Below are 64,878 nucleotides of genomic sequence, written 5' to 3' on the forward strand. Positions count from 1 at the left end.
TTTGAAGAAACTGAAAGAAGTCAAGAATAGTTTCATCATAGGATGAGGGCAGAAGGGGCAGGGGAATATGTGGAGGCTTGGAAGCTTCCTGAGAGCAGTGGGAGCATTAAGAAGTTTTAAGTCAAAGAAGCACCATAACCTGGTGTGCAATTTTTTAAAAAAGGACTTAAACTGTTGTGAGAATAAATTGTCAAAGGCAAGAAATGGATGCAGAGAGTTCAGTTAAGAGGTGGTTGAGGTGATTAAGGTGCAGGAGATGATGGAGGCTTACGTTAAAGTGTATGTAGTAGAGCTGAGATGGGTGGAAGAAGTCAAAGACAAATTTTGCATGTAGAACTGAGAGTTGATCATGGATGGGTAAGAGAGAATAAAGTGCCAGTAATGACTTTTGGCATATATGGAAATATAGAGAAATATGAAAGAACAGATGTGGGGGGGCAGGTTCTAGTACACTGAATTTCAGATGTCTAAGGCACATCGAAGAGAAGGTGTCATGTAAGATATGAGCTTGAAAGAAGGATCTAGGGTGGGGATATGTATTTTTGGAGTTATAAATTGGTGGCAACTAATGCCATGAGAATGGATCAAATAATTTAGGTAGGAAGTGTGATTATAAGATAAAGAGAAGATGGGGCGCCTGGGTGGCTCAGTGGGTTAAAGCCTCTGCCTTCAGCTCAGGTCATGGTCCCAGGGTTCTGGGATCGAGCCCTGCATCAAGCTCTCTGCTCGACGGGGAGCCTGCGTCCTCCTCTCTCTCTCTGCCTATCTCCTCTGCCTACTTGTGATCTCTGTCTGTCAAATAAATAAATAAAAATCTTAAAAAAAAAAAGATAAAAGAAGACAATTAAAGCAGCTAGAAAGAACTCCAACATTCAAAGGTCAGAAAGAAGAGAAGGAGCTGGTGAGAAAGAAAAAAAACAACAAACAAACAGAAAAAGGGACCAGATATATAAGTGATGGTACAAAAGTCAAGATTAAAAAGGAAAAAAAAAGTCAATACTTTCCCTCTATTGATGTTTTTTTGGTTTTGTGTATGGATTCTTCAGAGCAAAAGTTGTTTCTACAAAGTCTGAAGGACATTATTCATTTTTGTGTAGTTATTCATCTTGTGTGCATGTCCCACTGCACACTAGCTAACTACTAGAAAATTTCTTTAAATTCATTTACATATAGTCATTTTCCTTAAGGCATTCCCAGAATTTCAGGATGTCTCATGAAAGATGGCTTCTGGAACTAGCTAAACACTAGCCTGGAACCAAGGGTCAGATTTTTATACTAAGTTCTTGAAATATAGCCGATTTCTTTCCTCTATAATGATGAATTAATTTCCCCTCAGGAGCCCGTCTATCTTTTCCGATAATAAAACCAGACTCACTTTTAGTCATGGGAAGACAAGAGCAGGTTGAAGAAGCATTCTCCTCAACATTTTCCATTTATTATTGATTTCTCGGTCAAGGTTTATATCACTGGTAAAGATGGATATGTTACAGGATGTAGTAAATGAAGGAACTGGAAACCCAGACAACATTCAATTGAGAGTGAGAGAACTTTTCTTGGTGTAACCAAGCCAGGAAAAACTGGCAGAAATACCGTGGTTTGGCAGATTTATCTCTCTGTTCTGTAACACATGAGTAGAAGTGTGGCTAAATGGCCTGAAAAGATGGCTATGTGAAGGAGGACTGGACACTGGCATTGACCATAACAGAGAGACTATACACTAGGTGTACATAGTGGATGACCCCAAAATGATGATTACCCAATGCAGGCTATTTGCAGTTAACATACGTGGAAAGCTCAGGGGGAAAACAAAAAAGATTCTTGGAAATCTCCTTGGAAGGGAGTAGCATATGCTTCTAGAAATGTCAATTGGAAATTCCAGGCGTTCTACAGTTTGAGAATGATCACAAGACATTCTGATACATAATTATTTTGGAGGTGGTGGTAGGTGAGTCTAACTTATTTCCAGCCTCCAATATGCCCAGTTGAAAAGTATTATAACAAATCCAGTAAGAGACAAATAAACTGGGAAAATATACTTGCAACATATATAGCAGACAAACTTATTAACTTTATTACATAAAATCTCTCACAAATCAATAAGAAAATTAGACACAACTAATGGTGTGCAAAGAATGTAAAAAGGCAGTTCTCTAAGGAAGCTAAAATGCCAATAAATATGATAAACCACAAAGTAACAATGAAATAATATTTGCCTATCAGATTGGTAATGATTACAAAGCATAATTAAATTCAGTGAGGAGAATGGAGTGTGGGGATATGAGCACACTTTCATAGATCTTGGTGGCATTGTGAATTGATACAACATTTCTAGAGAGTAATCATGTATCAAAAATTTTAAACTAAAGCTCGCTAAAAATAAACTAACAAATAAATAAAGCTCTCTGACTCGGAAATTTTCCTTGTAAAAAGTTATGCTAAGAAATTAATTAGACAAGTTAACAAAATTGTGTATATAGGGGTATCATTAAATATTACTCACCTTATGTCTATGTAGGCTCTCCAACTCTGTCCAAGCCCCACATACCTTGCTTTAGACAATGAATATTTAAGGAGTGATGATGATGATGACACAAAACAACTCACAGTTCTTGCTGCAGTTACGAGATTTTTACACAAAGATATACATACATACATAATAGATAAGTTTGTTATTCATTAAGTGCAAGTGGATTATCACAAAGGTCTTTGTCCTCAACATCTTCACACTGAGTAGGCTGATGAGGAGAGAAAGGTCTTTGCTTTGGTCTTTGCTGTCTCAGGAGGAAGAAAAGGTGGAGGAGGTGGAAGGGGAGGCAGGAGAGGCAAACACCACTAGGTGTCCCAGTGTAGCTTTACAGAAATACACTGGAATTTCTATCTGAATTTTTTGCCTTTTCTTTTCTCTAAAATGTTTTTATATGGTACCAATCTTTCTTCCACTGTTAATTATAAAGCAAATGTGTCATAGAAGTTTCTGTCATAAAAGAACTCAAAAGAAGTCTTGAATAATCCGAACACTTCTGTCAGATTGTCTAATGTTAATTCATTTTCTGGCACTGCTTCTTTTATGTCTTCTTCCTCATCATCTGGCACTGGTTCAAAAGCACTCATCTCCATCAAGTTGTCTTCTATTAATTCTTGTCGTGTGGTGTCTATTAGCTCTCGAATTTTACCCCCCACTTTTTTTTTTTTTTTTTTTGGCCATATCTACAGTCTCTCTTGTGATTTCCTTGATCGGCTCTGTCATAAATCCTATGAAGTCATGCACAAGATCTGGACAAGGTTTTCAGCAGGAACTTATTGCTTTGGGCTTGACATTTTTCACAGCTTTTTCTGTAACAGTGATCCATCTTCAATGGTATAGTCCTTCCTCACTTTCATGATGTTCTCCCTATCATGGTTCTTTTCCATAGGATTAACCATCTTTTCCACAGAAAACGAGCCTTAAAGGTCCTTATGACCCCCTGATCTAGAGGCTGAATTAGAGATACTGTGTTTGGGGGCAAGGAGACCACTTCAACAACTTTGCTATTGAACTCATGGGGTTCTGGGTGGCCAGAGGCATTGTCCAGTATCAAAACAACACTAAAAGGCAATCTCCAGGGTGCTTGGGTGGTTAAGTGGCTGGCTCAGGCCATGATCTCAGGGTCCTGGGACTGAGTCTCCTGTCAGGATCCGTGATCTGTGGGGAGTCTGCTTTGGGGTTCTCTATCTCCCTCTACCCTTGCTTGCTCACTCACTCTCTCCAAAATAAAGGGATAGGATGGCTGGTTGATGAACACTGGGGAAGGTATGTGCCTTGGTGAGTGCTGTGAATTGTGTAAGACCGATGAATCACAAACCTGTATCCCTGAACAAATAATACCTTATATGTTAATTTTTTAAAGAGGCAATCCCTTATGGACAAGGTCTTTCTTGATTTCAGGGACAAAGCATTAATGGGACTGATCCAGAAAAAAAGGGTTATTGTTGTTCAGGTCTTCGTGTTGTACAAACAAAAGACTGGCAGCTGGTATTTATCTTTTCCGTTCAAGGCTCAGGGGTTAGTAGTTTTGTAGATAAGAACTGTCTTGATCATAAACCTCTGCGTTTGCATAAAACAGTACAGTTAGCCTATCCCTTCTTGCTTTAAATCCTGGTACTCACGTCTCTTTCTTACTAATAAATGTCTTTTGTGGCATTTTATTCCAAAATAGGGCACTTCTGTCTGCATTAAAAACCTGTTTAAACAGATATCCTTTCTCCTTAATGATTCCTCCCTCCCTCCCTTCCTTTCTTTCTTTCCTTCTTTCTCTTAATTCCTTAATGGTGTCTGCAAACCCATCTACTGCTTCTTGGTTGGCAGAAGCTGCTTCTCCTGTATCTTGACATTTTTAAAGCCAAACTTCTTTTTAAAATTATCAAACCATCCTTTGCTGGCATTAAATTCTACAATACAACATCACATACTGCAGCTTCCTTTTGTTTTAAGTTGTCATACAATAGCTGCTTTTTTTCAAATCACATTAGAATCTATAGATATGCCCTTCTTACATCAATCCCGAACCCACATAAAAGCTGCATTTTTAGTACAAGATAAAAGGCATTTGCAAAAAACTCAAGGTTTCTGCACCTGCTGGCAGAGCTGCAGTAACAGCTTCATGACTTCCCTTCTCTCGTTTTTTTTTTTTTTTTTTTTTGGTTTTTTTTGTAAACAACAGTCCTTACACTGGATTAATTTGTCTTGAAATGACAGGCAACTGCAGCTGCAGACCTCAATCCATGCTACATATAGCAAGCAATTCACCTTTTTCTTAAAATGTCATGACTTTTCTTTGCTTCTTGGGAGAACTTCTAGCATCACTAGTGACACTTTGTATAGGTCCCATGTTTATCACCTTATTATTCAAGGTTTACATGAATAAACATCATGCTAAACATGATGAAAAATATGTGAGAACCTTAAGGGATCACTTTTTACTGTGGTTTGCAATTTACTGGAAAGGCAAACTATTCACACAGAGACGATTAGTATCACAGTGTTTTAAGCAGATACTGGCAACACTTGAGCTCACCACAGTAGCAACAGGAAGGGGCTATGAAATTATTATAGTGCTACAGTATGTACTAGTTAATTTGATGCAGTTATGATGTAATAGTACCTTTGTTTACATTTCTCTCAACTGTGAATGGTGCCATGTATGGTCTTTAAATGTTTGTGGGGGTAAGTTTTGATAAGTTTTAACTTTTGTTAAGAGATCTGCATATATTTTATGGTAACAAATGACAAAATAGATTAGTATCTGTCTATATTTTATGCAATCATGACATCCCTTTTAATTTTTCTGATATTTCTAGACTATGTGGTTCATCTTTGAATCCTTTCAAATTGTTAAAAAGCTCCAAAAATTTATTCAATATATTTATTGGGAAAAAGCCACATAAGTGGACCCATTCAGTTCAAACCTGTGTTGTTCAAGGGTCAAATGTATTACCAATGATTTTCTCCATTTTCTTCTAAGTATTACCTACAACTTACTTCTGTAAGATTTAAGGTCTTTCTACAATTCTTCATCAAGCTACCTGCTTTCACCCTGGTTCAAAAGATTCTTAAGTTCACTTTCCTTTGAAAGCACAGGTTGCTGATATTATTGACAACGTGGAAAGGCAGAAATACTAGAGAAACAATGGTTAGCTTGATTTATGTTAATTCTGTATGGGCTGTAAGAAATGTTAAAATACTTTGCTATTTTAGATAAAATCAATTTTTACTATAATCATATCCTCTCTCAGTTTTTGGAAGGAAGCTATGCTCACCACTATACCACCAACGCCCGCTCTCTCTCAGTTTTTGTAGATAACTTTATCTTACTTGTATTTAACCCATAACAAAAACTCTAGTCCTAAAAATTTTGCAGATACTGTGAATGCTTATATTTGATTTTGTTCTGTCATGATGCCACCAAGATCTTGGTTAAATGGCTGCCACTCTAGGTGAGTAAATATGCAGGTCTCTCTCCCTCTGCACAGATTAGGTAGACTCTGGTTTGGTCAGCCTTTAGTATTTGTAAACCACTTGTGAATTGAGTATGTACTGGACTGTTAGTCTCTATGCTGGGTAATAGAGCTCCTGAGTGAGTAAGTTCTAGGGTTCTTGTTCTTGGTGTATATTTAATAGCTCATAAATGCAAATAAACCTACTACTCTTCCAGGTAGTGCGGAGGAAATGTTAAGTGCCACCCCTAAATTAGATTTGTCATTACTTGCCTAGGAGTTTCTTATATGTGACAGGCGCCCCCTAGTGAATAAAGGGACTTAAGTTGGCCTCTACTACAAAGAGGCTAGAAAAATGTCTGAAGCTGTATTAACAAGTTCACACTGTATTAAACAAGTAAAAGAGACAGTGAAGCAACCCATAATAGACTCTTAACTACAGAGAATAGAGGGGGTACTTGTGATGAGCACTGGATGTTATATGTAAGCGACGAATCACTAAATTCTACACCTAAACCAATTTTACCATACATGCTAATTAATCAGAATTTAAATAAAAAAAAAAACTTGGGAAAAAAAGATGCTAATATTTTGTGCATGTGAATGCAGGTGAGGGTGGGGATCTGTTCTCCATAAAAAGCATCCAGGATTTCACAATATAAAAGTAGTAATCAATTTTCTAGAAGCAGGCCAAACTAAACTGAACTATGCTAGGTCATCAAAGTACATGAGTAGAGCCCTGATCTTTATCTACTCTCCAGGTATTACGACTTGACTGGATTTTAAAAAAATGTATGTATATATATAGAGATATTTACATATCTATATATCTATACCTATATATATCTATTAGAATCAGTATGATACACAAAACTTGGGGTTGAGACTTGAGAAATCATAATTCAATCCAAAAACTTTAATCTGGTAAATATATTTGATAAATTACATTTTATTTGGTTAATTTCAGCAACAGAGCATTAAAGAAGATTGTGGTTGCTTGAGACAATAAATCAATTACATTTAATTACCTTTTCTCTTCCTAAAGCTCCTCTCACTTATAACAGTCTTCAAGTTCTGAAATAAGCATGTTATAAATTTGACATCATCATAAATATCATTATTTATAGCACTGGGTCAAGTCCTCAAGGAAGAACCGAAAATAATTCTTATTCTCTAGGATGTTTCCAATATAAAATAAAGTCAAAGGATATACAACCAAATCAACTGGAAAACAAATAAATGTGATAAAAAACAGTATTCACATTATTTTAACAGTGTCAAAGAGCAGACGCAATCACACACCTGACTCCGTGGCCTCTAAACGGAGCATCCTAAACCAACAATTGGACAAAAGGTTAAACAGAGAGTAGGTCAAGTATTTAAGCAAGAAGTAGGTGAGAAGTTTACCAAACTGTTCTCCTAGGTCTTGTTTGATGTCAAAAACTATCAAATTAAGAACTGTATGTAGCGTATATTTGCTATTTTTCAGGAGGTTCACTTTTCAGGGGTAGATTATCGTGTTGACTCCCACCTTACCATCTAAACATTTTTTTTTAATAAAAAAATATTTTTTCCACTTTCACCTAGATTGTCCTTTGTCTCCTAAGCAATTATCCTTTTACATTCATCTCAAATCCTTCAGGTCCAAGAGGACTTCTGTAATCCTAAATCCCCTCTCAGTGCTACTACCTCTCTGAAACTGTAGCGACATTATTTAATACAACTATATTGCTTTGATTATTCCATGTATATTAAAAGAGGTTACAAAACACAAGCAAGCATTCAGTCAAATTATTTGTAAACTGGTTAATGAGTAGACCCCACAGTCCATCATTCTACACCACGGCTGCTTGGAAGACAAGTATCACTTGGCTAACTTAGAGGGATAACTTGTGCATTTCTCTTGTCATGACAGGCATGTGCTGGTGGGGGTGAAAAAAAAAAAAAAGGAACCCAAAGAAGATAGAAGTGAATGACAGGTAAGGACCAAAGCACCTCGCCTACCTCATCCTTGCCCACAAAACGCCCATTCTTCCCCGTCCTGTTTCCTAAGATGTATCAGGGGCAGATGCGAGGTCACCCGTGGGAAGGCAGCATACCCCTCCGCAGGGGCGGCGTACCCTCCTCTTGCGGGCGGACAAGGAGAGGGCTCGGGAGACGCGGTCGTAGGTAACCAAGAGGGGCCCAAGTGCCTTGCTCCGGCGCGACCGCGGAAAGGGTGAGAGACAAGAGGTGTGGGACGGCGCGCGCCTGCGCGGACCTGACTCTCGCGGTCCCACGACAGCCGCATCCCTGCGCAAGAGACCTAGCGCGCGGGCGGGAGGAGGGGCACTAGCCCCTCCGCCTCGCGCGCGGCCACGTGACTCGGGCCGAGGAGATTGGAGCGGCGGCCGCGCGAGGCGACAGACTGGTGCAGCGCCTGGCGCTCACGGCGGGATCTCCTCCTCCTCCGCTTTCTCCTAGGAGCCTGGACGGTACCTTCTACTCCGCCCGGCTAGTCGACGCGGCCGCCGCATCCCTGTCGCCGCGGCGCCCCGAGGAGGAGGAGGAGACGCAACTGGGCCGCCGCCGTTAGAGGGGTCCCCGGCTGCCGCTCACTCGGTCGGCCGTCGCCTCCGAGGTCAGCCCTCCCACGGTGTCTCGGCTTTCTCCTCCCGCTGCCGCCGGTGCCCGCTTACCGCCGAGATGGGGCTCCTGGACTCGGAGCCGGGCAGTGTCCTCAACGTGGTGTCCACGGCGCTAAACGACACCGTGGAGTTCTACCGCTGGACCTGGTCCATCGCAGGTAAAGCGGCTGCCATCCCTGTCTTCGTCCGGCCCTGCGGGGAGACCCCCGTCCCGGGCCCTGCAGTCCCTCGCTCCCTGCGGCTGTTGGGATGCTGCGGATCAGAGGAGATGCCGGGGCGCGGGGCCCGGGATCGGGCACTGGTTAATCTGATCCGAACGTTAAGGCCTCCCCCTCCCCCCGCGACGTTTGCACGGTTTTCCTCTGAGCTTCCATCTCTCTTCAGCTTCTCGGATGCTGGAGCTGACATATCAGATGGAGTCTGTGCTGCTGAGAGCTCGTCGCAGGAGCCACTCCGCCCTACTCCCACATCTCCCAGTCTCTTCTGACAGTTTTAACTTAGGCCCAGGATTGATTTTTAACATTTAGTAATAGTCCACTTAGCGAGATGGCCGGGGGTAGGGAGGGGGGCGTTGGGGGAAGGAGGAGGACTTTAGTGGTAGCTGTGTTTTTGCTTCTTCGGCCTCCTGGTTGCTCTGACACAACCTGCTAACCGGCTGGTATTTTGTCTAGCTCATCCATCTATAGTGTAAATTTGGAGTAAAAAGTAAAAAGCTATGGCTTCTTGAACCTTGAAGAATGTCAGTTTCTGAGGCTTTATCAACAGCTAATATGTTTGAAGTGATTGTAATGGCTTTGCGCAGTGCAGTGCAGTTAGGGGGAGGGGGAGGCTAAAATCGAGGGGAAGAAATAAGTCTTTCGGAAGGGGGTCTCTACAGCAGCACCTAGAGGTTGTCCAGCAGCCTACATATATACAGTTTTCTTATATTAGCAAACTTTTCCCTTTAGCGGCTGGAGTTTGATAGGGATCCTCAGTTGGTTGATTCTTCTAGTGCAAGTAGTTGTGCTATTATGTTATTTTTACACTTTACCATTTATTTTCTTAATTTGCTTCAATTGCTTTTAGTTTTAAAGCATCTAAAGGCTTTTGAAATAAAAAATTAGCCCAACAGGATTTTAGAAATGATCTTATGATTTAAAATTACCACTGAGCCCTTTTGCAGTATTGCACTACCTCCCAGTAGCCGAAGAGACTAATGTTACATGTTGTGACTCTGCCTCCCTTCCCTAGAAATGCAAATATATTCTTGTAGTTTTGTATTTGTTGTTAGTGTAAATGGAGCAGTGGTTACAGCATGATTACAATACGTGGGATTTGTATTGTGGAGAAAATGTGTGCTGGAATTATTTCTGTATGTGACAAAATTTGTTCTTTGACATTGATGTGGCTTTAACTTCTTTAGTAGGAATCTCAAGTTTGGCACTGAGAAATAAGCTACTTAATTAGACATTGCAATTGAAAGTGGTTAAAAGGCAGTTTTTAATGGAATCTTTCCTTAATCTTTCTTCTGTGTGCTGTTACACTGAAGTTATGCTGCACCTACAAAAACTGGGTAGGATATACCCTTCCCTTCTTCTCTGTGATTTTGGTTATTTGGGCATTGCATCAGGGTTTCCCATTACACAACTGTGCGGAGCTGAACATCAGCTTTGGCAGATAATTGCACTTTGCATACTTCAGAGTTCAGACATTGTCAAAGTTCTCCAATCTCCATACAGTCAGAGCCACACCCAAGAGTTCCTGTCTGTCATTCCCTTCCTATCTCAGAGCTTTTCTACCTCTTATGTCTCAGAAAGACAAACTTAGCACAAAGGTAGAACACACCTGTGTTGGTTAATTCCTTCCTAATGGTGCTGGTGTAAAAAATATGATGAATGAAATAGGAAATTTTATGTAGTTGCTTCATGTGAAAACTTGCTATTACCCTGGGAAGGGCATATAAAATAATAACTATAGGCTAAGCCTGAGAAATGAGAGTAGCTGCTGGAACACAAGTGACCTCTCACTAGTTAGACACAGGGAAGGAGGTATTCACCTATGCTCTGGCTATCCACTTACGAAACCTGAGACTGCTTCCGTGCTTTCTGTAATGAGCTACCTAGTGTAGGTAGATGGTGTTTCTTAAACCAACTTAGAGGCTTAATGGGATATAGTTTGTTCTGTCTTGCTACTGTGAAAAAGTGAAAAGAGGAATATTTTTTAGATTCAGGCAGAAGGGACCTGTACCCTGTGGTTTCCCATTTCCTTTCATCCCTATTCCATGCTCTCCATGTTCCCTTTCTTTGACTTATTCACAATGCTCTGATTCCACAAGGATCTCCTCTTGCTGTAATTTCACAAAAATCTGAGTGAATGAATTTCGAAGCCTTATTACATGAGGCTGAATAAAAAGTTGATGAGTCAGATGTTTGGAAAGAGGGGGAAATAAAGATGGGTGGAGAGAAAGATGGTCTTGAGAAATCTTAGTGTGGCGAAAGGATACAAATTATTCAGAGAACAAGATATGAACTAGGCTCTGTGCCCTTGAGTGCTTTCATGCCTAGACTGTAGTTCCATGCTTCTGCCTTTGTTTTATTTGTTCATTAACTATGTCTCTTCACTGAAGTTTCTACCTAAGTGTAAAGGAGTATATATCTACTTTGGACTGTCATGATAAGAATAGTTATATATTTTGTAGAATATATATATATATGCATATATATATATATATATATGTATTTTGTAGAATATATACATAGATTTTGTAGAGTATATATAGAGTATATTCCAGAGATTTATGCCCTAGGGCAAACAGTTTCTGGGAAAATACCATTTTGTGCTACCATAATCAAATGGTGCTAATAAAACACAAAACAATGTTCAAAGCAAAGTATAAAAAAGTGGGCTTTTCAAAGATGCATATCTAGCAAATATACAATATGACCCGTAGAGTATTAACACAGAAAATGTTACTTTTACTGTAATTGTTAATACTTTATACAGTGATACTAAAACTCTGAAAAAGCTGTACTTTTAGAAGAACAAGAAAAATAATTTTCTACTTCCGTATATTATATTTTTAGATATTTTGAACAAGTAAGTTAATCTCAGTTTATATTAATAGGAAAGTATAGACTGATGTAGAACTTTATACCTGCTAGTGGCATGGGAGTATGAACTCTGATCTCAATTGTATTATATTCTTCTATTCCTTTACTTTATGAGTACATTAAAATTATTAGGACTGGGATCGTAAGCTCTCTTTCTATATATATGTATATATATATATTCAAAATTATATATACATTTTAAAAACTGGTGAATCTTAATATTCTCCAATTTATAAATACCCGTTATCTACATTATCCATTGTGTTTATTTTAATAAATGCTTATTAGTAGCCTTTTGTATAACTGAAATTAGCAAAGAAGCATCCTGCAAAGTTAATAGCCAGCCTGCCTACAATAAGGCCAGATATCTCCTGAGCTGCCATATTTCTTTTTGATCACATGTTTTTAAGCAGCCATTGTTCATGAAGTATTTACACACATATGCGTGTGTGTATGTATGTGTGTGTGTATGGGGTGGTGCTTGGCATTACTCTCTGTTCACAGATATAGTAGCTCATATTTTGATGCAAAATTTGTGTCTACTTGGGATTTGAACTTAGAGCATAGAAGGCCAACTAAGCTGGCCTTAAATTCACTTTGGAGGGGCAGAAGGGGATGAGTAGTATAGGAAGGAGGAGGACTGCTGTAGGATGATGATGAAATTTGGAAGCAAGACTTATGTAATAATTTATTCTTTCCTCATCACTTACTATGTGTGGAATAGTTGTGGGCTCTGGGGAGAGAATGAGCACACTTGGTCACTGCCACCCATGCACTTATGAAGTCATGGCTGTTCCACCTTGCTTGGTATCATGGTCTGAAGGCATGATCTGTGATCTGTCAGAATCATGCCTCGCTGGCACATAGGGAAGACATAAGAGTCCTTCTTTACTATTCTTATCCTCACTTTTACCTGCACCACAGTCTTGAGTTGTAAGATTCTATTAGAATATTTTAACTGTCACCATGTGGAGTTGATGTGTATATTGTCAGAGAGTATTTAGATAGATGGACTAAGGAGAAGGGCATCAAAGACAAAAAATTCATGGAAACTGGGAATGTTTTTAACAATCAGTGAGTCACCCTGGCTTGGTGAAACTGGGGGCTTGTGGGAAGGGACATTTAAGTCAGCTCAAATAAGCTGGGGTAAAAGGTCTGTCCCAGGGAGTTCTAGGTTCCAGAGGCACATGTGTCTTACATTATATTTATAGTAGTATTATTATTTGTCACAGTCAATGTATAGTCTTTAATCTGTTATTGTGTAAATTATGTTCTGTTTGTTTGTTTATCCTAGCCTGGAAACCTAGTTACCATTTTTAATGTTTCTTTGAGAAAAGAAATTCTAAATTCTAGGCAGCTAATTCAAGAGAAATATGTGGAACATCAGCTTCTAACCTGGGATCTCCCTTTACCCATGTTTTCAATGAGGTCTTAGAGTTACCTTTCTCTCTCATTACCTCCCTGAAACCTCTAGGAGGTCCATACCATTTTAGGACTTTTTGTTTGTTTGGTTCTTATTTTTGATGGCAGACTCTTAGACTTTAATATCTGATACTCTTTTTTTTTTTTTTAAAGATTTTATTTATTTATTTGACAGAGAGAGATCACAAGTAGACGGAGAGAGAAGTAGTCAGAGAGAGAGAGGGAAGCAGGCTCCCCGCCGAGCAGAGAACCCAATGCGGGACTCAATCCCAGGACCCTGAGATCATGACCTGAGCCGAAGGCAGCGGCTTAACCCACTGAGCCACCCAGGCGCCCAATATCTGATACTCTTGTCTGTTCCTCAGCGGCCTCATCATAGAACATCCAATCACAGGTGAAATTACAGAAGGGTAAAACAATGCAAAATCTAAAACTGGTGCCAGGACACAGTTTTATACAGTTAGATTTTTTGGCTTAGGAAGATAGGGTTTTGAGAATTACATATGTGATTATATTGGACCATGCCTTTCTGAGCCACAAAGACATGGTCATCCTTTTAAAATTGAACTTGTTAGATTTTTTTCTCAAGTCACATGATAATGTCATTAGTGAGTGATTTAATATTATTAACCTAAGTATTATTTTAGGATTAACTGAGTCATTTTTTTATTTCAAATTAGACATATAAGAATATAGAGAAGTGTTCTCTGTCAGAATCTGTCTTTTCTCACTGTAGATGGCTCTTTTTTTTTTCCTTTTTGTGATCAGGACATTTCTCCTTTTAAAAATCAAGATGCTATTGTTTTATTTTCCCTTGGAATGAGAAAGAATGCAAATACATTTTAAAACTCATCAGGGTTTTGAATTTTAAAAAAGAGAAGGGAGGAAACACATGGCCTTTCAAACCAATTTTACAAATTCCTTCTTAACCTGGTCAGCCAGTGTATCCTTGCCCATTGACCTGCAGCTCTAGGCAACTTGGATCCCTCCCCACTGAGTAAAACATGCACATGTCTATCTTTGTTTTTCTTGTCACACTGTTCCCTTTGCCTTCACTGCCCTTTCTCCTCTCCATCTTTCCAGGAACCCTCCTTCACAAATCCTTTCTTGGCCATGGTACCCTAGAGCAGTTCATTTCTTCATTGGATCCCTTTCCCTTCAGCAACTACAAGTGCACTTCCTTGTGCCATTTTTTCTGTAACTCTTATCGTCTTGAACTATTTTAACTTTTTTTTATTATTTGCCCTTTAGCTTTGTATTTTTTTCCCCAACACTAGGGAGTTCTCTTGTGTTTGTTGATTTAATATATATCAAGAGATAACACCCATAATCTAGCATAATTTCAAATAGTGATATATTCTGGTTGCTAAACACTAACAAGGTTTGGTGCCACACTAAGTTGTAAGGAGGTTTTTTTTTTTTTTTTTCTTTTAAGGATCTTTGCCATAAGTTAGCAATAAATTCCGCTGATGTTGACATATTTAATGAAGGAATCAAACTAGTAAATCATTTATTAGCACAAAATAGTTACTTTCAAGAGATATAAAATTAGATGTAATTCTGTATTCCTTGTCTATGCAGAAATATTGTGATGGGTGTGGAAGTGAGGAGGGCAGCATGAAATAAAGAATGGGAAGAAAACTGGACTGGAATTTAGATGTCCTAGGCTTTAGTCCTAGGCTTTAGTCTCACTAATTAGCTCTGAGAGTTTGGACAGGTCCTTCTGTTTTTCCAAACTCAACTTTTTTCATCTATAAATTGAGAGAGTTGAATTAGGTAATCTCTAAGGTCTCAGCTGGCTCTTAAATTCTGGGTATACATGAAATTAAAAAAAATTACATAGGTCAAGCATTTTCAAATAAATGTACATTGATTAGTGATTTAAAAATCTCACTCTGTGCAATAATTCCAATCTTTTCCAACAAACTTGTTATTAGTTTGCTAAGATAGAACAAATAACAGATTCAGATTTAATCCTTTTTCCTTTCTTATCTGCTCTATAAGAAATAGGTAAAGGAATAGAAAAACAAGGGATACAGATATTTAAGTATATGCTTTGACATAGCACTGTTTGTTGCCATAATACTGTATCTATTTAATTATCTAGATATTTCTTGAAAAACCAAGCATTATGTATTTTGTAAAAAATAATAGCAATAACTTTAAATAATTAGGTTAATATATATTATTTATGTAATATATATAATTATACATTATATTGATTATGTAACATACCACTTCTAAGGATGGCTTGTTATGTGGTTTGGGGCAAGTTGTTCTTGATCCTTTGGGTTTCATATTGCTACCTGTCCCCTGAGGTAGTTGAAACTATATCATCTCTTATGGCCACTTTATTGAGTCCTCATAACGTCTCCTATAGTGTCTCCTTAATCTTACTTTATATTTTTTTCTACAAGAAATGCAAAATTTTGTCATATGTATTACAAAAGATTTTCAGTTATAGGCACTTGAGCATTTCTAATATTTGGAAGTGTGGCTTAAAATTCTTGTAAAATTGCTGCAAATATATAGGTCGTAGCATATGGGGAGACAAAAGAAATTAAATAATTTTGATATAAGTATGTTCCTTAACCAAATGTTAATTTAAAAAATCTTGTTTTTGTCATATGTTTTTCTTTATGGAATATTGTTATTCTTAAATAGCTCTCAGTATATTTTGTGACTGCATTTTACTTATAAGTCTTGGAATTTGAAAGGCAAATGCATTAGTCCACTGAAGGAATCATCTACTCCCTGTTAGATGTACTCAGAATGGCATATGTGATTTTTGAACTCGAGTATTCAAAGGAGTAAACTTTGTTTTCATTTTTATTTATCAAATGAAAACGTAAGCACAGGTAGATATTGTTAAAAAGTTTCATGTAGTTTTGCACACCAGTGTTCATAGAAGCATTCACAGTAGCCAAGAGATGGAAAATATCCATCGGTGAATGACTGGATAAGCAAAATGTAGCATATACAGACGATGGAATGTTATTTAGCCTTAAAATGGAAGGAAATTCTGACACATGCCACAATATGGGTGAGCCTTGATGATACCACTTATATAAGGTCTCTAAAGTAGTGTAATTCACAGAAACAGAAAGCAGAGTATTGATTGCCAGGGTTTGTAGGAAGGAGGAGATGGGGAGTTGTTCAGTGGGTATAGAGTTTCAGTTTTACCAGATGAGAAAGTTCTGGAAATTGGTTGTACAACAATGTGATAAACTTAATGTCATTGAACTGTATACTTAAAATTGGTTAATTACATTTTACGTTATGTCTTTTTTACCATAATTTTAAAAAACATTTTATATAAAATTAATATAGTACCTCTAGACATGATCTTCCTTCAGTGTTCAGTTGTAAAACCGTTGATTCTGTGAAAATGAGTAAAGGAAAAGCCATTCATAATGGAATTGGGAGACACCTTGCTGGCTCAGTCAGAAAAGCATGCAACTCTTGATCTTGGGATTGTGAGTTTGAGCCCCATGTTGGGTGCAGAGATTACTAAAGATAAAAAAACAAATAACACTTTTAAAAATGGAGTAGGGAAGTTCTGAAGGGGGAACTCTCAGGCATGTACCACTTGTCACGGCCTACTTTACATACTCTAACCCACAGGAAGAGGCTTACTTTAACTCCTCAGCAGGAGGAAGATTTTCCTCATGCCCAGTAACAACCCAGCCCGTGAGAGGTTGCCACAACCCTGAACTCTCACCTTCTTCCAATGGATCATTCTCATCAACCCCTCCCAACTTGTTTTTCCCTCTATTAAAAGGATGCTCTCCTCCTTTGTTCTCAGGGCTTGCCGATGTTTCACCATGGTTTGCATGTCCAAAATTGTAATTCCTCTGCTGTCCTCGCATAAACTCATTTTGCTGATAAACTGGCTAGTTTGTTTTTGTTGACAATCTTTTATTGTTTTTTCAGCTTACAGTAAAATGGCTTTATAAAGAGAATAACTGTTGCCTAAAAAAAAAAGTACCCAATGGCTAAAAAGTAGCAAATAACATTTGTTATTTTTTTGCTGGACAATTTTACCAAGAACTTCACAACCCTGGAAGATAGGCCTGGAAGGCATTATTATTTTCATATTTTTAGAAGTCTGAGAATCACAGAGATTAAGTCACTTGTGAATGAACATTTTAGTGGAAATGGGCTTAACAAGTTGTTTTGTCTCTTAGCCCGGTGCTCTTGTCTCTCCATCACACTAGCCAAGCAGGAAAGCAATAATCAATCCTCTGACCTATATATTTTCTCTTGCTTTACCTTGTCTTGTAAGGGCTGTTGTATTCAATTAAATTAAAAAGTGAAACTTATTTATTTATTTGAATCATATATATGGATATACATATATAAAGTATAAAAAATGGTATTTAGCCTGAGAGGAAGTTGACTTCTATATTATGGATTGGCTAGGATAAGGAAAGTATATCCAAAGAGAGTTATGGAGATGTTTGCTAAATTTCACAGGGTAAGAACCTGAAACTATTGGTAATTAGTGAAAAGGAATAAATTCAGGTAAAATAATATTTTACCCATTGAATATTCAGCCTATAGAACTGTAAGCAAGAGAAGACTATGGCCACAGTTCCCATATATATATACATATACACACACTCCAATGGTAGCTTCAGTCTTTTTTATTATTTATTTATTTATTGCTAAAAGGAAGCACCATTTCAGTTTTCTTTTTTCTTTTCTTTTCTTTTTTTTTTTTTTTTTAAGATTTTATTTATTTATTTGACAGACAAGTAGGCAGAGAAAGAAGAGGAAGCAGGCTCCCAACTGAGCAGAGAGCCTGATGTGGGCTCGATCCCAGGACTCTGGGACCATGACCTGAGCCGAAGGCAGAGGCCTTAACCCACTGAGCCACCCAGGCACCTCCCATTTCAGTTTTCTTAAATCTGTAAGGTCATGGGGCGCCTGGGTGGCTCAGTGGGTTGGGCCTCTGCCTTTGGCTCAGGTCATGATCCCAGGGTCCTGGGATCGAGTCCCGCATCGGGCTCTCGGCTGAGCGGAGAGCCTGCTTTCATCTCTCTCTCTCTTTCTCTCTCTCTGACTACTTGTGATCTCTCTCTGTCAGATAAATAAATAAAATCTTAAAAAAAAAAAAAAAGTCTGTAAGGTCATTAGTGGCACTAAGGGGAATGTTTGGACTTTGAACTCCCAGATTAGCAAAGGGAGGAAGTTTTATGACTGCTTTTTCTGAGAAGTCAAACAAAATATGAAAGTGGGGTGAGAAGGAAACCACTTATCTGCATTTTTATCTTGACTTCCAGGATGTGAGACATCATTTTTTTATATCAATCACACATATGTATATATGATATATTCATAAAATCCCATTCATAGGGAAAAGGAAGACAGTTCCAAAAGGCAGGGGAATCTGGGGCAATAATAGGTCTGAGGAAAAAATATACAATTGACTCTTGAATAATGCAGGAGTTAAGGGATGCTGATCCCCTGCATCGTCAAAAATCCATGTGAAACCTTTGACTCCCTCAGAATTTAACTACTAATAGCCTACTGTTGACCAGAAACTTTACCATAACAGTTGATTAACATACATTCTTATAGTATTATATGCTGTATTCTTAATGATAAAATAAGCTAGAGAAAATAAATGTTATTAAGAAAAACATAAAATACATTTATAGTATTGCATTTATTGAAAAAAATTCAGGTATTTAAGTGGCTCCCTGCGGTTTAAACCCATGTTGTTCAAGGGTCCAAAATATGTATATATAGAACCCTTATATATATGTTTTTTTTTTAACAGTGGATTTAGATATCTTCTGCACATGGTGAAACTCACTGCTATTTATTGAGCTTCTAGTATGGGACCCTTATGGGCTATGACATGCTGTAGTGTGCATTTTATACACTTTATTTAATGTTCATAGCATGTTCATAGCATCCTTAAAGCAGGAAATAACACACTTATTCTGGAAACTAAGCAGGCTGAGGTAGAGGATATTTACAAAGGAAGATGACTGGAGCCTTATGGGTAGAGCAGACCTGGGAGAGTCTTACAAGCTATGCTGAAGAGGTTAGAATCTGTCTGATAGCTAACAGGGAGATGGTTAATTGCTTAAAAATAGGGGATCACATTTAGCTTTTGAAAGATAATAGCAGAAGCAATGGGAGATGGAGTAAAAGGGAAGAGGAGACATCACAGGGTGGGGAAACCAGTTGGATCAGTGGTTCTTCTGGATCTGTGCTTTAGTTCTAGCGTATATCTCAGGTCGTTACATGTCCATTGTACCCAGTTGTATGAAGACCCTTACTCCTCTACTTCTGCATTCTTTCCCTCACTGATACCTAGGATCTTACGGGGGTGGAGAATTATGCATCACATTTTAGACTGGAACCTAGAAGAAACTACTTAGTATCTCTAGTTCGTTGTTAGGCATGTGTTTTTCTTTTGTTTATGGCAGGTTAAATAGATGTAAATACTGTTAAAAAAAATAAGTGACTGATTCATTCAGGTAGACTCTAGGAACAAATAAATAAAACAAATATATAAAATAGGCCCACATTTATGAGTAGACTAGAGTGGTTCTTCTTAGATTTTAATGTGTAAATCTCCTGGGAATCTTACTAAAACACAGATTCTGGCTTAGGTCTGGAGTGAGGCCTGAGATTCTGCATTTCTAGTAGACATACTTTGCTGGGCTACCACACTTTGAATAGGAAGGGAATAGAGGATTCTTAATTTCTTTGATAGTCTACTACTATGTACAAATACGGAAAAAGAAGAATTAAAAACGTTCTTAAGCTATAGATTTAAAAATATATTTAAGAAAACTGAAAAATGGGATACATTTCTATCGAGCATTTAGTTTTTGTTTTTTGTTTTTTTACCCCCACAGGAACTTTGTGTATCTTTTAGAACCATATTGATCAATAACTCTTGCTAATTTTACCTGAATCAAAAGGACAGTTGAGAAATGTCTCCAGTATGTATTCTCACAGTGGTAGTTGCCAAAATATTTATTTTCTAGATCCTTTGTTGCCTTCATTTGGTCTGCTAGTCCTCAGCCATTTGCTGGGTACATCCAGTATTGCAAGCCTTTGTGGCTATAGAAATAACAATAAGACCACTGTGCAGCCTGTGTGGGACACACTCAAACAGACTAAAAGGGCAGCTGCATGGTATGATAGAGGTAATCGTAGTGTGCTTTCACGGTTACAAAGGAAATACATATTCAGTACTTTCAAGTGCAAAAAAGAGTTAATGTTGGAGGGGCTTCTTATGGAGGGCTATTAATTTGAACCTCAAAGCAATACTGTGGTTAGAATAATCTTATTATTACCCCCATTTTACATAGCAGGATTTGTGGTTCCAAGAGTTTCAGGTCCAAGTCGTGGGACTCTAGCACATGATGGATAGACCTGGAATCCAGTTTTTCTTAATTTAAGTCCTATCCCTTGCCCCTCTACAACACTCCCTCTGTTCTGTGTGTCTTAAGTCATCACTGACTAGATTTACTTCCTACTCTTGTGCTTACTCTTGTTAATTCTAAGAATTTGGATGTCCTAAAAATTAAAAAGTTTACTGATTTTTCTTTTGGGAAATGATAACTAGCTTAGACTACTTAGGGGATAAAGTTCATTCTGACTGGCAGATACCCTGAATTTTAAAAAGCTTTAAGAAAATCAGCCTTTCCAAAACAAAAAGGAGCCCTATTACAGATTTTTTTTTTTTAATTTGAGATAGACAAAGAGAGCATAAGTTGGGGGAGGGGCAGAGGAAGAGGGAGAGAGAAACCTCAAGCAGACTCCCTGCTGACCACAGATCCCTGTGCAGGGCTCCATCCCAGGACCCCAAGATCATGACCTGAACCAAAATCAGTAGTTGGACCCTCAACTGATGGAGCCACCAAGGCACCCCAACCTATTAGAGATTTTTTAAGGAAGTTCTTTTAATATACATAAGGATAATTTGTTACAAGAATTAATTATAGTTGTTTGTATGTAAGTATGTGTTTCTAAAAGACTTGAATTACTTCAAAACTACTGGAGTACAAATATTATTAAAATTTGGTTTACATTTTCTTAAAAAAGAGTTTTTTAAAAACAGCTTCTCTAATTCATAATTCAGATTTAGACTTGTTGTGTATTGTTCTCCTGCATAAATTATAGGATTTGCTGTCTTCTCAGTATATAAGTTATAAAATGTTCTGTTTTCTCAGTTTAAACTCTTATAATTATGAATGGTACTTTTTCTTTAATTTGGTTAAACTCTTATCTTGGAAAAGAGGATTTATGGTTTGATTATTATCAGTGATAATACCAGTGCCAACATTTACTGAGCTCTTATTCTGTGTCAGGCACCATACATTTAGCAATATCTTATTCCTTCCAACAACCCTGTTATCATCCATAAAGCCAAAGAGAGTTAATGTAATTCACTCAGTGTATTTACCTAGTAAAAGAAAGCTAGGATTCTAATGTTGGTAGACTGACTTGAGGGTCAATATTTGGAACCTAGATAACTTCTCTAGATCAGGAAGAAAAGGCCTAGAAGACATAAGGACTTGACTTTTAATGGAAGGGGCTCAGATTATTCCTGACCTGTGTGAAAGGTCACACCTGTGTGAAAATGTGGTATGGATAGGGGATGGGTTACAGCAGAAGGAACAACTCTGCAGCATTCATGTGTGCTATAACTTTTACATTTAATCATCACACATCAACCTTGTGAAGTAGCTGTTATTTCTTTACGGAAAAGAAAAGAGCAGGTGAGTCTCCATTTATAATCATCAATTGCCTACCCCATCATTTTGAAAACATCGTACTCTCTTGCTCTCCATGTTATTTTCTCTTTTCCTTTTTCTCTGCTTGCTTCACTGCCATTTCTCCCACTCTTCCCTTAAGTGTTTCCCAGGGTACAATCCTTGTTCATTTTTCTGTCATTCCATGTGCTCTTTCCCTTGTGACCTCATACCTGATGTGATTTTCATTGCCAGTGACTCCTCCATGTGTCTGCAGTGCTGGTAGAGCCTACTGGATAAGGATACCCAGCAGGTGTCCATAAGTACTTCAGACACAGGATGTTTAAAAATTCACCCAATCATCTCCTTCCAGATCTGTTCCTCTTTATGCTCTGTCCTGGATCCTGTCTTCTCTATCTCCACCACCAACCATGTCAGAATCTAGGAGTAATCCTGGAACTCTTACATCCAGATCAGTCACCACGTCTAGATTTTACTTTCATATCTGCCTGTCTTGATCATCACCAGTGCAGCCCTCTAAATTCAGATTTCCAGAACTTCTGCATTATAGTGGTGCCCAACCTGGCTGCCCACCAGAATCATCAGAGGAACTTTGAGATCACAGTCCTGGGCCCTATCCACAGAGATTTTGATTTAGTAGATCTGGGGTGGGGCCCAACAATCTTCACTTTTAACAAGCAGACGGTTCTTATGTGGGTGGCCCAGCAACATAGAGGTGTTTGAGAACCACTGATCCAACTGGTTTCCCCACCTTGTGATATCTCATATTCCCCTTTAGTCCATCTCCCATGGCTTCTGCTATTATCTTTCAAAAGCTAAATGTGATCCCCTATTTTTAAGCAATTAAGCATCTCCCTGTTAGCTATCAGACAGATTCTAACCTCTTCAGCATAGCTTGTAAGACTCTCCCAGGTTTGCTCTACCCCTAAGGTTCCAGTCATCTTCCTTTGTAAATATCCTCTACCTCAGCCTGCTTAGTTTCCAGAATAAGTGTGTTATTTCCTGCTTTGGGGCTATTTATATATATATGGCTCTCTCTTCAAGAAACAATTCAAATGTCTGTTTTTGAAGCACATCTTGTCCCTTCTCACCTGCCCTTCCATTATTCTTAAGACTGATCCCTTGTTCTTCTTCTTCTTCTTCTTTTTTTTTTTTTAAAGATTTTATTTATTTATTTGACAGGCAGAGATCACAAGTAGGCAGAGAGGCAGGCAGAGAGAGAGGGGGAAGCAGAATCCCTGCTGAGCAGAGAGCCCAATGCAGGGCTTGATCCCAGGACCCTGAGATCATGACCTGAGCTGAAGGCAAGAGGCTTTAACTCACTGAGCCACCCAGACGCCCCTGATCCCTTGTTCTTAAGACTTACACTTACCATCCTGCAAAGCAGTAGATTTTCTGTGTCTCTCTCCTTTTATGTCTGTCAAAACCTATGAGTTTTGAGAGGTCAAGAACCAAATAACCTGCCCCAAATCACCTAGCTTAGAAGGGGTGGAGAGTTTGACCTGAAAGTCTGTTCTATCCATCTATCATGCTGTGTGATTTTAAGATGCATATCAGGTTAAAAATAAAAACCTATTGGTGGAGGGTATTTGAAGGAAGCCCCACGTCAGATATACCATTTTCCCTCCCACTTGTATACAGGTATAATTTATACATAATACAACTAAATCTTTTTTAGTTAACAAGTTTGTGAGTTTTGACAAAGACCACTGTATGTTGTAACCATGTAACCATTACATGACCATTACATACAGTTGTGTAAGCATTATATGACCTTTATCATATGGGATAAAATAGTTTGATTTGTGACCTAACTAATGTTCACAAGTAAATCAATCCTATTTGGCATGAACTTTATGAAATAATCAAAATGTTCTAAATGGAATACCCCTTAAGAATCCAGAAAGGTTAAGGTAATGTGTCTTAGTAATTCTTATTATTAAAATATAGTTTTTTGCTCCTGAACTTGTTTTCTATAAAACTTAGCTTGAGGTTTGTTTAAATTTAATTTATAACTAAGATAAGGAATTCATTGCCAAAGAAGACAGATCTTTCTACTTACAGAAAGGCCCACTGCTTATAAATTTTCTGAATCTAGGTATAATTCAGCTTCCTAAAACAACTTCTCATTGTTTCTAATTCTACACTCTAGAAATAGAGAATAATCTGAGCTCTCTTTAGATCTTTTAGCAATTGATGAGGCCTCTTTCTTTTCTCCAGGCTAGAGATCGTTAGTTTTTCCCCAACTTTCTTTGTGGCATGGCCTCCAAAGCATTCATGATCCTAGACCTGCGCTGTCAGATGCAGCACCTAAGGAAGTGTGAGTATCTCTTATCCTTCTTTCTACTAAGGGAACTTTTGTAGGTCTCTTTTTTTTCTTTCCCTTGAAGAAACATGATTGGTAGTCATAGTTCTATCTTAAAATATCATTTATACCAATGATTGAGAAAGAAATTGATGGAAATATTCTCCCTTAAAATTAAAGACTGAGTGGTACTGGAATAGCTGGTGGGATGCATGAGGCTCTTCTCTGAATCTCATTGTTAAGATAAAGAGATCATATCTAAATCTAAAATTCTGCAGCCCCAGGTTAGGTAAAGGTTTACATGTAATGGCTTAAAATTGTTAATAAGCTCAAAATAATGGCAAAATCACTAACACATGAAGGCATAAGCATGTTAATAAATACATTAATAGTTATAAAATATAGGACAATTTGACAAATCAACTAGAGTCAATTTATATTTGTGCCACATATTGTTCCTTTCTCCATCCACCCAAAGCTTTACAAATAGAGAATTCCTAAGAATGTTATATAAAACCTATTTGAATCTTGGTATTTCTTGATGACAGAGTTTGACTTCAGTGGTGGTAGGAAGAATAGCGTTTCAATTGAATTGTTTTCTCTCTCTTTTTTCCCCGTAATAAATTCATTTCCCTAATAAATGGAATCCTATTCATAAATGCATAGAGGGCGCTTGGGTGACTCAGTCGATTAAACATCTGCCTTCGGCTCAGGTCATGATCCCAGGGTCTTGGGATCTAATCCCACATCTTCAGGCCCCCTGCTCAGCGGGGAATCTCTTTCTCCCTCTGCCCCTCCCCACCACTTGTGCATACTCTCTCTTGCTCTCTCAAAAATAAATAAATTTAAAAATCTTTAAAAAAAATAACTGTGTAGATTTCGGATAGTGACAGTATACTGGAAATATGTCTTTTTTTTTTTTTAAAGATTTATTTATTTATTTGACAGACAGAGATCACAAGTAGCCAGAGAGGCAGGCAGAGAAAGAGAGAGGAAAGGAAGCAGGCCCCCTGCTGAGCAGAGAGCCCGTTGTGGGCCTCGATCCCAGGACCCTGGGATCATGACCTGAGCTGAAGGTGGAGGCTTTAACCCACTGAGCCACCCAGGCACCCCTGGAAATATATGTCTTTTTTTTACTCTAATGTGCATAATCTATATTTGAATTCAGTTTAACTGAAATGAATAGAAAATTTACCATGGAAATATGTTATTTGAAATAAACAAACAGGCAAAACTCATAGAAAAAGAGATCAGATTTGTCTTTACTAGATGTGGAAGGGAGAGGATAGTGTTGGAGGAAGGTGGTCAAAAGGTACAAACGCCCCATTATGAACTAAAGAAGCACTAGGAATGTACTGTACAACATGATGACTAGACCACTGCTGGATGGCACACAGGAAGGTTGTTGAGAGTAAGTCCTAAGAGTTCTCATTACAAGGAAAACATTTTTTTCTGTATTTTTTTTCTTCTTTCTTTTCTTTCTCTTGTAACTATATGAGAAGATAGATGTTAGCTGAGCCTATTGTGGTCGTCATTCACAATATGTGTAAATCAGACCATCATGCTGCATGCCTTACACTCACACAGTAAAGTTTGTCAATTATGTCTCAGTAAAACTGGGGAGAGGGAATCTAAGCAAATTCATCCTGAAGAAAGGCAACATATAAAAATATGTTACTGAATCATTTGAGTTCATGAAAGGCTGGATAATTCATTATTTTAAGGTTATATAAAATACATAAATCTTCAGTACTCATGATATTCCTTTACTGTTCTAATTCCTCAGTTCCACATCTTTTTTTCTCTTTTCTTTCTTTCTTTCTTTCTTTCTTTTTTTTTTTTTTGGTTCAAGACTTGTGGTGTATCTGTTAGTAATGGTAAATTTTCATATCATTGTATGGCACTACAGTGACTCACTGAAGTCCTTTTAAGTGGAAAAGGGAAAAGTGAAAAGAAGCATGGATATTTGAATTTTGTCAGAAGTACTAAAGAAAATATTGTGCAAATTTAGAAGGACACACATAACAGCAAAGACATGGAGAAATATCATTTTCTGCGAATATTATCGTGGGATGGGATTGTGATGCTGTGGTTCAGGTAGCTGACAGTTCCTGCAGTGTCCATAGTGTTCATTGGAGGTGGAATTTTTAAGAGCCTTCTGACCCTGGTGAGCTGGAAGGGCTAATCTGAGAAAGGGATGGTGTGAACCAGGCCTTTCATAGGCTGGAGATAGGGTTTTGTTAAGTGGTTGCTGACTGAATGCATGACTTGGGCTGTTGGGGGTGGTGCAAAAATAATGAATACTGTTATGCTGAAAAAAAAAAAGGAAAAAAAAAAAAGAAATGGGAGCTTTGCTTTTTTTCCCTGGAGAAAGCAATGAAGTAAACACACTGTGCCTCTACCCCTAAATACTGGACTGAGGTGTTGGTGACAGCAGGTTCAAGTTGTATGCCAGCATAAAGGAGGATCTGGGAAGATCTGGGAAGAGCTGTAGGAAAAGGTTGCTGCACGAAGAAACCTGGAATATTAATAAATGTACTGTTGGATTTTATTTGAAGGGATAGAGAAGAAAGGACTAATATGAAAAAAATTACCCAAACATCATTTATTCATCAAATACGTTGTTTAGGCACCCTGCTAAGCCTTGCAGTACATGACCAAGAGACCCAGCCCCTGCCTTCAGGGAGGTTACGTGTTCAAGAATATAATGTGTGATGAGTGCTGTAGTGGAACAGAAATGTGCAGGAACTTGTGAGCACAATGGGCCCCTTGCCCAGTGAAAATTACCCATTTTTTGGATCCAGTTTTCCTCATCTTCAATTCCATTCTTCCTCGTAATTATCATGTTTAAAAGTAATGATTTTCAGAAGTTAAAAAAAATCCTAAAGGATTATCTAGTTTCTTGCTACTTAGACGGTGGTCCATGGAATATTGACATAGCATCAGTTGGAGCTTCTAGAAAATGCAGAATCTTCCTAAAAATGGGCTTCACCCCAGATTTACTGAGTCAGAACCTGCATCTTGACTATACCCCTCTCCCCTGTGATTCTTTTTCTCATGCAAGTTGGAGAAACACTAACTTGTTCCCCTTCTCTTGAGCAGGTTTTACAAGTAAAGGGATCTAAGACAGATTGTGCCCTTCAAGCCCTATGTGCAGTAGCAGAGCTGATAGTAAAACTCGGGCCATCTGTTTACTGATGGAGTCTAGAATGCCTTTTCTAATATCTCTGTTATTTCTTATCTACTTCCCTCTATTTATTCTTCTGTTGGCCTCTGTTAGTGTTTCACATTGTCAGATCTTCAGCTTCTTACTCATGTCTCTTCATCTCTGTCTTTCTTAGTTCTCTCTCTAAACTTCTCTGTTGAAGGAGAGAATGGCATGGATTAACCACACTATACATCAAAAAGAATGAGCATTTTTATTTATTCTTGATTTTGGGAAAATTTTTGGACCTGTTTCTCTCAATTTTTTTCTACTTGTTGTTCAGAACTTACTTTGAAGTCAGCAAGAATCCTGTGTGTGATTAAGAGTGATAGAATTGGGGTGCCTGGGTGGGCAGCTCAGTGGGTTGGGCAGTCAACTCTTGATTTTGGCTCAGGTCATGATCACAAGGTCCTGGGATCGAGCCCCTCGTTGGGCTCTGTGCTTAGTGGGGCATCTGCTTGAGGATTCTCTCTCTGCCTCTTCCCCCACTCATGCACGTGCTCTCTCCTTTCTCTCTAAAATAAATAGATTTTTAAAAAAGATTTTATTTTTTTATTTGACAAAGAGAGACAAAGTGAGAGAGGGAACACAAGCAGGGGGAGTGGGAGAGGAAGAAGCAGGCTTCCTGCCAAGCAGGGAGCCTGATGCCAGGCTCAATCCCAGGACTCTGGGATCATGACCCGAGCCAAAGGCAGAGGCTTAATGACTAAGCCACCCAGGTGCCCCTAAATAAATCTTTCCTTTTAAAAAAGTGTGATCTAATCCTTGATATTAGAAATTAGAATCTCCTTACCGTTAAATTTATATTCCTTTCTTTGTTACATGGGATTATCTTATAACAGATTCCTTTGCTCTTTGTATTCAAAGAGCATGGAAAAAACAGTGTCTACCCTCTAGTTTCTGGATAGGAATAGGAAGCCACAGCTACTCCTTCTCTAGTTCCTAAAGTAAGTAGAGCAGGCCTTTAGGATTTAGGAGTTTGTCCTAAGTATTTCTCCTATAGAAAATAAATATGTAAGTAGATAAATACTCCATGTTTTAAGGGATGCTTTGTCATAGAGAGGTACATAACAGGATAATATGATAATGAAGAAAAGCAAACAATCAGAAGTAAGACCATAGTGATACAATGCTTTCAATAGAAGTCAGCCACTCATCTTTTAAGCCATACCCTCTCATAAGAGGATTATTCTCTCTTGTCTTGCGTTTTCATTTATTTTATTATTTTTTAAAGATTTTATTTATTTATTTGACAGACGGAGATCACAAGTAGGCCTAGAGGCAGGCAGAGAGAGAGGAGGAAAGCAGGCTCCCTGCTGAGCAGAGAGCCCGATGTGGGGCTCTATCCCAGGGCCCTGGGACCATGACCCGAGCTGAAGGCAGAGGCTTTAACCACTGAGCCACCCAGGCGCCCCTTCATTTATTTTTAATTCTGGAATATGTTTTGATTTGAGTAACAGAACCATAATTTCCATAAATATAGATAGTAAGCCTCCCCTGTCAACTCTGAAATAAAATTAGTTTTTGTTTTTCTTATTTTCATGTGTTCTTCTTTCAAGTCACTAGCGCATCTTTCTAACAACTCTTATTTCATAGAAACCATAGTTATGTCACTTCTTGTTTCCTTCCACATTGTTCCATTTGTTTCCTTCCCTTTATTTTATTTTCTATCAGTAGTATATAGAAACAGACTAATTTTAAGTAAGATATTTTGAAACCTGGTTATCTAATCCAGAGCTATTTTGCATATATAGTTTTAGTAAAACTGACAGTTTAGATGGTGAGACATTGTAATGAGCAATTTCGTTTAATTCATTTTGGCTAGCTAGGTCTTAGGAACTAACTGAAAGGCAAGATCTTTTGTTGTTGCTGTTCTAAAAATACATTCTTTTCCTCAGCATAGAACATAGAAATGTTTTTGTATTACTCAGAATAAACTAGATATTAGGTTTACAACCTATAAAATGCTGTTTAGGTTTTAGAAATATAAATTTTAGTTATCTTTTTATAATGTATTAGAAAATAAATTTTTGTTAGCTGTATATTTCATTACCACTCTTTTCTTAGAAATGTTATTTGTGGCAGAACTCTAATTATAAAATTTATTCAGGGTTGCATATTTGAATACTAGGGACAGTTGATTCATTTTAAATGAAATATTTACACATATGTGATGTAAATGCTTATAACTTTAAAGAAAAGCACATAAGTTTGTTATATTCATAGCAAAATAGGCTCATGCTGTCAAAGAAAAAGGAAAATGTCTTGAGTATGGTGATTTCCTTGTAAAGAAATCATAGAATTGTAACCCCCCTAATTTTTTCCCCCAAATACAACTCTACTCTTGTCCTCCGTATCCAAAAAATATTCCAGGGAATGGCTTCTATTGCTCTGTCTCTTCAGTTTACTATTCTTTTCCTGCTTTTGGCAAGGAGGACACAGCTTCCAAATTGTACTGATATATTTCACGTGTTTAATATGAAAGACAAGTTTCTCCTTAAAATATTTATTTTCTGTCTATGAAGTCTTTGATCAACTTTTCACGCCCAGCTTGTCCTATATTTCTAGCGGTTTTATTTCTGGGCTTTGTTTTCTAGGTCTCTATAAAACTTAATATGTGCTATATGTAATAAAACATTATTTTCAAAAGCTACTCACAAGAATTGGTCTCACTTCTTTAGTTTTAATGCCGTGTATTTTTGTTGTGACTCAAGGAAAACTGACCTGCATTTGGTCGAATTAGGAAAAAAGCTAAGTTGAAATATTCTAATTCCTAACAAGTCCATTCCAAACAAATTTATTATTTAATGAATTTAATGTTATTTTGTTCTCTCTAGATAAACGTGTGGAGAATTGGCCTCTGATGCAGTCTCCATTGCCTACACTTTGTATAAGTACTCTTTATCTCCTGTTCGTGTGGCTGGGTCCAAAATGGATGAAGGACCGAGAACCTTTCCAGATGCGTTTAGTGCTCATTATCTATAATTTTGGAATGGTTTTGCTTAACTTTTTTATCTTCAGAGAGGTAGGTTTACTAAAATCACCTTATTATTCCTCAGGGTTATTGAAAAGAAATTAGAATAAATTAAAACCATCATTGTATATTGTATCCCAAGATAACTGTTGGCTACTCTGAAAGTAAATTTCACTTTATTGAAATTTTTCATGTTTGGATAACAAAAATATGAAGCATATGGAAAGTATAGACAGTTGTTTAAAATGGAATGTTGAAGCAGACACACTAGATTCCAAAGTAACCATTATTAACTGACAGTAGAATTTTCTGAGACTTATTTTCCCCATCTGTAAACTGGGGATAAATACCTGCCTTCTAGATCTGAGATAAATGAAGTGATTTTTTTCATAGTGTTTGGCACATATTAAGTAGCTGATAAATAGTTGTAGCTCTTTTTCATAATTCTTATTCAACAGTTTCAGCTTTGGTAACTGATCAAGATTTGCAGATGTAAAATACTGATTTTGAGTTAAACCCTACTGCATAATGTCATTGTATTTTAACAAAAATGAGTTCACTGTTGTACACTGTCGCTGCTAATCATCTTGTTCTTTTCTGGAATCCAGCAAATTCTCTATGACATTCTGAAAAGAAATCCTAAAGATTAGATTGACATAGACATTTTTTAAGTTGTAAGAGTGGAAGGAATTTGTTCCCCAGGTGAAAGGAATTTGTTTCCCAAGAGATTCCTCATTAAAATTCTGTATGAACCCAGAGAACTGGACTGGTGATGCTAGGAAGATAAACACTACTCTCCTTTAAAGAAATCTGTAATTGACAACTTAGTCTATAGAAAAACTTTAATTTATTTGGATACTTTGACCTTGTTTGTTAGGTGCAAATCACTCTGGATCAAGAATAGAAATCAATGCAAGTGTTAGATCTGAGTCATGGTTAATCAAAATTTCTCTTAATATTATAAAGTAGATAAGAGTTGAAGTCTCAGTCCAAGAGTTACATGTGATTCTTAATTTAGATTTCAACTTTGGAATAAATTGACACAGAGCAAATTTTAGACACTCCAACACATTAAATGTTTAATGCATTTCAATTTTTTTAGACAAGATTGCTCTTTAAAATAATTTGAAAGGTTGCATATTATATTTAGTGTTTTAAATTCCATATCTACTAAAACTTTATTTTAAATATTATTCCCCTTTTTTCCAGTTATTCATGGGATCATATAATGCAGGATACAGCTATATTTGCCAGAGTGTGGATTATTCTGATAATGTTAATGAAGTTAGGGTAAGTACATTCAAAATACCATTAATTAATAGAAATGGGTTTAATTTTATAATCCCCAGCCAGAAAAACATGCTTCTGTAAAATGGTGTAAAAGTGTATAAGATTGTGTTGAGTCAGGAAAGCTATGCTTTTCTTTAAAAGTATGTAATTTAAAAAATGTTTTCATAGCTATACTGTCCTATATGATTGTGTGAGAGTGAATATGTGTTGGATTACTAGAATGCAGTACTTAAGTTCCATGTTTAGTGTAAAGATGATATTTTTGATTTTTGTGTTTTGGGTCAAGAATAGAAACTCATGAAGAGAGTCTAATTCATTTGTTAAGAGTCTGAGGATAAACAAATGTTCTATAAACTATGTAATGTGTAGTAAGTTAAGCATAGCACTATACGTACAGATATAAACTCAGTTTTTATTATGTTTGCAGAAAAGTAAACCAGGTAATATAATGTTGTATTTTACTTTCTAGTCACCCTTGACATACAAAGATTTATAAATAGATTTCAGTTATATACTGTCTTCTTTGTTGTTTGTACATAGAACATACATCATAAAAGTACTTAACATAAAAAATGTTGAGTTTAGGTTACTTCTATAATAGGGTTCTTGTAAAATATTTTAAAACATTTATAGAGGTCACCTCTCACTGGATCCTTGGATCCTTAATCTCTCAGCATTGTAACATAATCTTTTTGTACCATCTGGTGTCTTAATTAGAGCCCAGGAAAAGAAAAGACTTATTCATGTAAGTAGGATTATATTTATGACCTAGGAAATATTTGTTGTTTTTGTTTGTGTGTGTGTTTTAATTTACCACTTTGAAGATTTTACTGCCTAATACAAAGTACTATGATGAGGTATTTACTTTATTGCACGTGTTAAAGTGAGAGACAGAAGCCAACAGAGGCCAGTTGCTACACAAACATGCTTGCAAGAATATCTGAGATATTATGTAGGCTAAGCACGAACAACTGAAATACCTTTACAAAGTAAATATCTCGGTTTTTCTGCCATGCTGAAAAACAGCAGTGTGAAGGTGTTTATAGCTCTATGTTCAGAAGTTTTGTACTTCATGACATCTAGCTATGTAAAAGACTAAACATTTTCTCTAAATCATTGCCACTTGGGATTTGGACTCCTTCTTTCCCATTTTCTTCCCTCATGGATAGATGCCTAGGTTTCACACCCACTTAGGCAAAAATGATTCTGTGCCTTCTACATTTTGTGCAATAAAGACTGCTTAGACTAACTTAACAGTAAATAGAAAACCATATGATAGTGTCACTCTGGTGTTTATAAAATGCTTTTCCTTTCTTTTTACAGATAGCTGCTGCTCTGTGGTGGTACTTTGTATCTAAAGGGGTTGAGTATTTGGACACAGTGTTTTTTATCCTGAGGAAGAAAAACAATCAAGTCTCTTTCCTTCATGTGTACCATCACTGTACAATGTTTACATTGTGGTGGATTGGAATTAAGTGGGTCGCAGGGGGACAAGGTGAGCATTTTGGGACATATCTGCATACATTAAATTATGTATATATGTTGGGTGGAAAAGTAATGAGAAGCTGGAAATTTGACTTGGTCTTTAACTTGCTTTCATGATTAGTTTCTGTGTTAATTTCATTTTTTTCTTTTTTGTTTGTTTATTTGTTTGATGGGAAGTAATTTATTTAAAGCTATATAGTAATCCAGTGGCAAATCTGGAAATGTGTCCTCTAGATACCAGACAATGTAGAATTTTCTTCTGAAGCAAAATAATCTCAAAAAAGATCATTAGGATCACTAAATAGTATGGTCACAATTAATTCTGTCTGATTGTTGCACAGATGCAACAAGAATGTGCATTTAACACAGAATTTTCTATCTTTTTGCCTAAAATTTTATAAGGAATCTGACTAAAAAAAATTTTTTTCTAGCTTTTTAAAAAAAATGTATTTTTTGAATTTCCTTTTAGTGTACCAGAATTCATTGTTTATGCAACATACCCAGTGCTCCATGCAATATGTGCCCTCCATAATACCCACCACCAGGCTCACCCAGCCTCCCATCCTCCTCCCCTCCAAAACCCTCAGATTGTTTCTCAGAGTCCACAGTCTCTCATGGTTCATCTCCCCCTCCAATTTTCCCCAGCTCACTTCTCCTCTCCATCTCCCATGTCCTCCATGTTATTCCTAATACTCCACAAATAAGTGAAACCATATAATAACTGACTCTCTTTGCTTGACTGATTGCACTCAGCATAATCTCTTCCAGTCCCATCCATGTTGATACAAAAGTTGGGTATTCATCCTTTCTGATGGAGGCATAGTATATATGGACCACATCTTCCTTATCCATTCATCCGTTGAAGGGCATCTTGGTTCTTTCCACAGTTTGGCAACTGTGGCTATTGCTGCTATGAACATTGGGGTTAATTTCATTTTAAAGAAATATAAAGAAGAAAAAGAAATTTGAAGAAAGTAAAGTTTTGGCTTTTTATCTGTGGGTACTTAAATACCAAAAGATTTTCCTCAGAGATAAGCATAAACTAAGCTTAAATGTAGCAATTAATATTTTGATGGGGAGCAGTTATAGTAGTTTTGAGTCAAAGGATACTGAGCTAGGGGCACCTGGGTGACTCAGTCTGTTAAACATCTGACTCTTGGTCTTAGCTCAGGTGTTGATCTTAGGGTCATGGGTTCAGGTCCCGCGTTGGATTCCAAACTGTGTGTGGAGTCTACTTAAAAAAAAGTGAAAGAGTGACAAAGGATACTAAACTTTAACTTCTCAGTTTGAAGACTCCATCACCCGTCCAAGCCCAGAGCCCACTCTTGCTCTAAAATGGGCCTTGGGGCACCTGGGTGGCTCAGTGGGTTAAAGCCTCTGCCTTCGGCTCAGGTCATGGTCCCAGGGTCTTGGGATCGAGCCCCGCATCGGGCTCTCTGCTTGGCGGGGAGCCTGCTTCCTCCCCTCTCTCTCTGCCTACCTGTGACCTCTGTCTGTCAAATAAATAAATAAAATCTTTGGAAAAAAAAAATAAATAAAATGGGCCTTAAATGAACCTCTTGGTTCTTACTCAAAGGAAACTGTAAATAGCTTTGTGAAAGAGGATCTGAATTCACAGTTTGGTCAAGATAAGTCTGCAGCTTTTCAAATGCCTGAATTGAAGATGATTTATGTCATTGAGCTGAAAACAGATTATTTCTCTTTTGTGGACCCAGGATACAGGTCATTATAGTAGTACAGTTTACCTTCTACTCTTAGAAGTTTAAAATTGTTTAGAAACCCAAGAAATAAATACTATTTTGTTGTTGATATGTTTATGTTGATATATGTGTGTTGATAAGTTGGTATGCCCTCTGAAGGCAATAATGAGGCTTTAAAAATCCATTTTTTTAAATGGTCCTTTTTACTTTATTATTATTTTTGTAAGTAATCTCTATCCCACGTGGGGCTTGAATTTATGACCCACACCAAGATCAAGAGTCCCATGCTCTTCCAACTGAGCCAGCCCATTGCCCCATTAAATATCTATTTAAACAATTATATGTACCATGATTTTTTCCCCAAGAATAATAGCATGAAAAATAATACAGACAGTAGTTCTGTATTATGGCATGCTTAAATCACTGGGGTACTCCATTTGGAAACTTGCCACTGTGAAAGTCCTTTGAATTTGAAGAACACTCGTTTTTAGTTATATGCTAAAAGCCTGAGTCTAAACTGTAAAAATACTTAACTTGATCTGAGGAGAAGTCTTTTCCATTATTCCTACTTTACAATTTTTTTAAAAGAATTTATTTATTTATTTGACAGAGAGAAATCACAAGTAGGCAGAGAGGCAGGCAGAGAGAGGAGGGAAGCAGGCTTCCTGCTGAGCAGAGAGCCCGATGTGGGGCTTGATGTGGGGCTCGATCCCAGGACACTGAGATCATGACCTGAGCTGAAGGCAGAGGCTTTAACCCACTGAGCCACCTAGGCACCCTCTACTTTACAATTTTTATCCCTAATCTGTTCTCAAGATTAAAAGTTAGAAAATAATGTGGATTCATTTATTTTATGTCCAGATGGTTTATTGACTACTAAATGTTTCTGTATCTTCTAACTTTCTTTTTCCTGAAGCATTTTTTGGAGCACAGCTGAATTCCTTTATCCACGTGATTATGTACTCATACTATGGGCTAACTGCATTTGGCCCATGGATTCAGAAGTATCTTTGGTGGAAAAGATACTTGACCATGTTGCAGCTGGTGAGTTAAATGCTTCTAAAGTTTCTTCTGGTGAAACACTGCATATATTTGAATTTGCTGATTTTAAAGGGCTAATTTATCCTTGACAATTTTCTGTTAAAAAGTTGACTTTCTGTGTGTTCCAGCTATGGAAGTTGAGGCTTCTTGGCTCTGAGCTTCTTGTTCATAGACCTAGTTGTCACTGCCATTAATTTTTTTTTTATTGTTTTTAAAAGATTAAACACAACTCTTGTCTAAGAGAGATGTTGTTTAAAAATATCTGTGAAATGGATGAGTCAAGATCTAAGTACACCATAAAGTACATAGACTCATATATGATGAAAAAAATAATATAAGTTCTCTCTCAGCTGATTTTTTAAGACTTAAAATGTTATTATTACCTCTCTTCATCCTGCTTTTGCTTGAATTTTGTTTTCTATTCTATTTTAGTCCCTGTTAACAGATACCATACATTCAGGATATAAAAGTTGAAGAGAAGCCAGACAACCAAGGAAGGGGTGGGGTAAAGGAAAGGAACAGAGACAAGAGAATTCCTCTTAATTCTCTAACACATAGTCCTTAGAGAACAGAGTTAGATATTTTTAAATGCTAACCTTTAGAGCAGATAATTTTCAGCATATACCCCTAGTGGGACTTCTTACAGCTTCTGGATACCTCAGTGAAATATTCAAGCAAAGTACTGGCCCAGTCATCAAACTGGAAATCCCAAACCAACCTGGTAGCTATTCTTCAAGCCTTGGAATTTATTATAATTTGCTATAATCATAGCATGTGCACAATTTATCAGTGGAATCACATTTGGAAATATTATTCATCTCTGCTTTAAGTTGCTAAACAGCTGGCTGGCCAAACAGGAAACACAACTTTTGGGGAATGCTGGGTGGGAAAGATTCATTTGTAACTAAAATGCTACAGGAAGCTTCCTCCAGTTTTTGTGTAAGCTGTTTATGTAGTTTGTGTAATTCATTTCTCTCAGTAATTAGAAAATGGGCACAAGAAAATGAAGAGATGACAGAAGCCATCTGAACTCTTTGTATCTACTTTGTTGGAGTCCTCACTTGAGTCTCCTTGAGTGAGGCCATTCTTATTCACATCTATATACATAATCCTTTTGGTGATTTAGGTTCTAAGAACCATTGTGAAAGCAGAAGTTCTTAAAATCTGGATTTTGCCATGGAGAATTTAAAGTTTTTTAGTCTGATCTAAATTTCGGACTTACATAGAATAAATTATTTTAGTCATATTTAATATAATAGTTAATATGGGTAATGCTATGCTTCAAAGAGAAAACACAGTTGCCCATTCCAGATAGGATGTTAGTTTCATGAAGAGTAGAATATTTCCAAGCCAGAAGTTCTCACAACGGTTAATCATGTAACTTATTCTTGTAAAAAGTTACCCTTGTTTAACACTGTGGAATTCATAATTCCTGTACTGAGAACCACTCATTTATTGATATATTAAAATTTCAACTGATTTGCCTTATCTGAACTACAAAGCATCTTAATTTTGGTTTTTCCTCTTTTAAAAACTTCCAAAGTGGACAGTGAGTCTTTCTGCACTTATTCTCAAATATCTACTAAATTTTACCAAAAATCTTAATTTGTAGATAGCATTAATTCATTTAGAGAGGGAGAAAGAGTGAGTACCTGGGGCCAGGGGTGTAGGAGGGAGGGAGGAGAAGGAGAGAATCTCAGATGGACTCTGTGCTAAGCATGGAAATGGGGCTCAGTCTCATGAGCCATGAGATCATGGTCTGAGCTGAAATCAAGTGTTGGACGCTTAACGGACTGTGTCTCCCAGGTGCCCCATAGATAGTGTTAACTCAAATACAGTTTTACCTGTGTGCTAGTTTGTAAGAAATAAATAATGAATCTTTTTGATAGGTTCATTTTTAAAAGCATATGTACCATTCTGCTGATAGTTTTGTTGAAAGAAGTCAGTCTAAAATATGGGAGGAAAGCAATTAACAAAAAGAGTATATGGTACTATTAGTTTATTCTCTTAGGTGATTGATATTCCCTGTTACTCACAACATGATTTAACATTATCCAACAAATACTCTATGAATCCAGACCCTGTGCCAAGGACTCCTCAGGGAACAGCACAGAATCATACCCTCTGAAGTTACATACTCTTGGAATGATGGACAGTCAAGAAGTTCAGAAGTCCAGATGGTTTTATTCTCAGGAAAAAAGCCCACACCAAACAAAAGCCCACATTAATGGGATTGAGAGGGCCAGGTGGATCGAGTTGCTTCCTCCAGTCCTTGCAGGCAGGAAGACTTTGCTGAGGGAAGGACATTTGAGCTGCCACCTGATGGATGAGAGGGGACTGGAGTCTATTGAACTTTGCACAGTGTGGCAAGATTCAGGCCTATCTTAGCTAGATAGAAGATTCTGATTTGTTAAAAAAGTTACTTACTATTCCTACATTGTTGTTTTGTTTTTCAGGTTCAGTTCCATGTGACCATTGGCCACACAGCGCTATCTCTTTACACGGATTGTCCCTTCCCCAAATGGATGCACTGGGCCCTCATCGCTTATGCGATCAGCTTCATATTTCTCTTTCTTAACTTCTATGTTCGGACATACAAAGAGCCTAAGAAAGCAAAAACTGGAAAAACAGTTGTGAATGGTATTTCAGCAAATGGTGTGAGCAAATCAGAGAAACAACTAGTGATAGAAAATGGAAAAAAGCTGAAAAACGGAAAAGCAAAAGGAGAGTAAATTGAACTGGGCCTTAACTGTTGTTGACAGTGAGGAAGCTCCCATTTCATATGAAATTTCAGGGAAAACAAGCGAATGAGGGTTTGGGGTGGGGAGAAAAAGGCAAATGTGCTCTATGTCTTAGTAATCTTTAGATAGAGTAAAGTGTTAAATGCAATGCCCGGATGTTTTATTTATGAAGTTTTATTTTAAACATTTTTTTTTATTAGCCTTGATGTTGTCCAGACCAAAGCAATCATTATGTGACTTTGGAGGCTCTCCCTCTGTTCACATCCATTTGTCTAATGCATGAGATTTTTGTCATTCTTTAGTCTGATGATCATAGAAACACAGTATGAATTTTTTTGCTAAATTACTATTACCTACTGATTACAATCAGTTACCTTACATTTTCTGGTCCAAAGCTGAAACTGTAGATACTTTAAAATTTGCACATTTGAATTCATTTGCTGACTGGAATGGTCGAATCTCTCCACCTCTAGTCTGAATATACCCTTTTGGTTGTAATTAAATTTAAAAAAATCTGATGATCTCTGTAGATTCCTAGAGGCTTGATGATGATGGTGTTGGTGAAAATAAGAAAGAATTACAATAAAATCCTGTCTAGCGACCCAAAGGTCACCATGACTTGTGGCACAAATCACTGTAGGAAACAATTTTTGTGATGAAAAGGCAGCCTTTCAATACTCCTATTACTATCATAAATATATTATGAAAATTAAGATTGTCTGATTGGAACATGAAACAACTCATGTCTTTAGTAACATCATAAAAGAGTTACATTTATGTGCTGTTAGAAGAGAGTATGTTGATTTTTATCAGGCTTTCCTTGTTTTGATTTGTGGCTGTTACCGATTTTTCATATGTGGAAATATACCTACCTCTTCTGTTGGAAAGAACATTGAAAATTAAATAAATTTTAATTAAAAAATCAAGGAGTCCTTTAATGTAAATTTTAATATTAACTTTCAAATCCACTAGTATTTTTTTGCTTTTTTTTTACAAATAGCATACACCCAACTTTTCTGTGAAACTATCCTCCTCTTTCAGTGTGTTTAATTTTGAAGTGTTATTTTCCTTATGACAAAGTTCAAGATCTTATTTATTAACTAGACATGAAGTGTAAACCCATTTTGGTGCAATATTCTTGACTCCTTGGTGCTAAAGATCATTAAATTTAGTGTGTGATTGTTACAAGGTGTTAATTGTTAAGATGCAAAGTGAATAAAAGTGAGAGTAGTCAGAACCAGAAAATGAAGTTTACTATTTACAAATGAAGTGTTTCATGTAATATAAATGAACAACTGGAAATATACTAGCAAAGAGAACTTGTACATTGTCTTATTGCATAGGTTAAATTGTTAAGAGATGTTGACCAGGGATCATTACAGAAAGAGAACATGTGACGACAAAAAAAAAAAAAAAAAAAAAAAAAAGCATGACTATTTCTAAGTATCTCAACATGTCAAAACTGCATGTGCAGGATGTATGCTGTTTGTGCAGACAAACTATTTTAGGATATTTTGTTAACTATAAAATATTTATTGTGCATTAAAATTACACACTTTTTCCCCTGAAGGCATGCAGTCATGAGAAATACAGAATATTTGCAACACTTATAATGGTTTGACCTGAAAGGATTCAACCCCTTTGTCTTTGCTGCTCGGTGTGTAATGACTAGAGATCTGTAAATCTTTGTGAACATTCTGTACTGGTTCCCCAGACCTATTCATTCCCTGCTACCTGATTTCAGCACAATAAATATACAACTGCTGTGGGAAAAATGATTTTTTTTTTGTTAATCAGTTTATTACATAAATCATCTGCTAGATGTTTATTTGATTCAGTTGTTAATATTCAAATATCTTTTCTGCTGCTAATTTCTACTGTAGAAAAGAAGTATAACTAGAAGTTTCCTGGAGAAAAGTTGTTCTTTTTTTTTTTTTATGGTGGCGTATTTTTACTTTAAAAATTAGTTGCCTTTGGAAGAGCTTTTGGATCTAGACATAAAACATACAATTTTCTTCTAAACTACTCTTACATTTGTCATTTCAAATGTAAGCTTTAACACTTTTTAATGCTATGGGGTTTTCTTGTTCCAAAAATAAGGTGGAGGAGGTCTTATGTTCTTACATTAGCTCATTCAGCTCTTACTACAGTTTTTTAGGTTCTTTATCTAAGATGACTCTAAGTTGTGATATGCAGCATGTTCTGGTAGCTTTCATAATTTCTCAGGCATCACACTGAGTTGTATGCCTCATATCTAAAAATCAGTGGAAGAGGACTGCATCCTTCCTTTTGGTAAAACTTTGTCACTAACTAAAGAAATGTTTTCTTACACGGAAAATGGAATTTACTAAATATTTTCAATGGCTAGAAATATCTTAGGCATGTACAGTGCATTTTCCAGTAGAATCATCAATGACTGTATCTTTTTTTTTCTCTTTTCTGTGTTACCCTTGACTTTGTTTTGCTGATGGATACTGAATGATGACTTGTTTCAGTTTTAGCATTATTAATTCAGTCATTCTTTTTTTCTCTCTTTCTGCATACTTCTGGGTATTCAAAAATATTTTCATATGGACTTTTATATTCACATTTTAGAACATAGAATCTAGTGTTTTGTAGTTTATTAGGAATATTTTAATTTACAGATGTGTTTCAGATATGCAGCTCAGTTATCCTATAAATAATGAGAACATAGAGGTGGAAGTGATTTTTGCTGCCCTGTCCATCTGATAATATGGCAATCCAGGCATTACATTCATACTGATGATTGGGACCTTTGTGAGAATGTGACGTCATGCTGAGCTGTCCTCTCTTAGCTCATGTCTTGTTGTAGCCTAAAGCTCAGCCAGCTGAATGCTTAACACCGTCCTTCTCCAGAAAAAGATGGCCACAGATTGTGTAGGAGCTCAAGTGGAGTGCTAGGTACAGACCTGGGTGAGGTGAACTTGGTATCCTGCTAGATGGTAGATAAGGCTGCAGGGCTGAGGTGCTGAGCTACACACACAGGAACATAACACCTGCTTCCTGATCCGGTCACCTGCCCCCTCAGCATGCAAGCGATTTTGACAAGTCACCTTGGAAATCAAGTCCTTAATAGTATATTTTAGAATCCATGCTTAACCTTAGGTATTTTAGGCAGATGCCATCTGAACCAGAAAAGCAGTTATGAAGAGGCAGAGAATTATAAACAGATTTCATTGTTTCAAAACACAACAAAATCATAGAAGTATTAGAAGTTGGTTTTCCTAGTTCTCTCCCGAATTTCCTAATTTCCTTCTTACACTACAGAGGGAAGACACAGCTGTATGTTGGAAGGCATACATTTTTTTCAAGTTTTAAAAATAGGAGGATGTAACGTGATTCTACATATCTGAGGGGGATTCAGGGGTATAAGTTAAGAATTATAATTGACATATAGAACCACTCAGATAAAGACTGAGATTCTAGAATATTTCGTTAAAAGAGTGTGTGAGTTACGAAGAAGGTGGTCAATAGCTGTCTTTATATGATGATTAATTAATGGGAATTTTAGGTTTGGAAGGGATGATCTGAGATAAATACATCTTAGTGTTCACTTAACCGACTGAGCCACCCTGAGGTCCCTAAACTTTTTTCTGTTAAGAAAAAAAAGACCTAGAACTTAGGTCTCCTTTTCTCTTTGTCTTCTTCATTTTACCAGATGAAGGCATGTTTACATGTCCACAAGTGAACAGATTTCCTTCATACTTTCACTCCTTGGAGATCCATCCTGTCTTAAATAGAAATTCAACAGAATGTTTTCTCTTTTTCTCACTCTCATAGATAAGGTTCTCCCAGGGCTTGTGTCCTTAAAGTAGTATCTCCTTTGAGAATAAATACATGCTGAAACACACCACTTGATATCTATCTACCTAATTATAATAATCTAATGCAGCTACCAGAAGGTCACATTGTAATTGAACATCTACACAGAGAATATGTCCAAATTAAAAGCCATTCAAAAACTAAATTATCTTGGAAGGTTTAAATAATATAGCCATTTCTAAAAAGGGTGTGGAAATTATTGGGTATTTCCCAATTTAAATATAAGACTGAGTTGTAAAGAGAATTTCTCAGTCCACATGCATATTCCATATATTCTGTCTCTCTCCAGGAATCCCTGGATACCTTCTCTGCAATTTGAAAGAAGCTAGTTAGGTTGCTCTTTTTCTCAGTTTTAAAGTTTTTCTTTGAATTTGCCTTTGGGAAAGAGGAAAGCGCCTAGTTGAAATTCCTTCCTTGTCATCCCTGATGCATCATATTAAAACTGAGTTTCTCCTCCCTGTGAGGAAGCTATCCTAAGAACCTGTCTTTCAGGAATACTGATTACCTAGCTATTTGGTAATGAGAGGGTGGTAGATTATGTGTCTCACACAGGAGGTAGCATTATGTTAGTGACACTCACACCTCACCTTTGAAAGTGGCTTGTGTTCTAATTTAGTTATTCTGGGAATCAAATACAATGTTTACATTTTTATAAGTATGTTATATAGTTGGGGTTTATCGGCTGTACAAATACAGTTGGATTTTAAATTAAAAAATTTTTTTTCAGTTGGATTTTAAATATGTTTTTAGTTCAGCCCTCATAGTGAAAATTTAATAAAGATGTTACACGATCACAAAAGAACAAATAGCTACTCTTAAAAGCTGTATTCATTCGCGAACATGTAAGTGTTTTCATTACGCTTGAATTATTACTGTCGGCCCATGTAAATGTGGCGTCTGGTCTTTTTTCCAGAAAGAAAAAGATTATGGGAGGCTGTGAGCAAAAAGAATAGACAGAAGAATTTAGGGAACACATTTCTAATTTATAATTAGAGTAGAGATTTGGAATTTACATACTAGCGTCTACCCTACATATTAACTACTTCAGAAAGCCAGCACCACGTTAGTTTGCTAGATGTTAATTGGTTTTATGAATCCATCCCTATCCCCTCAGTATGTCTCCCTTCTTCCCTCCCCCAGTGTTACAGAGTCTAAAGAAATAAAAATTACATTTCTCAGATTCCCTCACAGATTCAGGTTATGTCAACAAGAGGCACTCATGAAATTTTTGGAAGGCATAAAGGGAGGTGGATGCCATCCTTCTGTAGTAATGCAATTATATAAATGGGCTCCTTACAGACATAGGTGTTGGCAGCAGCTGAATTACGTGATCCACTGTCTTGACACCACTTTTATAAATCAGGCGGTGGTAATGTGACAGTGATCATGGCAGATGTGGTCATACTAATTTGAAGTCAAAGACGAGGGGTGGCCTTCTGACTCACTCCTCCAAGTCACCAATAATCTCCTTTGAATTAAAAAGTACTCTCTGCTTGAAATACCTGAGGGGTGTCTGTTTCATACAGTGACCCTTATCTAATTAAGTAGTCAGTGCCAGAATTTGATCAGGAAAGAGACTGTTGAAGATACTATGAAATTGGTTATTGACCTACTTGAGTTTATAGACAGTGATAACTTAATGACCACTGGGAAATGGGATACTGTTTTCCACATAGCAAATACCTGATTTTCATCTGTGACCTTATAGAATGAAATCATTATTGCAGGGATGCCTGGGTGGCTCAGGTCATAATCCCAGCGTCCTGGGATTGGGTCCTGCACCAGGCTCCTTGCTCAGTGGGGAGCCTGCTTCTCCCTCTGCCTGCAGTTCCCCCTGCTTGTAGTCTCTCACTCTCTCTCTGGAAGTAAGTAAATAAAATCTTTAAAAAAATCATTATTGCAAGCAAAGCCTTTGGCCAAACAAGTGACTGCTGCATTGTAGTATTGTGATGGAAATGAGGAATATAGAGAGTCGAGTGAGATAGTTGATTCTGATTGCCCTGCAGCGCTTACAGAAAAAAAAATTAGCTTGTGTCTTAAATTCTTGGCTGCCCTACAAAGCCCTGTTGTATCTTGTAGGTACAGTTCTGAAACATCTTAAGACAAGATCCAAAGGGTGATGATCCAAAGTGAGCTTGCAGAATTATAACTTAAGTTCACAGCCTCAATAGTTTCCTATGCAAAAGTTGAGGCACTAATTGGGAAGGGTTGGGGGGGGATACCTGAAGAATTGGAATGGGGACACTTAGAGAGACTGAGATGAATCTGAGAACCTGAATCGCTAAATCCCATTAAATACCCCTGGCCAAGAAAAGCAGCCCATCCTCCCTTGTCAGATAGCCTCAATTCTTTATTGCTTGAGATCCTGTAATGGCTTCAACCAAAGTATACCAAGGTATACCAAAGGGATACTGATCTTCCTTATGCCTGCCTTCTACCCTTTCAGTGCCACCAGATCTGTAAAGATAATTAGAACATAGCATGCCTCAGGGAGACAAGTACAAAATCTACCTTGGGAGGAGATGGCTTAGACTGATAGGATTTGGCTAGTTTTCATCTGCAGAAATGCATAGGAATAGATTCAAAGAGTGCTAAACAAAGAAGAAAGAAACATACCTTTCAAGTGGACTGAAATTATTAATATAGGTACATTTACCAGAAATTCTTAATTTGAGGATATAGCTGAACAGAAGTAGCTGTAATGACTTGGCAGTTTTTAACAGAAATTTGAAATCCTTGGTGGCCTATATTAAAATGAAATATATGCTAGAGATTCATTGGAATAATGTGAAGCTTAGGGAGTAAGGATTGGAGATGGTTTATTCTGTGCAACACACTTGACCACTCCCTCCCTATGAGAATTACATGGGCAAATGTACGTTGGTAATAGGTGCTTGAAAAATTCTCTAGTGGCTATTTCCTGTAGGCTGGAGACTATAAGGAGGAAAACTCTTCCCCCACAATCTTAGGTTAGTGACTGAGACGTGTGAATTCAACTGACAGAAGACAATAGGAGGAAAAATTTATCACTTTTGTTGATACTAATATTTTAATTTTATGTGTATGGGGTCTTCATGGAAAAAAAAGTGAAAACCTCAAAGAAGTCATTAGCCTTATGGACTTATATACCATTGTAACAAAAGGCAATCCATTGTGGAAAGGGAGTCTGATAAATTGTGGGAAAGTGCCGAGGGAACGTGGTGGGAACTAATGGTAGATAAGGGTTATTTCATAAGCTTCTGTTTGGGCAGACTCACCTCAGTGCCATCATTGTTTCCAGAGATAAGGCTTATTGTCTTTTTCTTGATACAGGAGAGGGGGACAGCTTCACAAATTTATGGCCTACTGTTAGGCAGATAGAGGGAGGGCAAAGAGCTCTTCTTGTGTCTGCTTTTTCTCAATTGCCTTCAGCTCAAAATAATCTTTCTGTCAAAGCAGCATATTTTAGGGTGACATATTCTGATCACCTTCAGGATGACGAGGGAGGGAGGGTGCTGTCTCTAAAATGGACTCTTTGACTTCAGTAGCAATGATGGTATTACAGAAGACTAGAGGCCAACGTGCAGTACTTAGATGCCAGAGACGAAAGGGATATGGTTACAGTAATGGGCAGCTGAGTCAGAGTGGTTGTTAGAATAGCTTAGTATATGAGTAGCTCTGATGGGGGCTAATTTATTAGGATGTTCCTAGGACTGAAATAGATGGTCATTAATCATACACCCAATAACTCTTCTTCTTGACTTGAACAGAAATTGGAGAGTCTTGGAGAATAACAGTGGATTATCATTAAGTTAACCACATAATTCCAAGTTCAGTAGCTGTTCCTGATATATTCAATTAACTGAAACAAATCAACATGATTTTGACACCTGATACTCAGTGACCAATCTGTTAAATGCTTTCTTCTCCTTTCCAATTAAGAGATTACAGAAGTTTCTTTCACCTGTATTCCTTCATGGTTTTGCCTCAGGACAGTATCAATTATTCAGTATTCTTTAATAATCTAGGAACCTCTTTTGTCTCATCATGGGGTAAGACACTGCTCTGGTCCATCATGCTGACTGCATCTGGTGAGTAGGAGGTAGCAAGTATCATAGCTTCCCTGGTAAGGAACATGTATGCCAGAGGGTGGGAAGGGAAAATATGAATTCAGGGGCCATGACATCAAAGTTTTTGGTAGTCCTGTGATCTATAGGAAATTGAGACTTTTCTTCCTCAGTGAAAGATGATTGCTATACCCATCACTGTTAAAGAGGTGAATTTCTTAGACTAGTAAATCTCATTGGACTTTTGAAACCACATATATACATTTCAGGGTACTGCTGTGACTCACTTGTCAAGTAACCCCATAGGGCTGCCACTTCCGCATAGGGCCACACTACGAGAAGGCTTCATTACTGCTGTGGACTGCAGTGCAAGTTGTCCTTCATTTGACCCTTATGATCCAGTAGATCAAATGGTGCTTGAAGTGTCTGGCAGAAAGCAATCCTCTAGGGAAAAGAAAGTCTTGATTTAGAATTACATTGTAGAGCAAAGCTGTGACCTATTCTCCAGATAACGATTCTTTTAAGAAACAGATCCTGGGTTGATTCTGGACCATGGTAGAAATTTGTGTTTCTGACCACAGAATATCACATGATCATGTAAGCTGAGCTGCATGTCATTGACTGGGTGTTATCTGATCCACCATGTAATAAACTAGGGCATACACAGCAGCACTCTTTCATCAAGTGGAAGGTTATGGAAGCACAGGTAAGTGGCAGGATCAGTGCCTAAGTACCATTGCATCACTCCTGATACTTTGTCACTTCTCAACCCACATGTTTGACCTCTTGAAAGTTGCTATGAAATGTTGGCTGGTTGTGTGTGCACACCTCCTCTGATTCATTTTGCCCTTGTTTTGTGTCCTAAGATAGTGACCCATATGAACACTGCATCATCTTGTCTTCCTTGCCATCTGGTTTCCAGTTGGGTGAAATCTATAGAAGACCAATAGGGAGATGGATAGAGTAGGTAGGACATCTCTTCTATGCTGTCTCCCTACTTCCGTCTTTTATCTCTGACTCTAGGTATTTCCCTCCACAAACATAGTCCCTGCCATAGTTTTAATTCTCATTGAGCTCCAGGATCACATTTCTTCTCTTGTTTCTACAGTTCTAGAAATGATAATAACATCACTCTTGATGACATTTGGGTACCTCACCATCCTTTGATCCTTTGACCTTGCCTATACCTGTAGAAGCAATTCCTCATTGAAAGCTCATTTAAACCACAGAAGATAAATTTTAATTTATGCTGGAACCCCGATTGAGAAACTGGAAAAGAAAATAATTGATCCCAGTTTACTAACTATTCCACATAGTATGCAAGTACAAGCTGGAAATGGACTATGGTGGCATTTCGGCTCTAGTTAGGAGTGACCCTGAAAAATATGTGGAAGGAAAATGCTCCCAATGAAAGGACTTTGAGCAGTATATCTTGTTGCCCACTATTCCAGAAGGAAGAATTATCAGAGTTATAAATATACATTGGCTTTTGGATAGTTGACAATGGTCTGGCCAGAGGTTCAAGGGCTTAGAAGAGATAAAATTGAGGATTGGTAATAAGAAGTTCTGAGAAACTCTGAATGTAACATTATTTGTGTCTTATGTAAATGCTTACCGAAGGCACTCACTACAGAAGAGGTTCTCAACAAACAGAGGGACAGAGAGACCGACTCTATGGATATCAGTTAGCCTATTTTCCGAGCCACCCCATGTTTGCTCAGTGGGTTCATGAACAAAGGTGGAATGTAATGGGCTGAATGGTAGATATCAAGACCTATTCCTAAAACCTAAAAAGTTTACCCTGTTTAGATAAAAAAAAAAGGGGGGGTGTCTTTATAGATGTGATTAAGTCAGGAACTTGAGGTGAGACATTAACCCTAGATTATCTAGGTGGGCCCTAAATGCATTGTAATTGTTCCTCTAATAGAGAGATGACACAAGTTGGAGGGGTAATGTGAAGATGGAGGCAGAGTTTAGAGTGATACAGGTCAAGAAGTGGAAGAGATAAGGAACAGATGCTCCTCTAGAGGCTCTAGAAGAAATGTGGCCCTGCTGACACCTTAATTTCAGACTTCTGTCCTCTAAATCTGTGAGAAAATAAATTTCTGTTGTTTAAGCTAACAGTAGTGTGGGAACTTGTTAAGTGGCCCCAGGAAACTAATAGATATAGGGAGGGAGGTTATATTGGGACTCAAACAGTGTAGACTTCCCAGCAAGGCTGATGTGTCTAGGACTACTGAGTGTCCAACCTGTCAACAGCAGAGACCAGCACAGTCCTTGTGGTATGGGACCATGGCTGGACTAGCCATCTACTTGGCTCCACTATGGAGAGGGCATCCATTAATTCTTACTAGAATAACACTTATTCTAAAGTGTATTTTCCAGGAAACACCATCCAGCTGCAGACTTATTGAGTGTTTTATTCAACACAATGGTATGCCACAATACATTGCCTCTCATCTGGAAAACTATTATATAATAGAAGAACTGGGGTGATGGGCTTGCACCTCTGGGGTTTCAATCATACTTCCATTTATTCTTCAGGATAGGTAACTACTCACACACACACCCAAATGAAAGGATAATAAATACAATACATTGATAATTTAAAAAATTCTATTTTGCATGCACTCCACAAGCCAGAAGAAATCATCAGGGCAGGGCAGTAGAGGTGGAAGTCTCTGACTCCATGCAATTGTTCAGGGACCCCAAGTCTCTTTCCTTCAACTAGCCTTCTGCATTCAGTCACAGAAATGCGATTAGACAGAGATTGCTCAGAAGATTTTATGGGAGGAGTGGCCTGTAATTGGAAGTTTGGAGGTGACAGTCATCAAATACAACTCATACTCCATTGGTAAGAACTCATTCAATTATAGCACTTAAGAGCAAGGGACACCGAGAAGTGTAATCTAAATATGTTTCTAGGAGGAGCTGTGTTTGTGAGCTTCTAGCCATTATCTGCAACATCCCATATACTCATACTCTGTTCCCTGAAGCATGTGACCTTTAAAACAGTAAGAGATTCTCTTGAAGACTATAACAGCTATAGATGAAGACAATAGTTCGAGAAGCTTCAGTGCTTTCCTACTCAATGCAGTAAATGCTCTAAGCCAGTCTCAAATGTATGGCACTATTCCTCCCTTAGCCAGAATATTTGGGTTTGGGAACCAAGGCATAGGTTTGTTTTTCATGATTACACCTACATGCAACACTGAGAATTTTTTTTTATCTTTGCAACTTTGTGCTGTATTGGTTTAGATAGCTGAGTTTCCATATAAGGAGCGTCTTTACTGAGGGATATAGTTACTATTTCAGTGAACTTGAAGTTGAAACTGTACCTGAAATTTACGGATTCTTATAGCATTGAGCAAGCAGGCAAAAAAGGGAACATAGCACTGGCTGGGTTAATTGCTGTTGCAAAAGGGAGAAAAGAGGATTATATCTGTAACCGACTCTCTTTGTTGGATCCAAGTATTCACGTGTCCAGTGGCAAAATTTAATGGATTCCTTTAGCAATCCCAAGGGACAGGGCTATCAAGTGCTCCAACCTTTCAGCGATAAAGGTTCAGGTTATCTTACCATGAGAAGAGACAAAAAACAACTGGAAGGAGCAGTGGAAAAATTAAGTTAACCATACTGTTTATGGTTTTATGACCAGTTCTTGCAGGAATAAGGTCTGAGATTGTTTTGCATATTTTTTTCTTGCTTGATGTATGTATTTGTATATCCTAACCAAACATTTCCTGTTCTCTTTCACTTCTCCTTGAAATAAGGCATATTAATGGTGGTAAAATGTATAATTTTTCTTTATTATAAAGGATATCAAGGTGGGATTATAACAGACGAAGAAGAGAAATGAATATTACATTGTTGAGTACAATGAACAGACTTTAGATCTTCTCTTTTGGGAGATAGTGAGAACATTTTTGTTTATATGCAGGCTACTTGTATTATGCAAGATTGAGAACATGTTGGTTTTGTTCTGGTGTTTGGGAGTTAAACATGGGCAGGAGATTATGGATGCTGGGTGGACTGTGCCCAATATTGCCGGGTGATATATGGCATCCATTTCCACCCCTTCATCCTTCCCTTCCCCTCATCCCGTATGGCAAGGGCTGGAGTGCTAAAAGCCACATTTCCAGACTTCTCTGAAGTTAGAGTCCTGGAACTGGTTTATATTATGCCAATGAAATGCCCTTTAATGACTGTGTTTTTTGGAGGGAGAAGGCAGTCCAAACCTTAACACTGACAGCAGCTGGATCCCGTGTACATTCATTCATCATCAGCTTCGTTACTGTGGAGCCGCTGTGATGTCATCATTGGTGGGAGCAATGGCAGAAGCAGTTTCCTGACCCTGAATCCCAGTCACAGGAGTGGTTCCTTGGATTACGAAATAGAGTGGTGGCTTCTTAACTTCTCTCCTTCCAGACTTCCACCATTTTGTGAGCACCTGATTTCCTCTATTAAAACACTTTCTGCTTGAAAACACGAGTTTCTGTTTCCTACACAGAACCCTAAATAGTACAAATGAGTACTGAGAAATTTCACAAGTACTTAAATTTTAAGTACAGTATGATACGAACCACTCAAAGGAGGCAGCAGCAATACAATTTCATACGGCTCTAGCATCTAAAATGGTCATTCTTATCTTCGACGTGACCTTTTCCCTTGCTGCGTCCAGGCGTGCTGGAAAATAAGTACTGAAATGTTTCTCTATATTTGAAGGGGTGCCAATTAATTGGCCTAACTTGGGCATCTCTGTGATTCAGCAGTCTTGATTCCTAGACCTCTTGCTTTTTTTTTTTTTTTTTGCAGTTGGGTGGAGGTTACTGAAAAGCCTAAGACAAGGTCTCAGATGCAGATAATTTGAGAGTTGATTCCAAGAAGCTGGAGTGAGCATGGAAAGAAAGTAAGATAGGCACAGAGGAAAAACCAATGTAGGCTCCAAATAGGTTAGTTAGCATGGCGGGTGACTGGAATACAGTTCTGCTGGGAATTCTCTGACAAACCATAAAGAAATCTTAGAATTTTTTTATCTGGAGAATGGGAGGCCCAGGCATCTATCTGTCCATGTCTGTCTCTCATTGATTACACTGGAGAGTGTTCTGCGTGCCTGTCCCCTCCCCCTGACTTCTGCAATATGTCTGTTCTCAGTGTAACGGCCCTGAGGCAGAAACAAAGAAAAGCAACCACAATGAGCTTGAAGTGGACACTGCCTGTTTTGTTTTTTTTTTTAAAGATTTTATTTATTTATTTGACAGAGAGAGATCACAAGTAGGCAGAGAGGCAGGCAGAGAGAGAGAGGAGGAAGCAGGCTCCCTGCTGAGCAGAGAGCCCAATGTGGGACTCCATCCCAGGATCCTGAGATCATGACCTGAGCCGAAGGCAGCCGCTTAACCCACTGAGCCACCCAGGCGCCCGACACTGCCTGTTTTTAAGGAACTGTCCCTTCTGGAACTGAAATTAGAGAGAGACTGAGGGAATGTGGTTCTAGCAACAAATGCTTCTTCTATATCTGACTTGACTCTTAAGAAGGCTGCCTTTAAAAAAAAAAAAAAAGAGGTTACTCTCCCTCGCTTATAGTGTAGTTTTTAGTATGTGCAGTTGCTTCTAAAGTCATTGTGTAGTTTGTAGTGCTTTTTAAGGGTCATTACAGGTGCTGTGATACAAATTGCTTCGAGAATTTGTATAACTCTCATTCATTGCTTGTCACAAGTAGTCATCTGATAGGATTGACTACTTAAAAATTTCTAAGATATAAATTTTATGTATATAACAATTAAAAAGTATAGAGAATCTTGTAATTTTTTTTCAATTTATTTATTTTCAGAAAAACATTATTCATTATTTTTTCACCACACCCAGTGCTCCATGCAAGCCGTGCCCTCTATAATACCCACCACCTGGTACCCCAACCTCCCACCCCCCCGCCACTTCAAACCCCTCAGATTGTTTTTCAGAGTCCATAGTCTCTCATGGTTCACCTCCCCTTCCAATTTACCCAAATTCCCTACTCTTCTCTAACGCCCCTTGTCCTCCATGCTATTTGTTATGCTCCACAAATAAGTGAAACCATATGAAAATTGACTCTCTCTGCTTGACTTATTTCACTCAGCATAATCTCTTCCAGTCCCGTCCATGTTGCTACAAAAGTTGGGTATTCTTGTAATTTTAAATTAATACTCCTTCACTTCCTTCCTCTCCCGCCTCAGTTCTGTTACAGAAGCAACACTTTTTGACTTTTCTGTTTGATTTCTTCTGTGGTCTTTTATCTGTGTTTCTTTTTTTTTTCTTTTTTTTCTTTCTTTCTTTTTTTTTTTTAGACTTATTTATTTGAGGGATGCCTGGGTAGCTCAGTCAGATAAGCCTCTGCCTTCGGTCAGGTCATAATTCCAGCTCCTGGGATTGAGTCCGCATCGGGCTTCCTGCTCAGTGGGGAGCCTTCTTCTCCCTCTACCTGCTGCTCCTCCTGCTTGTTCTCTCTCGCTCTCTAAGAAATAGATATATAAAATCTTTAAAAAAAAAAAGATTTATTTGAGAGAGAGAAAAAAAAACATGCACGAGCTGGGGAGAGGCTAAGGGGGAGAGAGAATCTTGAGCAGACTCCCACGAAGCACAGAGTCCAACCTAGGCTGGATCTTACCCACAACTCTGAGATCATGACCTGAGCTGAAACCAAACCACCCAGACACCCCTTATTTGTGTTTCTGAAGATCTCCTATCTTCTGGTGATCTAATATTTTTATTTCTAAATAATAAATACGGTTTTCCAAGATTTGCCAACTCAGGGGGATTATATACTGAGTTCCACTCACATAGATGAGGATTGAGCTCTGTTATATCACACCCACCTTGTTTAAGTCCAAATGATATACTTGCGCCTCTCTTTCTCTTTACATGAGCTGTAGAAAGAGTCTGTGATCTCACATTTTGTAAGATGTGAGTATAAATGCCCCTCTATTTCCTTTCTCTCGGTTCCTCCCCAGTTTGTATTCTGTGTCTGTATATTTTGGCCTCTATTGTCAATGGTGATACTATTTACATTCTGTTCAGTTATCGTATTTAGGTCTCCTACCAGCTGGCCGGTTAGCTCAGTTGGTTAGAGCGTGGTGCTAATAATTAGGTCTCCTATGTTTTGTCTTCAAGATTATTCTAAAAGTTGAAAAATCAATAAAATCCATTTGCATTATTTAGAGTATGTAAATTCAGTGGTCTTTAAAACCAAGTATTATGTCCTGATCACACTTCCTTTTCTATATAGCTTTGTGTTATTCTTAGACTTTCAGATTGCCTTTCTGTTTTCTTGAATTTCCTCTTTGTTTTCCAGTGTCTCAAGGGTACTACAAAATCTACAGAAGCTCTTTTGTCCCTAGCTATCTCACACCTTGTTATTTGCAGAATACGTCCTCCCTCGGCCTTTTATACAGCTGTCATTCTAGCAATTCCCTTCATGGTTCCCAGGGGTTAAAAATGCTGCTTCTTGCCTCAATGTCTTCCCTTCCCTGGTTCAATCTCTCATTTTTCTGGACCATGTCCTTTCCTAAGACAAGTTATGTGGGTGGTATATTTTCTGAGTGCTTATATCTCTCAAGTTGTCTATTCATGTGCTTAATAATTCAGCCAAGTGCAGAATTCTAAGTTGAATATCAGTATTTTTTCCTTGGGAATTTGGGAAGAAAACACTCATTGTCTTCATGTGACTAATGTTGTTTAGGAAAAATCAAATGCCAGTTTGAATTTTATTCCTTTGTTAGTGACATGTTTTCCCTTGTCTGAAAGCATTTCTTTACATTTTGGTTTCTGAAATTCCACAGCAATTTGTCTTGGTGTGGTTATTTATTTTTTTTTAATGTATTCTGTTACACAACTAGAAGTCTCTTTTAATTTGACAAATACGTTTCTTTTCAGTAAATGAATATTCTTTATCATTTCTCCAATTCCTTCCCCTTTCATCTTTTTTCTGGTCTTTCTAAAAAACTATTATTTGGACTTTAGAGCACCTGAATTGATCCTCTGAATCCCTTATCTTTTCACTAATATATATTTTTTGCCTTTTATTTCTTCTTTATTCCTTAATTGTATATTCCCATCTTTCTATTGTTTCATCAATCACATTTAAAATTTCTAAGAACATTTATATTCTCTGATTATTTATTTTCCCCGCAGCATGTATTTTTGCTTTATAGGTGCAACACATTCTGGAATCTTTCTAACATTCTTAAAGCATTTTTCAAAATTATTCTTGTTCCCCGAGTTACCCATTTCCTCTCGGGTCAAATTTTCAGTGCATCTCTCTTGGTCCTACTATGTCAGAGCTACTATGTCAGAGCTGCTGTCGTTCATATCTGAGCATAACCCCAGACCAAGGCTCATGTGGAGTTGTGTGCTCGTGGCAGGGTGTGTTGTCTGGTAAGCTCTACTTCACTGTGAGTGGGCAAGGACAAGGCTGTCACCCCAGGGGGCGGGTCTCATTGCCAGAATGAGGGTGACTGTAATTTAAAGTGCCAATACTTATCTAGCTGCTTCAGTTCTCACCATAATTTTTTTTTTTTTTTTTTTTTTGGTCCAAGACAAGACCTTTGCTTTTTTCAGGGAGGGCATAAGAAGTAAAGGTTGGTGTGGTAGTGCTATAAATTTTTTGGATGAAAGTGCTAGAAAGGAATGGGTGTTTTCATTGTGCCATACACAGGCTTTCCAAGCCTGTCTCTTCAACTCAAATTCTAATGCCCAATGTCCATCGGGGTGGCATTTTCCAGGCCTTATGAAGGCATGTTGGGTCTCTTCTTCACGATAGCCAACCCTGCGTGTGACTCAGGAACAGCTTCCTCTATCTTACCTCGTGCATCAATAATTTAACTATGTGCTTTCCATCTTCCAGAAAATTATTGAAATCTCTCTCCTGCAATGGCCCCTTCATATTCTCCCTGTTTTAGGCTTAGACATTTTACTATTCTTTTAATATTTTTTATTTTTTTTAAGATTTTATTTATTTATTTGACAGAGATCACAAGTAGGCAGAGAAGCAGGCAGAGAGAGAGAGAGAGAGAAGAGCTAGCAGGCTCCCCTCCGAACAGAGAGCCCGATGTGGGACTCTATCCCAGGATCCTGAGATCACGACCCGAGCCAAAGGCAGAGGCCCAACCCACTGAGCCACCCAGGCACCCTAATATCTTTTAAATAGAGCCTCAAGAGAGATAAATGATAGGTAATAATTATAAAACAGGTACACAGGTTAAAAAAAATAGGTAGAATAAATAGGTGAGCTCGCTCTGTTGTCTTGAGTCAGAGGGCTTTTTAATGTTTCTGAAGAAGAAAACATTCTTGAAGACATTCTTAGAGCAAACAGGGACTTCAAATCCAAGGTTTGTTACTGATATAACCTTGAACGAGCTCTTTAATCTTTTTGGGTCTGTTTGTTCATCTGTAAAACAGAGATAACAATATCTAACTCAGATAGTTAATATATAAGAACTAAATATAAAAATGTATATAAAGTATTTAGTACACTATGTTGCTCGTAGAAATTGCTTCATGTGAATTCCTTGCATTTTTCTTGGCATCTCCTTGAAAGTTCATTCATTCTCAGATCTGGAAGAATTGTTTTATTTTTATCTCTTAATTACTTTGTGGCAGTAATGGGGAGAATTTAGCCATTTTCAGGACTGTTATTCTTTCCACAGTTATAAAAGGAAAAAGACTGCTACCCTAAGCTTTCCTTAATTGGAAGTAATCCACAATCTGTTTTTATATTCACCTCCAAAAAAGATTATTTTTCCCCTCAAAGAGACAAACTAGTCATTATTTATTTAAGATAATTTATGATTTTCTTCTGGTTTTCTATTTATAGCTTAAAAACTACTTCTCAAATGGCTTTGCTGATTTAGAAAATTGCAGAGCCTTTCTTATGAACTGATTGTATTAAACCTTTTTAAGATAACATTAGACACTGTGTGTATTAACTGCTTAGTAAAGGATACAGTGCATTGTTATTTGCATAGCATAGCTAGTTATTATGATTTATTATAAACCAGTTACAGTGATGCTCTGAATTTGGGGCCCCCTAGGAAAATGTTTATAATGAGATGCAAATAATAAAATCTCTAGTGCAGAGGGAGACCTTCCAATTAAAGAGTTATTGGGGTTTTAATTGTACCTCAGCTGTCCTGACATTGTTGATAGTGAATTAGTGTACTATAATTTGAATTCAGGCAAAGAAAATCATTAAAGGAAATAGCATGATTTATTAATCAAATACAGAAGCATTTTGAAGTTTGTTTAGTAGTGTAATAAACTTGAATTTCTATATTAGCTCTTACTGTTTTATATTGGGAATTAATTTGCGCTTGTTATAAGACAGTGCTGCAATAGCTATGGTTAGAATAACAGGAGAGATAATCAGATTATGGTCTCATGGTTGGGCACTGTGACAATAATAGAAATTAATGACTTTAAATCCAGAGGGGCCTGCCATGGATCCCTGGATTAAGAACCATTACTAATACCATGCCCGTCCCCCTATACATCGGTAAGTCTCCTACAGTATGAGTGCAAGTATAATTATGAATAAGGCTCCTATAAAATCCATAGGTAGGGTTTGTGTGGAGTTAAGTTTCCAAGTCCTTGGTAAATACCCAGAAGCAAACTGCTTGATCGTGTGGTAGAAATAGATTCGCTTTTGTAAGAAATCACCAAACCGTCTTCCAAAGAGGCTGTTCTATTTCATACTCCCACAGCCAAGAATGAGAGTTCCTCGCAGAATTTGGTGTGGCAGGCTGGGCAAATAGGTGTGTAGTGGTATTTCCCTGTTGTTTTAGTTTGCAATTTCCTAATGACAGATGATGTGGATTATTTTTTGATATCCTTATTTTCTATCTGTACGTTTTCTTGGGGGAGGTGACTCTTCAGGTCTTGCCCATTTAAAAAACCGGGTTGTTTATTTTCTTCTTGTGGAGTTTTGCTTTGTATATTTTGGACAACAGTTTTTTATCCGATGTGTCTTTTGCAATTTTTTTCTCTCAGTCTGTGACTTGTCTTCCTTCAGTCTTGATAAGTTCTATTTTTTTGGATTCAGTAAGGTATCATTTTTAAAGCGACATGACCTGGAGCAAATATATTCCAAAATTGTGTCATTCTTGCTTAGTAGAGACAAGTCGTGATTTTATAAACATATTGTCATAATAACCGTAAATTATTACTAAGCAATACCACTTGCTTCTCTGAGTAAACAGTCACAGACATTTAAAGTTTTATGTTCCTCATTTAGTTTTATGTAGATATTATTGAGTGAATCTTTTTTTTTTTTTTTTTTTTTGGTGCCATCAGTGTGTTATAGACTGGATAGGGAAAGGGGACAGAGGAATTCTTTTTCCAATGAGAAATTGAGTTTACCTCATATTTCATTTCTGTATTAAAAATTCATGTTGGGGCACCTGGGTGACTCAGTGGGTTAAGCTTCTGACTTCGGCTCAGGTCATGATCTCAGGGTCCTGGGATCTAGCCCCACATCAGGCTCTCTGCTCGGCAGGGAACCTGCTTCCTCCTCTCTCTCTGCCTGCCTCTCTGCCTACTTGTGATCTCTCTCTCTGTCAAATAAATAAATAAAATATTTAAAAAAAATTCATGTTGGTTTTTTTTACTTCTCTATCATAACTGAGTGGCCCTGTTTTTTTTTTTTCTCCCAAAGATTGTATTTATTTGTTTGACAGACAGAGATCACAAGTAAGGCAGAGAGGCAGGCAGAGAGAAAGGAAGGGAAGCAGGCTCCCTGCTGAGCAGAAATCCCGATGCGGGGCTCAATCCCAGGACCCTGGGATCATGACCTGAGCCAAAGGCAGTGGCCCAACCAACTGAGCCACCCAGGCACCCCATGAGTGGCTCTGGTTTTGATGAGGATTCATGAGATGTTTGAAAAGCATTTAGCTTAGGGCTTGGCACATATGAAATGCTAAAAAAATAGTCAATTTTATCATAGGTTCCCGTAATATTGTTATCATAGTAATCCTTATGATTAGTGTCATATAATTATAAACCCAATTAATAACTATTTTGACTTATAACTTGTTTCATTTTGATTTATATTTATCAATATAACTATACTTGGGACAAACATAAATAAATATCAACATAAATCACCTTGGGGAGCAGTGCTCATCTGCTGTAATGTTCATAGCCCCATGTGACCAGCTCAGTTCAGGAAAGGGGTTGCCTTCAACATACCCTAGCTTGGGAGCCTGTTTAAGGCAGTAGCCTCAAGGATGACTAATAAGCATATCATATACAACTGGAGGAAAGTTTGATCTTTCTATTCATGGAAGAAGTCCCTAATGGGACTTCTTACCATTGCAGGTGTACAATGTTAACTATTTTGTAATAAGGGGAAAGGGGCGATAGTAACATGGGGAAGAGTATAAAAGCAAAGCAGATATGCATGTCATTTAATATTTTTCTCATAGATTTGTTAAATATTTAATATAAAGCAATATATTGTTTTAGTTTTTGGAAGTTTATTTATATATAACATTTTAATCTGGAAGTGTCACATATATGTGTGATATATATATATATATATATATATATATATATATAAATTATGGTGTTAAGTGCTTCTTAAGATAACTAGGTGTGGCTATGGAATTCTATTACCACCTGAAATTAACCATCTTTCAAAGACTTAATTTTTAACATCTTCAGAGATTATTAAAATTACAACTTAAGGGATGCCTGGGTGGCTCAGTCAGTTAAGTGTCTGCCTTTGGCTCAGGTCATGATCCCAGGGTCCTGGGATCAAGTCCTACATTGGGCTCCCTGCTCAGTGGGGGGACTGCATTCCTTCTGCCTGCTCTGCCTGCTGCTCTCCGTTTGTACTCTCTAACAAATAAATAAATACAATCTTTTAAAAAAATTACAACTTAAAAAGGTTGTACAGGTTGTTTAAAGGTTAAAATTGCAACAATTTATGCAAATTTTACCCTTTCATATTCAGATTTAAGTCAGAGATTTCCAAATTATAACCATAATTTATATAAGCATTTGGGGCAGAGACAACAATGTAATTCTGGAAACATTTCCTTGTCAAGAAGTAGTGTGGTTACGTCAGAACCTGTAATATATATATATATATATAAAGAGAACTTCGACTATCATTTCTATGATAATTTCACTTTATACACTAACATTATTGTTGCATATATTCATTTCACAAATACTTAACAAATTCATTCCTCTTTTAAACAAATTTTATGTACCAATTATTGTACTAGGCTGAGGCAGATAATAATATACATCCCACGCTTAATGAAGAAGCCACTGTGGAAAAGATGGGCAAAGAAACAATTATATTATAAAACGTGCTAAAATAGAGGTCTGGACTAAGATGAGAGTTTTAACCACTTCAGGAAAGCTTGTTTCCAATTTGTGAAGAGCTTTTGGGAATAATATTTTCATACCTTAGACACGAAGAGATTTGCATTTAACATTTACGGTAGCCATTGAAGTCTCATATGTCACAGATAGAATGGAAGCTGTTGACGCAACATTAATGAAACACGCTACTTTTCTATAAATTAATTGAAGAATTCATTGACTGAAACTTGTTAATGGAAACGTGAATCTGGGAAGACATTTAATTTTTAAGAATCACCTTATTTTGGCTATGTTAAAAAAAAAATACAGTACAAATGAGAAAAATTTGACCAAGCTCTTCAGCCAGCCAGAATCTCAGAATCCTCTTTCCTGATCTGTACTGTCACCTTAAATAATTAGATTAGAGGTCATTACTACATGGGAAAGAGGTGAATAAAATCAGCTCAAAGTTATAGAGGGCACGGATTGCATGGAGCACTGGGTGTGGTGAAAAAATAATGAATACTGTTTTTCTGAAAATAAATAAATTTTAAAAAATCAGCTCAAAGAAGCAGGTAATTTGTCAGCTTGTTTCATACCTACTGGAAATAAGATTATGGTTTAATATAAGAACATGGTACAATTTAAAAAAGAACTTCTAGGGTATTAAGGAAGGCATGTATTGCATGGAGCACTAGGTGTGGTGCATAAACAATGAATTTTGGAACACTGAAAAAAATAAAATTAAATTAAAAAATAAAAAAGAACTCTAAAACCAGTACAATGGATTTTTACTATTAGTTACAAATTTCTAGAGTTAATGTTGCAGAAATAAGGATTGTTAATATGGTGCTGGAAATGCACTCTATTTTAATCCATTCCTTTAATATGTAGTTGTGGAAAATGGCCAAGTGCTAACATATTGCTAGAAGAGTATACATAATAAGTGCTTGTGAACGTTAAGAAAAAATTTAAACATGTTAAAATAAGAGCTAGTCGAGTCCAAGTTGATCCAGGTCATTTTGTAATTATTAATTTATGCAATAGTAACTAACCAGGTGTTTATTATCCATAAAGGATGATGACAGAGTTTGCCTTGCTAAGCAAGTTTGGATTCATTGTTACTAGTTTAAGTTGGTACTATGGGAATGTTCTCTGGGCATGCTGATATTACACAATCCACCAAACATCTGTATCAGTAGTTTCCCAGTTATTGTTGAGTTGTGTTTCAAAAATGTATTAATTATTCATTTGTTTGGCACTCCAGCTAAAAGTGTCATATGTAGTTATCAAACCTCAGGCTTACCCACAGGGACTACTGAATTCAGAGTTAATCTGGAATAAAAAGTTGTACTTGAAACTTAACCATCAAGTAACTCAACAGTATTTATCTGGGAAACAGCTTTTAGAGCTCTAACTTGAGGTGCCCATTCCATCGCTGACGTCCCCACCACACTGGAAGCAGGAATCCATGGAGCCACGCAGCATTTCTGACAGCTCTATCCCACCCAGTTATAAGCCTCTTATCAGATGGTGAGTTCTTTGAGGGCTGAGCAATATCTTATTTGTCTTTGAATAGATGTGTCAGGCCTTAGGGTTTGGCAAAAGCAGGTGTGTCAAAGTACCTGCTGTGATTAGTCGTAACAGTGGCTAAAGTCATTAATATAGAATTGACCTCAGGACTAAACTGATAACTTGGACTACATCCATGAACAAAAAGAAGATGGGTATCCCATTTTTAGAGGCTTTGGAAATAAAGTCAACATTCCCTGAAACATAATCAATAGTAAGCATCACCATTAATACTTCTATTGATTGAATACTTGCTATGGCCCTTTCAACACTGCTTCTCGAGTCTGTCTACCCCAGAAATTTCAAATTATTCCCATAACTTGTTAACATTTTATTTTATAAATATCCTCAATTAAATACAAATTTCTTTCAGATCAATAAATATTTATTGTGCATCTCCTTGGTATAAGATGTTGTCCTAGGGAATAGGTATGTTCAGCCAATGAGACTCAAAACTACTAATTTAGCTAGGAGTATTGACTTCAAATAATTTTTATCCCCTTTTCTCTACTGGTTCCAAATTTAAGATGTTGGTATTTTGTTTGTGATGCATCTTTTCCATTAATTTTGATTTATAAAAATACTGCATTATAATATTATCTGGATTATTGATTTTTTTATATTCTCTTAAACTTTGTGCCTAAAGCAAAGGCCTCATTTGCTTTATTCCAGTCTTGTCCCTGCCTATTCCGATTCCTGCAACAATCCTTGTTCAACCCATTTATACTGATCAGTTTTGGAATGTATCCCTAGAATTACTTTTAAGTTTTCTGAGCTTCAGATGAGGGAAGATATTTCAGAAACAAAAAACTGAATAAATTGGACTTTGTGTTTTCAGCTATTGGAAATGAGAGTAGAAGGATGCAGCCTCTACGTTGTTACATACTGACATGCCATGAGACGTAGCTCCGTGGGATAGGGGACGGGGTACTAACAGCAGGGCTCCTGTCCTGGACTCACCCTTTAGAGTCCATGAGCCATTGAGCATGTCACAGATCCTCTACTGGTCTGTTTCCTTGCCTCCCGAAATGAAGGTAATACACACTGCTTTGCCTATTCCCCAGAATGACTATACAAATCTAAGGAGATCAGCTGTGTAAAGGCTTTTTAAATTGTAAAAGTAAGAAGGAGCTTTGCAAACTGTAAAGTACGTATTGAGGAGGTCAGCTGGGGACAGTGTAGAGAAGAACCAGAGTCACAGAATTTTGGCCAGAATCCATGCCAGCCCTCTCATCCTGCCGGTGAAGAAAGTGAGGGCTAGGGGAGCTTGTGCCTCTCAGCCACCTCAGACGGATAAACAATGCAGAGGTGGAGCTAGACACGGGCCTCCTGAGAGGACACCACACCACGTCCCGGACTCTTTCTCTTAATTATGATCTCAAAGCATCAGACTCAGGATAGAAGCAGCACAGGTCCTTCTAGAAAAGGAGTGGCAGATTCATGTCCTTGGAGGAAATTAAGTGGTGCATAAGGAGAGAGGGACGAGATGGGAAATGGAGAGGACCAGTTTCTGAGGTGTGGAACATTTTTGACTGGGACGAGCAAAACTGGCATTTCCAGGCTCCTATCATGAGGTGTGGCCACCCGGGCAAACCACAGTGAGTTATAGTTACCAGGTTTTTCAGTTCTGGTTGGTTTTGCCTCTGGTACACACAGACACGAGCTTAACAAAGAGGCAAGGATGAAAACAGGAAAACCATGATGTAAGAGTTAGTCATTTATGTTTGCAAATAAACTGTCTTTGAAAAAACATTTCCATCAAAATGCTATGGTTCTTATATAATAGTAATCTACCTTCAAACCTAAAGAAAAGCACCTGGAAAAAAATTTTTTTGGTAATAAAATTTTCCTCATGAAATTCAAAATTTTGCTAAGCTCCACCCAATTCTTCATTGCTACACCTGACTCATCAACCTAATCCTTAGCTTTTACCTTGTACAACATGTGCTTTCACGACATAGAGGGTGAGACAGTTTTTATTGTCCTTAGTCTCAAATGGAAAAAAAAATTATGAAAGGTAAGAGCAAGAGAATCTAAATTTGGTTTAATTATCATGACACACAGCACACAAGTAACTGGCTCAAAAATTTAAGGTAAATGGCATTCTGACTCTATTGTGAGCAATGATCTTGAGGGGAACAAAATGATCTGCATCTTCTCCAAGTCATTTCTAAAATCTCATTGTTCCTTGAAAGTATTTACAACATGCTGAAAAGTGCTCAAACTGTTTTTTAGGTTGGTGTAAACACTTAATGTTTCTGCTGGACTCCGCCCAAAAGGCAAATTCTGGTGACCTGTTTGAAATAATTATGCTAAGCCTCCAGCAAAATTACTACATCCCATGAGCAACGCCAAGTTTCCTAAAGCCTGGCTACTCCTTTTGAAAAGATTAGGAATCCTACGTGGATTGTTTTGTCACAGATTAGCAGCAACTACTCTTCATTCCCGGGAAGGGTGGGTCTGCCCCCTTTGAAGGAAGTGTTAGTTAGGATCTATCCCCCTGTGCCGAGTGGTTCACAGTCTCTCCAAACTTTAAAAGAGATGTGTGCTTCTTTTTCAGTCTTATGATGGGTATTTTTTAAGGTGATAATATTGCAGGAAATGCACATGAGACAACTGTAGTATCTGCATTCTAGGTAAGTGAATTCACGTGGTTGCGATGGTCCAATACAGCGTATGGATAGAGGACCCCCAGTGTAACAGATGGCCACCTACTTTTCCTGAGAACTGGGGCTCTGGTGCAAGAAAATTGCCGCTCCTTGGAAGAAATACTTAAGCCACAGTACAATGCTGTTGATGATAGTAATCTTTAGACGCCAGAGTGAGAAGAAGGAAAGGTGCAACTGAGAGATAATCTTCCAAGATTCTTTTCTTTTGCCTGCTTATCCAGCCCAATGCTGGGCTTCAATTTGGTTTAAAACAATTGTTTAGCTTCTCTATTCGTATGGAATAGGAAGTATAAAGTGTTATCTCTTAGGAAAAATATGTAATCACCCTCCTCCTCGGCCTCCCCACCTCTCCCTTCGCCGTTCCTTACACTTAACACTCTAACCCCATACAACCTGTTGCTTATCTGAAGAGAACATTGGCTCAGTAAGGGAAACCCAGCCTGGGTAGGTACTCGACAAAGCAGGATTCCAAAGGGAGGTTCTAAAGTTTAGAGCAGTGGTTCTCAAACTTCAGCATGTGTAAGAATGATCTGGAGAGATAGTTGAGTCCATGTTGGGCTCTACCTCCAGAGTCAGTCAGTAGGTCTGGGTGAGGTCTGTGAATTCGCATTTTTGACAAGTTTCCTGACCATGTTGATGCCTCCAGTCAGTATAACTCACTTTAAGTAGTAGGTGGTTGGAAAGTCACCCCCATGGCCAGGGAACTTTCATGGAGCATATACGGATTTGGCCATTTTTCATTTTGTCGTTTTCCCTTGCCATCCTTCCACGATTTACCTCTCTAATCTTTTAGAGGGAATCAGGTCTGACT

The 64,878-nt window shown here is 37.6% G+C and overlaps 1 protein-coding gene across 1 annotated transcript; it reads left to right on the forward strand.

The window, feature by feature from the left end:
- The first annotated feature begins 8,369 nt into the window (after positions 1 to 8,369).
- ELOVL4 (ELOVL fatty acid elongase 4) lies at positions 8,370 to 40,371 on the forward strand. Its single transcript, XM_044246790.1, has 6 exons — positions 8,370 to 8,758; positions 30,203 to 30,390; positions 31,549 to 31,629; positions 32,953 to 33,124; positions 35,731 to 35,858; positions 38,312 to 40,371. Exons 1-6 carry the CDS (start codon positions 8,659 to 8,661, stop codon positions 38,585 to 38,587), a joined length of 945 nt encoding a protein of 314 aa, XP_044102725.1. The 5' UTR covers positions 8,370 to 8,658; the 3' UTR covers positions 38,588 to 40,371.
- Positions 40,372 to 64,878: the final 24,507 nt, after the last annotated feature.

The sequence above is a fragment of the Neovison vison genome, chromosome 1 (assembly GCF_020171115.1).
Source record: "Neovison vison isolate M4711 chromosome 1, ASM_NN_V1, whole genome shotgun sequence".
Taxonomy (NCBI): Eukaryota; Metazoa; Chordata; class Mammalia; order Carnivora; family Mustelidae; genus Neogale; species Neogale vison.

What these genes read in the sequence shown, in the direction of transcription:
- ELOVL4 (XM_044246790.1), top strand. Translation starts at nt 8,659, where the DNA reads ATGGGGCTCCTGGACTCGGAGCCGGGCAGTGTCCTCAACGTGGTGTCC. An exon ending in ACTTTTTTATCTTCAGAGAG is followed by an intron (nt 30,391 to 31,548) that starts GTAGGTTTACTA and finishes CCTTTTTTCCAG; the next exon opens with TTATTCATGGGATCATATAA. An exon ending in GTGGGTCGCAGGGGGACAAG is followed by an intron (nt 33,125 to 35,730) that starts GTGAGCATTTTG and finishes TTTTTCCTGAAG; the next exon opens with CATTTTTTGGAGCACAGCTG.